Genomic DNA, 72,089 nt, shown 5'->3' with positions numbered 1-72,089 from the left:
AACCACATTTATTTTAAATGGAACATTTTTTTAAGTGCTGGAGAATTTTTTGATGTCTCCAAAAAAGTATTCTTCTCCGTTATCACTCCAACACTGGAGACTGCGGGAGGGATTCTCTGTCCCCCTGCCGGGTCGTAGAATCCTCGGGGGGGGGGGCGTGAATCCCGCCCTGCCGCTCCGACGCCGACTGCCATATTATCCGGCGCCGGTTTTCAGGCGGGGGCGGGGATCACGCGGACCCCACCGACAATTCTCCGGGCCCCGATGGGCCGAGATTCTAGCCAGCCCTGCCGCGTGGATTGGACATGGTCCCACATGGCGGGACCTGGCAGGTAAGTTGGCTGGTGCGGTCCTCGGTAGGGTGCAGGGGGATCCGACCCCGGGGGGCCCCCACGGTGGCCTGGCCTGCGATCAGGGCCCACCGATCTGCGGGCAGGCCTGTGCCGTGGGGGCACTCCTTCCTTCCACGCCGGCCCCTGTCGGGGTCCACCATGGCCGGTGCAGAGAAGACATCCCCTGCGCACCCGCTAGAATACGCCGGCGGTTCTGCGCATGCACTATCTCGCGCAGTCCTTTCGCCGCCGGCTGGCGCAGCGCCAACCCCTCCGGCACCGGCCTAGCCCCCGGAAGTGCAGAGAATTCTGCAACTTCCGGTCGGCCCGACGCCGGAGTGGTTCCCGCCGTTTTTATGCCAGCGTCAGGCCATCGCGCGGATTCAGGAGAATCCCGCCTTGTGTCTTCCACTGTGCTGACTGATCTCGGGTTGAGTAACAATTCTGAGCAGAGTGATTTTATTTTTCCTTTGCATCGAGAACAAAACTTTCCAAATGCTGGACACTACTTTAATTTGTGCCTTTGACCACATCTTTGACACAGACGTACTTCGTTCTGAACTTAAACCTATTTGTTGGTATGCAAGGAGCTGCAGGAACTTTCCCGCCTTTTTGGAAAAAGGGCGGCAATCAGAGGGCTTTCCTCCAAGAAGACGCCACCATTACTGAGAAACACTTTAGAATGCTGTTAGCTTGTGAACCTGACAAATCTTAACTGTTTGTTCCAAGGACAGTTCCAATTCCCTCAGCAATCGTTCCCTCAGTTTATTTTCATTCACACCAAACACAATATGGTCCCGAATCATGGAAGATTCCACCGCAGAAAAATGACAGGTTTTAGCTTGTAACTTTAAAGCAGTGATGAAATCATCTATGGGCTCTTCTGCCTTCTGTAAACATGATCTAAACACATAGCGTTCATAAATTTAATTATTTCTGGGGGTGTAATGTTCATCAAATCTTCAAAATACTTGTCAAAATTTTCCTATCTTAATTGATTATAAATTTAAACGTATTAAACACAGCAATTGCTTAGGGTCCTGCCGCTGTTAGGAATATCGCTACCTTACACAAATCTGATTGATCTCCTGAATTTATTGCAGTAAGAAACAGGTTAAATTAGCACTGTTGACAGACACAGCTACTCCATTGTGATCAGGTTTGCCGTCTGCCCAGATGTTGATGGAAGAAAGATTCGTACCACGTTACTAGAAATCACGATTTAGAATATGGATGAACTAGAACTACATAACCGACTGAGGTAACAAAAAAGAATACAAAAAGTCTACTACAACAGGCACACAAAATCTTTAACACCATTGCAAGAGAAGTCTACATCAGAATACAAAATCCTGATGGTGGATGGTCACATGTTGCTCGGCTATTACGATAAATAGCACCAAGATCATATTTGGTGCATACTAAAAAAGGCACAATGTTTAGAAGAAATAGAAGAGCATTACTGACGATAAAGAACTATGTTCCACTTCAAACTCCGAATATTGTTGCTCAGGATGCCATTTTCCAAAGCATTGGCTGGGAATCTCCGAAATCCCGGCCAAGTGTTGACACCGGCGTAAACACCGGAGTGGTGCACGCCGGCATCAATGGGCTCCTGGCCCAGTTTTTCAGCGGCCCTCAGGAGGCCAGCACGGTGCCGGAGCAGCGCGCAGCACATGGTGGCCGCCTCCTGCACAGCCGGCGCGGGTCCGCGCATGCACGCGACAGCCATCTCCGTGCCAGCACATGCGCATGGTGGCTGTTTCCGTGCTGGCACCATGCAACATGGCGGAGCCCTACAGCGGGCCTGCGTGCAAGGAGGTAGGCCCCTCCAGATCGCTGGTGCCCGCCGATTGGTTGCTCCTGATCGCGGGCCTGGATGGCGTGGAGACACCCCCCCGGAGTCTGATCCCCCCGCTCCCCCCACCCGGACGGCCCCCACGGCCGCGGGTCCAAGCTCCCGCCGGGTGGTACCAGGTTGGAACCACGCCGGCGGGACTCAGCAGGGAATCGGCTGGTCAACCGCAGAGAATCACCGCTGGGGCCTCTTTCATGGTCCTCTTTCGTGGACCGCACGGGTGCGATTGGCACCGATTCTCTGGTCGCAGGAGAATTGCATCCTGGCATCGGAGCGGCGTGGCAGGAATTTCCTGTGTCACTGGCGATTCTCCAACCCGGCGCAGGCTTGGAGAATCCCGGCCATTGACTTTCCAAATTGTTCATTATCAACAACGAATCAAGACAACTCGAAAGACAACTTGAATACATCAACAAGAACACTGAGAAGATCAATGAGTACAAGGGGTGGGATTCTCCCCTACCTTGCGGGGCGGGCCGTACGGACACCGAGGAGTGACGTGAACCACTCCGGCGTCGGGCCGCCCGGAAGGTGCAGAATCCTCTGCACTTTCAGGGGCTAGGCCGGCGCCAGCGGGTTTGGCGCCATGCCAGCCAGCGCGGAAGGGCTTGGCGACTCGCCAACCAGCGCCAAAGGGCCTTCGCTGGCCGGCGCGAGTTGGCGCATGCGTGGGAGCACCATCATGTGCTGGCATCACCCCAGCGCATGCGCATGGGGGTTCTTCTCCAAGCCGGCCATGGTGGAGGTTGACAGCAGCCGGCACGGAGGGAAAGAGTGCCCCCACGGCACAGGCCCGCCCGCGGATCGGTGGGCCCCAATCACGGGCCAGGTCACCGTGGGTGCACCCCCCGGGGCCAGATTCTCCCGCGACTCCCCCACCCTGAGGACTCTGCAGGCCACCCGTAGAGCCAGGTCTCACTGGTACGGACCTGGTTTGATTTACGCCGGCGGGACCGGCCGCAAATGGCCGGCTGCTCGGCCCATCACGGGGCAGAGAATCGCCGGGGGGGTTCTGCCAGCGGCCGCCAACCGGCACAGCGTGATTCCCGCCCCCCGTCGGGGCGGCGTGGCAGGATTCACGTCAGCCCCCGGCGATTCTCCGACCCGGCAGGGGGGGTCGGAGAATCCCGCCCAAGAAAACCACTGAATAGACTGATTTTCTAATGACATATTAATAACTATTCACCTGTGATCACGACTGTGATGTGACATTTATTTTTGCAACTGAATGTAAAACAAGATATTGATGCATGCTTGCTAATGTAATATTCAAAGAAAAATGTTACAAACAGAGTTTATAAAGTTTTTTCCAAAGAAAGAGGGATGTGATATTATGATAAATGTACAGAATTGTAAGGGTTAATGTTATATCCAAATCAACCACTGGAGAGAGCGAGACACAGAACTATATAAGGCATCGATGCAAAGCTTTCTGGAAGAGTGTTGAGAAGGCTAGAAGACAGTTTGAGTGAGAGCAGATCATAGTTAATGTATTAGAGTAGAGATTCGTAGTAGGTGAGTGCAGATTGTATGTTTATTATCAACTGTTTATTACATAGGAGTAAGTGTTGCATCCAATTAAGTAGTGTAAATAAACTTGTTTAATATAAAAGTTACTTGTGGTCTTTGTGAACACTATGCCAACCATCCTCGGATCAGAACCATAAAGAACACCACAGGTGTCAGATTTAAAACAGAAATGAGGAGGAATTACTCCACTCAAAGGGTTGTGAATCTGTGGAATTCACTGCTCCGGAGCGCAGTGGATGCAGGAACACTAAACAAATTTGAGGAGATAGATAAATTTTTAATTAGTAGTGGATGAAGGATTATGGGGTATTGGAAGGAAAGCAGAGATGAGGCTGAGGTGAGATCAGCCATGAGCATATTGATTGGCACAGCAGGCTCGAGAGACTGAATTGCCTCCTGCTGCTCCTAGTTCTTATGTTCTTATATTCTATGTCACTATTAATTTTGTTCAGGATTATTGTTTCTGGAGGTTTCCACACCACCAAAGTTAAATTGACTGGCCTGTCAGACATAGACCAATTTGGACAAACCTCAAAGAGAAGTAACTGGACAAAAGAGACAAAAATCAATCAGTTTTATATATATCTGAGTCAATGATCCATTATCCATCTGCTACCTGAAGCTTCAGAAGATTTGCATACGTTTCCACCAATTAATCTTTCACTGTGTGTCCTCAGAATCCGATTATCTACATAATGAGGTGTTTACAGCAAAGAAGAAAAGAATTCAAGTGAAGAAGGATTTGTATCTGTTGCTTTAACAGGACAGGTTTTGAGAACACTTTCTATGTCGAGCCAACATGAATTGAACACATATTGCAGCTCTCAAAAATAAATAGGTGAATTAAGCCTAGAAATTGCTGTTGGTGCATTAATCAAGAGTTAATTGTGCATATCTAAAGCTCACGGAACATTAAAAACATACTTGTCACCCTCCAAGCTACAATAAATCATGCACCTTGTTGGCCGAGTTCATTAAGAGGTGAGCAACTGTTAACTAAGAAGCTTTTTGAATTGCTGCATAATACAGCAGAGGTGTTGCTAACAGTGTAATATTGCCATGTTACGGAGGCTGCCGGGTAAAGGAAAGCATGGCTCACTTACAGGCACATGGAAACATTTCTATAGGAAAAGAGAATGTCCAATACCCGAGGCTCTTTAATGACTTGGAGATAATTATCATTAAGTTCTTCATGAGCTCAGACTAATAAATGCAGAGGAATAGGCTAGTCTGAATTAAGACCAAAAAGATCACGGGCGGGATTCTCCGTTGGCTGACGCCAAAATCAGAAAAGCGATTGGGCGGAGAATGCGTTCCAACGGTAACATCATGGTGGGCACCGATTTGACGCCAAATTGTAATTCACCGTCACCTCGACAGCGACGCCAATGCTTTCTGGAACGCATTTACAGTAAACACCTTTTTCATATCATTAGCGTGCCTGACGCGGTATTCTGCCGGGGCTCTACTATTCTCCTCCCCTGATGGGCCAAGTTCCCGACGGTTCAATTGTGCTTTTAAAAGTAGTGAAACCGGCTGATGAAGGAGAGAGAAAGGATGGAGAACACAGAAAGGCGCAACCGTGGGCTGTTGGGCCGGACACTGGCTGGTTGGCTGGGGCTGGGAGACCGTGCCATGGTCCGAGGGGGGGGGGGAGTGGTGATAGAGTAAAAGGCCGATTGGCCGAGGTGACCTCCCGCAGGACTGGGGCGGTGTCCAGGCACAGACCGCCACCGCCGTGGCTTGCAAAGCAGCCATCTTGCTGCGCACTACACTGGCCACCTTGGCCCCTGGTTCTGCAGAATGACACCGGCCGTATGGGTGCTCCCACTGCACACACCCGCAGCCCACCCTCCGCCATACATCCCCATACCCGGCCGCCACCCGACGGCGGGAATCAGGTGGCCCACTCAGGGCAATGCCCACTGAAGGCCCGTTGGGGGTGGCAGGCCTGGGCCACAGAGCGCACTGCTGGCTCGGGCAGTGCTAGCCAATGGTACCACTGGAATCAGGGCAGGCGCCAAGCCAATGGCCCCCACGGTGCCGGGCCCCGACAGGGCCAGGGGCGTGGGGGGCATGCGGAGAAGGAGACAGTGCCAATCAGGGCCATCGCTAACATGTCAGCCTTTCACCCCCCTGCAGACAATGGATATTGGAATTCAACTAGGTGTGGTGGCCTTCCTCCTATTCGTTGCAGCCCTGGAGCTTCACGAGGAGGAGGAAGCTACCTTAACTGGTGTCTAACAATCTGGCCTTACGGGCCCTAACACTACATCTTGGTGGTTCCCCATATGGTACAGCAAGAGTGGAGGTGGCCCGCTGTGATTTCTGCCCTGCGACCCGTGTCTCCTTTGGCGTGCGTCTTCTAGGATGACTGGGCCTGGATGGGCCCGGCTGCTGCTCGGGTGTCCCAGGTGGCGTGGTGGCGCCCTATGCTGCCCGCTGCCCACCAGATGCACCAAGGACAGGAGGGGAAAGAGTCCGATGTGCTGCGTTATTCAGGGTCCTCCCCTGCAGGAGTCACCGGCATGGGCCCCATCACCTCCCCCTCCCTCGGGGTGCCTGATGGCCCCCGAGCTACTTCATGGGATGGGAGTGCGAGCGGAGCTATGCCCTGAGGCTCCCCGCCACCTGCAGAATTGGCCCAGGCGCGGCGACGATTTGCTGTTGTGAAAGTCCACAAATTCTGTGTTGGCGTCAATACTTAGTCTCCGAAATGGAGATTCACGTCCATTATATTTCATTTAGTGTTTCATAAAATGTTATTAAAAGCCTGGTTTAAAATACATACAGTCAGTGTTTACTAAAGTTGCAATAAGTAAGTCATAAAACTGAGTTAATCATTCCTTCCAACCACTTACTTGGTTACAGATGAAGGGCTAATAGAACATTCTTTCTATTTTGGATAGTTCACTGGATTGTCGATAATTTGGGTGGTTAGTCCTAGCTCAGCAGGTTATGGAACTTAATGTGATACAGATTATGTAATTATTGCGGGGAGCCAGGTCTGTCTCTAGTTTTTCAGTCTGTTATAGGATTTTTAGTTGAACAGCGTTTTTGCCAGCTGCTGTTAGGTTGAGCAGGAGTGTGCTGGAACTGCTCTTGAAATGAACTCTCTCCAAAAGCCTCTACAGAGCTAAACAAGTAAATCTGTTGTGTTATCTTTATTTATAAGCGGCATTTGAACTGTATTAGCTGGCTTAATTGGAATTAGTGACAAGTGTAATTAGTAAGTTCCCAAATTTTTTCATTTATTTAAGAACTGTTTAACTGATCATTGTAAAGCTATTTCTTTGATATTAATGTGGTTAATTTTGTGTTCAAATTAACGTTTGTTGAACACAAAAGATATCTATTGGTCAGAGTCATCACTCCTGGGTTTAAGTATCCTTTCCTCACAGTTTTACAAATAGGCACATTGTTTGGGGTTCTCGTCCAGTGTCCTAACAATAGTTGGGGCCTGGTCCGGTACCCGAATAAAACTGTGGGGCCGTTTACCAGGATTAAAAATATAATTCCTACTTTGGTTTGGGATTATTGAATTTAAAGACATTGGGCTGGATTCTCTGTTTCAGAGGCTAAGTACGAGTGCCAGCGGAGCTTGTGTGCTTTTTAAAACCAAAACATCTGCGTAAAACCCTCACCGATTCCGGGACCAGTGAGAGGCTAGCACCGGCACCGGGTGAACCTCCCGGCTCCCATGTCAAAAACAGCCACAGAATGGCCAGGTCCTTGGCCGTGCAAGCGCATGGCTGACGACCTGCAGTGGTCACGGCATACAACATGGAGCTGGCCGAGGGCAGACCCGACCCACCATCCGCGACCCCACAGCCCACCCTCTGGCCACTCCCTACCAGTCCCCCTAGCCCTCGCAGTAGACCCCCCGGCCAGCGGCATAGATCCCGGCTGAGTGTGGCAGCATTGGACACAGTCTGCAACCGGTACGCTGGGTTCCCACACGGCTGAGATCATACATGTCCCGCGCCATTGGGAACTAAGCCCATCGGGGGTGGAGCATCACAGGAGGACCGGCCGATGACATGGCAACGACATGCTGCGTGATGTGATGATGCCATTTCAGAGGGAGTGGAGTATGGCTGACCGGCGTCAAACCAGCACTGGCCCCGAATTCGGCATCAGAGTCGATTCTCCGCCCGATCGCCGATTACAATATTCTCCCAGAGAATCCCGCCCAGTGTGTGTGAGAGTTGGTGCTTTTTTTCTTATGTTGATACTCTTGTCTATTTAAATAGGAATTGATCGGTAAAATGTCCCTTTCAATGACTAAGAGTTCCCTGGGTGTTAAAGAGGTCACTCTGGGTGGTTTACAAAAGGTGGTTAAAACAAAACTTTTGGATTTAACGGTCAAGCAGCGGTTGGCTTTACCTGGAAGGGGGAGAAAGGTAGAAATAATTAAAGCAATAGCTCAGATTTAAATTTGTCAGAGGCACGATCTGAGTCATTGGAATTAGCTAAACTTCAGTAAGAAATGCAGAGAAAAGAGAAAGAGAGAGCGAGTAAGGCAATGGCAGAGGAAAGGGGAAAAGAAACGGCTTCTCAAAGGGCAACTGAATTGAGGAAACTTGAGGCAGAAATGGAAAGATCAGCAAGGGAAGAAAGGGATAAGAAGAGGGAGAGAGCAAGAACATCAACTGAAAAGGTTAGCATTCAAGGCAGACGTTGAAAAAAATTTTGAGGGAGGAGTAACCTCTCCTAATCAAAGGACTAGTGGGGATTTGTTTAAATATAGTCAAACACTGCCAAGGTTTGACTAGAAAGATGTGGAAGTGTTTTTAAAATCTCATTTGAGAAAATAGCTAAACAATTGAAGTGGCCAAAAACCATGGGCGGGAGAATCACCGAGGGTCGGCGTGAATCCCGCCCCCGCCGTCCTCCCAATTCTCCCGTCCCCAAAAAACCGGCCCGGCGTGAGTCACGCCGCCCGCTTCGGAGAACGGCGGGGTCCGGCGCGACTCAATGGGCACCAGGGCCGCCCGAATTCTCCGGCCCGCGATGGGCCAAAGTCCCGCCTGCCTGTAGCCAGTCCCGCCGGCGTAAATTAGAGTAGGTCCCTTACCGGCGGGACCTGGCGGGCTCCGGGTTTCCTGGGGGGTCGTGGGGGATCTGGCCCCGGGAGGTGCCCCCACGTGGTCTGGCCCGCGGTCGGGGCCTACCAATCCGTGGGTGGGCCTGTGCCGTGGGGGCACTATATTCCTCCGCATCGGCCGCTGTGGTCCTCCGCGATGGCCGATGCGCAGGCGCGGGGTGATGCCAGCACGCGCTGGCGCTCCCGCGCATTCGCCGACTCACGCCGGCCGGCGGAGGCCCTTCAGCGCTGGTTGCCGTGGCGCCAAGCCCCTATCCCGCCAGCTGGCGGGGCGCCAACCACTCCGGGGCGGGCCTAGCCCCTGAAGGTGTGGAGGATTCCGTACCTTTGGGACGGCCCAACGCCGGAGTGGTTCATGCCACTCCGTCCCGCCGGGACACCCCGCCCCGCCGGGTACGGGAGAATCCCGGCCCATGTGGTATTGTTGGTTCAAACAAAGTTAGTAGCTGAAACTAGTGAAGTGTTTGCATCTCAATCAGAGGAGATATCTAGGGCTGGATTCTCCGCTGGCGGGATGCTCTGTTTTGCCGGCAGCCCGGGGGTTTCCCGATGGCATGGGGCTGGCTCACTATGGGAAACCCCATTGACCTGCCAGCGTAATGGAGCACCCCGCCGGCGGGGTGAACCTGAAATATGGCACTGCGGGATGGAGAATCCAGCCACTAGTGATTAAGACAAGGTAAGAAAAGCCATTTTAAGTGCATATGCGATAGTGCCAGAAGCCTAGGCAGAAATTAAGAAATCTAAGGAAAGAATCAGATCAGACATGTGTAGAATTTGAAAGAATTAAACAAAATAATTTTTATAGGTTGATGAGAACATTAAAATAGATCTAACGTATGTCAGGTGGATGTACCTTTAAGAAATGGATGTTATCAAATAGCTGCAGTGATGTCAGTGTGTGGGTGGAGCTGAGTTATCTGTCTTTCACTTTCGTTTTTAGCTGGCAGTGTGTGTTTGGTTTCATTTTCAGAGGTGGATAGCTGCATTCAAAGCAAGCAGATGTATAATGATCTCTCTCTCTACAAGCTAAAGAATGTCTCCAGATCATTGATGATTTCAAAGTAATACCTGTTTCTGAAGAGCATTTAAACCTGCTGTCTTTATTTTAAAAAGGATTTAACTTATGGATGTTGTTTGGGAAGTTATTAAGGGTTACCTATAGAATATTGTATTTGGGAAAGTATCAGTGTTTGTAGTTGATAGGATGTTTACTGTATGTTTATAAAATGTTAACTGGATTCATAGAATAAACATTGTTTTGTTTTAAACATACTTTAGCTCACTGTTGCACCACACCTGTAAAGTGGGCCCTTGTGCTCCCCATAACCAAAATCTATTAAAAGTTGTGGGTCAGGTGAACTCCATGATACACTTTGGGGTTCCCTAAACCCTGGAGCATAATACATATTAAACTCTTAGGGCAATGACTATTTTAGAGGAAGTTAAAGATTCACTTCTGGCTGCAGTGAGAACTCGTGTGGAAGAGCAAAGGTTTAAAACTGCCAGATTGGCAGCTGAAATGGCAGATAATTTTGAATTTATTCATTGACTAAGATGTGGCTTCCAACATCAATTTCAATCTGTGAAGGATCGAAACTGGGGAAATGGGAAATTCATGGGTGGACAAGGAAAAGAAGGTTGTGTTGGAGATATTGAAAAGAATTTGCCTCGGGTTAAAAATGATACTTTTGAGGGTGGAAGAGAGATCAGAAAACTTAATATTCTCATTGTGATAAAGTTGGACACACTATGTCGCAGTGTTGATGGCTTAAGAAAAGTATTGGGAGACAGACTTTTCAAAATGAGATAAGACAGTGGGATTTATTAAAGTGGAAAGAAAACCATGGTTGCAGCTGAAGAGCTGCAAAAGACCACACAACCGGTTCAGAGATTCATTGATAAGAAGGTGTCAGGTATTTTAAAAAGATTATATTTGTGAGGGTAAGGTTTAATCATGTGTACAACGTGGAGTAGGTAAGGAGGTTAAGATCTTAAGGGACATAACAGCAAGTCAATCTTTAATGGTGAGAGATAGGATATTTGTAGTTCAGAAGGAGTATTGCCAGAAAAGGTAGTAATCTGTGGAATTACTGGTGAACTGAGTAGTATTCCATGATATAAGGTGAGATTAGAGAGTCTGGAGAAAAGTAGTGCAGCGGTGGTAGGAATACTAGAGAAATTACCTTTTTCGGGGGTACAGTTTATTCAGGGTAATGATATACCTGGATCACAGGTGGAAGTAATACCTACTGTGGTTGAAAAGCCGGTGGAAAGTCAAACAACTGAGGTGGAGCAAGAAGCATATCCTGCGGTGTTTCCTGATTATGTGGTAACAAGATCACAGGTTAAGACAGGAGGAGGAGAAATCAAGGAGTAAAGATAGGGAGGCTGAGGTTCAGTTATTTGAAACAGGGCTGGATTCTCCATTCCTGAAACTAAGACTTAATGCCAGCGATTTGTGGACATCCACGACAGAAAAACTGGATTGGATTGGATTTGTTTATTGTCACGTATACCGAGGTACAGTGAAAAGTATTTTTCTGCGCACAGCTCAACAGATCATTAAGTACATGAAAAGAAAAGGAAATAAAAGAAAATACATAATAGGGCAACACAAGGTATACAATGTAACTACATAAACAACGGTATTGGGTGAAGCATACAGGGGTATAGTGTTAATGAGGTCAGTCCATAAGAGAGTCATTTAGGAGTCTGGTGACAGTGGGGAAGAAGCTGTCTTTGAGTCTGTTAGTGCGTGTTCTCAGACTTCTGTATCTCCTGCCCGATGGAAGAAGTTGGAAGAATGAGTAAGCCGGGTCGGAGGGGTCTTTGATTATGCTGCCCGCTATCCCCAGGCAGGGGAGGTGTAGATGGAGTCAATGGATGGGAGGCAAGTTCGTGTGATGGACTGGGCTGGGTTCATGACTCTCTGCCATTTCTTGTGGTCTTAGGCCGAGCAGTTACCATACCAGGCTGTGATGCAGCCAGATAGGATGCTATCTATGATGCATCTGTAAAAGTTGGTAAGAGTTAATGTGGACATGCCAAATTTCCTTAGTTTCCTGAGGAAGTATAGGCACTGTTGTGGTTTCTTGGTGGTAGCGTCAACGTGGGTGGACCAGAACAGATTTTTGGAGACGGGTACCCCCGAGGAATTTGAAGCTGCTAACCATCTCCACCTCTGCCCCGTTGATGCTGACAGGGGTGTGTACAGTACTTTGCTTCCTGAAGTCAATGACCAGCTCTTTAGTTTTGTTGACACTGAGGGAGAGATTGTTGTCGCTGCATCACTGAGGTAGCACCTGGAGCGACTCAGCGACTGTTGAGTGGCTACCACCAGCGCTACGTGGAACACAATTAATTCCAATGACAAACAGAGCTGGATTTTCCAGTTCCGCGATTGACACTCAGGAGGCTGACAATCTGCAGCTGCATACACCAGCAACACCACCCGGACTGGCCAGCAGTGCACGACCTTCTCAGGGTGGCCAGGGTGAGTAGGCAACATTGTTCCCCTGGCACTAACCCCGGTCCCACACACCTGTAACCCTAACCCCCCCCCACCCCAACCTGGAGGGTGGCTGAATCCATACTGGCCGCCATGGCCGGGTGCCCTGGCCACTGAGGCCACCAGCTACCCACTCCCTGGGCTGCATGTGTGGACTGTCTAACACTATTGTTTTCTGTTTCCCCCCACCACCCCCAGGAAAAGGACAACCATAACCACTGGGAGCAGGAGAAAACTGGAGGAGGTCCTGAGGCCCCTCACCATGGCAGAGCAGAGGGCCCTGGACGTGGTCGGTGGTTCCAGAAGAAAGGGAGGTCACTAGGGTGGAGATCAGCTGCAGGCAAGGAAGTGAGACCCTGCTGAGTTCCAGTTCCCCATGACACATGTGTCAACACCCCCTCCCAACACCACCCTCATGCCCACCACCCCGTCACCCCCACGGCCCGCCAGCCCATGGTCTAATCATGAGCCTAGTCTTGTGATTTGCAGGACCTGCTGGTGATGGGGCGGATCCATCTGGTGTCCCGTGTCCCCAGCCAGTGCCACAGCTGGAGCCCCAGATGCTAAGCAATGATGAGGGGTGCAGGAAAGTCGTGAGGCATGTACCTGAGACCCAAGACATCCAGAGCATGAGTCCAAGGATGAAACAGATTTGCCGTCACAGCTGTCTCCAACGCCCTCCACCATCCCAGAGGCACTCACCTCGTTTGGGCACTTTAGTGAAGAGGCTCCTGGGGCACTGTCTGATGCGCACCACACAGCTGCTCCAGTATGGCAGGTGGAGGTAGGAACTCCCGAGGTAGCGGATGGTCGGATTGCGGGCCAACCCCAGGAACTAGCTGCCGTCCAGATGGGTTTCGGGCTTCTGGAACAGACAGTCCCATCGATTGTGGAGATGCAGTCGCAGAGCCAGGGACTAGCAGGTCACCAAACGACAGGCGCTGTCAGTACACATGAGGCCTCATGCGGCACCTCCTTTGCAGGCCCTCCTCCACGGCCTGTTGGGTGGCCGGCTCTTCATCCTGGGCGGCTGTCTCCTGTTCCTCTGTGGCACGCTCCACTGCTGTAGGTTCCTCCTCTTCGAGCAGCTCAAGCACGTACGGTCGCAGGGCATCCCGCAGGGCTGCAATGACTAGCAGGAAGACCACCATTGCTGGTTGAATTCCAATATCCATCGTGTGCAGGGGTTGAAAGACCGACTTGTTAGTATGGTGCATACCCCCGTGCCCAACCTGGTCCACCGGGCTGCATGGTGACCCCGGTTAGTATTGCGGGCTCTGCCCCTCTGTGCTCCATTATCTCCGCACACCTGGCCCTGTTGGTGCCTGGCTATATTCTCTCCCCTAATGACTGCCTTTAGTTCCTCCCAGAGCGATCACTTTGCCAGACGTAAAAAGCTGGGAGGTATCCAAAGAAGAGGCAGAGAGGGTGAGACTTCCCTGTTCCGGTGTTTAGAACGTACTCGCCTATGACCTGTGATATTTTCTGGCAGAAGATATTATCAGCCAAGAGGTCCATATCCAACCTCCACATGGGGCGCTGGGCATGGTCCGTCTCCAATCACACATCCATGTAATGTGGAGCGTGGTCAGAGATAACTATCGCGGAGTACCCTGTTCTTACTCTTCCTGGAAGCACCGCTTTCCACACTGCAAAGAAGTCACCCACATGGCGTACATATAATTGGCGGCCGTGTTGTGCGTCCTGGAGTGCAGGGGCCCGGTCTCATGATGAGTATGGTGACTGCGGCCATTTTGGACGGCCTCTTAACAAAGGGAAACCCAGAGTGCAGGGGCGCATCCACCAGGTAAGTATGGTTTACTCCGCAGGAGCGGAGGGACAAAACCTCTCCACCAAGATTATCACCTGGAATGTTAGGAGATATAACGGCCTAGTGAAAAGGTCTTTGCCCATCTGAGAAGCCTGAAAGCTGACATAGTCTTCCTGCAGGAAACACACCGAAGGAGAAGGACCAACTGCGGGTAAGAAAGGGCTGGATAGGACAGATGTATCACTCGTGTTACGGGGCGACAGCTAGGGGAGTAGCCATATTGATTAGTAAGATGACGGGGTTCACGGCGACAAGGACGGTTACGTACCAAGGGAGACGGTATTTCATGGTCAGCAGTGTCCTGGATGGGGCATCGGTAGTCCTGGTTAATACATATGCTCCCAACTGAGACGACACAGGCTTCATAAAAAAGGCTATGGCGGAAATCCCCGACATTGACAGGCACCAACTGATCGTGGGGGGGCAACTTCAACCGTGTACACGACCCATTGACAGACCGATTGAACCCCAGATCGGGGAAAAGGATGGCCATGGCCAGAAAGCTGGCAACATTCTTGGAGCAGATGGGGGCAGGGGACCCATGGTGGTTCCTACACCCCGATGAGAAGGAATTCTCGTTCTTTCAGCTGGTCCACAAATTGAGTTTTGGTCATGCGGTAAGAGGACTACTTAACTTGATTAAGGAGAAATTGGTGAGGCAGCGTTCTGAGACTACCTTGATGGACTATGTGTCAAACTTTAGGGCGAGATTAACTAGGGCTGGTGTTTTGGCTAGAAAGCATTTAAAATTGTCACAGCATGTGATGAAAAAAGAGGCAGATAAAAAACCAAAAACGCATAGTTTTTTTTTAGTGGAGAAAAGTATTAGTATTATTACCAGTAGTACGTCAACAATGAAAAGCAAGATTTACTGGACCTTATTAAATCAAAAGGAAATTGAGTGAGATCAGAACCACCAGATAGAAGGAAAACCCAGAAAAAATGTGTCATGATAATATGCTCAAAAGGTATTTTGGTAGGAATGGAATGGAAGTGTTAGTCTTATACCTCAGAGAGAAGAGGTAAATCCAGATGCTTCTGAATTTTACTTTCCTCAGATTAGATTGAACAATGAGGGAGTAATAAGAAATTTAAATAAATTACTGAATTACCTCCTGGAGGAAAATCAAAGTGACCTGAAAGAGTTATCACAGTCACAGAGCTATATGTGGAAACAAACCAGGGAGCACAACATTAATTATACATGATGTAGATGTAGGAAATTCTATACCAATTAAGCAACACTCATATAGATTGAATCCACTAAAGCTGGCACATGGTTCAAAAGGAGATTGAAAGCACGATTAACCATTGAAATGAGTTGCAGAAATTGGAGCTCACCTACTGTGATGGTACAAAATCCAGATGGAACACAGTGATTGTGTGTGGATGATAGGAAAGTCAATGCAGTTACAAAGTCAAATTCGTATCCTAGTCCTCATTTGGAAGAATGTATTGAAAACGTGGGACAAGCAAATTTTATTACCAAAATTGATTTACTTCAAGGATGCTAGCAAGTACCTTTATCAAAAAGGGCAAAGGAAGTTTCAACTTTTGGAACACCAAATGGTCTGTATCAGTTTAAAGCTATGCAGTTTGGAATGAAGAATGTACCAGCAACGTTCCAAAGACTTACCAACAAAGTCATTTCTAGACTAAACAATTGTGCAGTGTACATTGACGAATTGTTGGTGTTCAGTCAAACGTGGAGGAGCATTTGGAATATTTAAAGGAATTGTTTGATCAACTATTGGAGGCAAACATGACTAAAAGTGAGTTTGCAAAAGCCCAAATCACATTCTTAGGCCATACCGTTGGACATGGTTAGATGGCCCCATGGAACTTGAAAACAAAGGCTATTGGGGAGTTCCAAATACCATCAACAAGAAGAGAAGCTCTGAGATTCTGGGCATGAGTGGTTTCTACTAAAAATTCATTCCAGATTTCAGCAGTGTAATTGTTCCATTGACTGAACTTTTAAAGAAGAACCAGAAATTTCAGTGGATGTCAGAATGTCAGGAGGCATTTGACAATCTTAAAACTGTGGTAATCCTGGTTTAAAAAACATGCAAGCAGTGTGTCTCCTAAAGTTGCAATCAGAGTCATAAAAGTGAGGTCATCATTCCTTCCAACCACTTACTTGGTTACAGATAAAGAGCTAAGTGAACATTCTTTATATTTTGGATGGTTCCCTGGATTCTAGATAATATATGAGGGATTAGCGTTTAGTCCTAGCTAAGCAGGTCATGGAATTTAGTGGGATACAGATGATGTAATTAATGGGAGGAGGTAGGTCTGTCTGTTGTTTTGCACTCTGTTAAGTCTCTTCACAGCTAAGCAAATAAACTTGTTGTGTTAACTTTATTTCTAAGTGGCACTTGGGCTATATTAGGTTGCTTAATTAGACTTAGTGGCAGGTGTAGATAGTAAGTTACCAAGTTTTTCCTTTCATTTAGAATAGTTTAACTGATAATTGTGAGCCATTTATTTGATGTTAATGTGGTTAATTATGTATTGAAATTATAGTTTGTTTTAACATAAAAGGTACATATTGGTCAGAGTAGTTACTCGTGGGTTTAAGTATCCTTTCCCTCAGTTTTACAAATAGAAAAATTGTTCGGTGTTCTCGTCCGGTGTCCTAACAAAAGTTGGGGTCCTGTCTGGCATCCTAACAGCATGCATAGATGATGTTTGGAAGAAGCTGAGTTGTAACATAAATATCTGATTTGTCAAAAGCATTTCCTATCTTTAAATCACACACTTGTTCCTGTGCTATGCTAGCATTGTTTTGAACCCTTCCCTTGTACCGAGTATTTAATGGCCTACCACAAAAACCTTTAAGTTTTCCTCTGATATTCACATTAATGCTGATTCATGCAACAATAAACACCAGGAGCCTCTGTATTGTGGTGAAGCTACATTCCTTTTGGAATTTTAAGTCAGGTAGCTACTGGAACTGAGTTACAGATTCTGTTGAACAAGTACTTATTCAAATCACAGATGGCTGAAAAAACTGAAATTATTCAACATCCTGTACCCACAACTGAGACGTGGAACCTGTGTTATTCAATAACTAATATTTGGTGACGGTACACTGTCAAAATGATTCTGTGTTATCATGCTAAACTTGAGGATTCTGATGATCGCCATGAAGTCAACCAGCTGAGCTATCAGTTTGAATGATAAGAGCAGTTATACAATACATGTGTAAGAAATATAGCACTTGCGGTGTAAAAAAATCAGAATTAATAATCTTGCACATTGACTTTCAATGTTCACTTAACATAACTGAAGCTTCTGCGTTTTTGTGTTACCTCAGTTATCAGCATGTGTATGTTTGAGTAATGTGGCATCCAGCCATGTTTGTTCCCTTTGAACAGATTGGCATTATGTGGAGTGCTTTCAAGCTGCATACAAATAAGATGTTAAGTGATTTATACCAATTTGTGTAGAATTCATGTACTATAATATATAAGACTACCATAGATGACTTTCATTTTTGTTCTCCTGCCTTTATGAAAAGGTAATGACTAAAATTAGTCTTAATATTTACTGAGAGCCTAAGAAAACAAAAACATTTACATTAATGGTCAAACCTAGAGACGAGCAGTGCTCACTTCCGCCAGATTTCCCGCCATGTTTATTTGTTTACCCAAACATAACTTGGATGGGATTAAGTTAATGTGTAGAATGTTTTATAGTGCAATAAATAAAAATCAATGACCTTTGCTCCATCATTAAGGCCAGAAGTTAGTGAATTATTGCACAATGTTTAACATCACTTGGAATATTGCGCGCAATTCTGGTTGCCACAATACCAGAAGGATGTGGAGGCTTTGGAGAGGGTGCAGAGGAGTTTTACCAGGATGCTGCCTTATCTGGGGGGTGTTAGCTATACGGAGAGGCTGAATAGACTCGGACTGTTTTCATTAGAACGACAGAGGTTGAGGGGTGACCTGATAGGGGTCTACAAGATTATGAGGGGCATGGATAGAGTGGATGGGCAGGCACTCTTTCCCAGGGTGGAGGGGTCAGTCACCAGGGGGCATAAGTTTAAGGTCCATGAACAAAGTTTAGAGGTGATGTGCGAAGCAGGCCTTTTACACAGAGGGCGGTGACTGCCTGGATCGCGTTGTCAGGGGAGGTTGTGGAAGCAGATAAATCAATGGAGTTAAAAAGGCATCTCGCCAGATACATGGATAGGGTGGCTATAGAGGAATACGGCACTAGGAAGTGCTGAGGGTTTTGGTCAAGGGTGGTATCATGACCAGTACAGGCTTGGAGGGCTGAAGAGCCTGTTTCTGTGCTGTATTGTTCTTTGTTCTTTTGTTGATCATCCATCATTCCTCAAATTCTGAAGCAGTCCGTGTCTATATGACATGGACGACATTCAAAGTTGCTTCAATGGTGCTTCACCACCAGCTTCTCAAGAGCAATTAGCAATGAGCAATAAATGCTGGCCTAGCCAGTGACACCTACATTCATGAATAAATAAAAACTGAAGAAAAGTGCGTTTGTTATTTTTGAAGAATAGCAACGAGTCATAGAGTCAAATAGTATCCACGCCACACAAGTGCCAGGCAATGACCATCTCCAACAGGAAATAATCTAACCCTTGTCATTCGATGGCATTGCCATTACTGAATCTCCCACTATCAACATCCTCGGGGTTACCATTGATCAGAAATTGGACCAGCCATAGAAACACTGTAGCTGCAACAGTAGGTCAGAGGCCTGGAATTCTGCAGTGAGTAACCCGCCTCCAGACTCCGCAAAGCCTATCCAACATCTACAAGCCACAAGTCAGGTATGTGATGGAAAACTTCCCACTTGCCTGGATGAGTGTACCTCCAAGAACACTCAAGACGCTCAGCCTGTTTGATTGCCACCTGATAGACCATCTTCAACATTCACGTTCTCCTCCACCAGAATAAACGGCAGTGGTATATATTGTCTAATACCAAGACTCATTGAACAGTGCCTTCTAAACTCGCAAAGTTACCCTTGGGAACACCACAACCTCCAAGTTCTCCCCCCCCCCCCCCCCCCCCCCCCCCCCCGCCCCACCCCCGCTCAAGTCACACACAATACTGAATTGGAACTATATCATCATTCCTTCACTGTTACTGGGTCAAAATCCTGGAAGTCCTTTTGAACAGCACTGGGAATGTAACTCCAGTACATGGACTGCAGCGGTTCAAGAAGGTGCTTCACCACCAGCTTCTCAAGAGCAATTAACAATGAGCAAGAATTGCTGGCCGAGCCAGTGACACCCACATTCATGAATGAATAAAAACTGAAGAAAAGTGTGTCATGATATGCACACAGATAATGATATACAGACAAGCAGCTAATGGACACAGAGAACAAGACATGACCAATAAGCAGGCAAAACACTCAGGGGTGGGATCTGACTATAAAAGACACGAGGCACTCACACTCCGCATCTTTCCACTGATGAACATCTAGAGAGTCAGTCAAGGGTGTTGTTACAATCTCACACCTCCACCACATGGCTAAGAGCTAGTCTGGTTCAGTCAGACAGAGTAACCACACTTAGGTTAGCAGAGAGTCGAACTCACAGAGAACTATGCTAACTGTGCTATTAGTTCAATAAACCTGATTGAACTAACTTGAAGATCTGGAGTATCTTTTTGATCTGTGCTGCATCCAGTTGCAGCCAGTGTTATACCAGTGTGCCTAACACGACAAAGTGCATTTCTTATTTTTGAAGAATAGCAATGAGTCATAGAGTCATCGATGTTTACAGCATGAAAACAGGCCCTTCGGCCCACCTTGTCCATGCCGCCCAGTTTTTACTGCTAAGCTAGTCCCAATTGCTCGCATTTGGCCCATAATCTTCTATACCCAGCTTTCCCATGTTACTGTCTAAATTCTTTTTAAAAGACAATATTGTACCCGCCTCTACTACTGCCTCTGGCAGCTCGTTCCTGACACTCACCACCCTCTGTGTGAATGAAGAGCCCCTCTGTACCCTTTTGTGTCTCTCCCCTCTCACCTTAAATCTATGCCCTCTAGTTTTAGGCTCCCCTACTTTTGGAAAAAGATGTTGACTATCTACCTTATCTATGCCCTTCATTATTTCATAGACCTCTATAAGATCTCCCCTAAGCCTCTTACGCTCCAGGGAAAAAAGTCCCAGTCTATCCAGCCTCTCCTTATAACTCAAACCATCAAGTCCCGGTATCATTCGAGTAAATCTTTTCTGCACTCTTTTTAGTTTAATAATATCCTTTCTATAATAGGGTGGCCAGAACTGTAAACAGTATTCCAAATGTGGCCTGACTAATGTCTTGTACAACTTCAACAAGACGTCCCAACTCCTGTATTCAATGTTCTGACCAATGAAACCTAGCATGCTGAATGCCTTCTTCACCACCCTGTCCACCTGTGACTCCACTTTCAAGGAGCTAAGAACTTGTACTCCTCGATCTCTTTGATCCTACCTGTCAGGTTCCATATGAAATTCAAGTAAGCCCCTTGATAGTTGATATTTATTTTAATCCGTGAGATCAACTATCGCCAGCTAGTGTTGCTTCTAACCTTATCCTTTGCGGCCGCTTTCCAGCATGCATTCAAACACCTGGTTATCTGAGGTGCGACCTGCTCTCTGATGTAAGGGTGTGACAGCCCCCAAAATGGTTGCCATCTGCTTTTGCTGCTGGCACCAGGCAGGCAGCTCTCACCAACTGGAGGCACTCAGAGCCGCTAATTTGATGCACCAGAGATGGTGCAGAGGAGATTCACCAGTGTGTTGCCTAGGCTAGAGCATTTCAGCTATGAAGAGAGACTGGTCACTCTGGGATTAGTTTTCTTAAAGCAGAGAAAGCTGAGGGGGGTTCTGATTGAGGTGTACGCAATTATGAGGGACATAGATAGGGTAGATAGGAAGAACCTTTTCCCTTAGTAGAAGGGTCAATGATCGGGGGGATAGATTTAAGGTAACGGCCAGGAGATTTAGAGAGGGTTTGAGGAATGCCTCTTTTGCCCAAAGGGCGGTGGGAATCTGGAACTCACTGCCTGAAAGGGTGGTAGAGGCAGGAACCTCACAACATTTAAGCGGCATTTAGATGAACACTTGAAATGCCATGGGCTAGATTCTCCGACCCTCCGCGCTGTAATCCCGCTCGGCGCGGGGTGGGGAATTACATAAAATAGGCTCCCGCGCCGGCACGCGATTCTCCGGCGACCGGAGAATTGCCGGCAGTCGCGCGCAATCGATGCAGCGCCGGTCAGGGGCTGTTGAAAGCGGCCCCCGCGGCGATTCTCCGTTTTCGATGGGCCGAGTGCCCGCTGGCGTGGTTCACATGTGGTCCCACCCGGCAGGACCTCGGCTGGCTGCAGGGGCCGTCCTGGTGGGGGGCGGGGGGATCCGACTCCGGTGGGGGGCCACCATGGTGGCCAGGCCCGTGATCGGTGGCTACCGATTGGCGGGCGTGCTCATTCGGGGTTGGCCTATGTCCTATGTTCCTCCATGCCGGGCCCCTGTAGGGCGCCGCCCCCGCTTGCGTAACTGCAGCTCGGGCTGGAGTTTCTAGGGAAAAGTGCAGAGTGATTCCCGCCCGTTTTCCGGCGGGCGTGGGCACTTAGTCCCCAGAAGAGAGAATCCCGCCCCATAGCTTACAAGGCTATGGACTAAGTGTTGGAAAATGTGATTAGAATAGATAGGCGCCTGATAGCCAGCACAGACACAATGGGCTGAAAGGCCACTTGCTGTGCTGTAAAACTCCACGACTCTCAGCTTGACTTACAGCCAATTAGGCCACATACATTTTTAAAATTGCATTCTGATGGAAATGCACCTTGGGCAGATATTCAGGACCCAGAATTCATCTGCATGTTGGGTTCTTTGTGACTGCCACCAAATCACTGCAAAAATGTTTCAACATTTTGTTTTGAGAAGTTACAAATTTATATGACATACTTCGGTATTTATATGTTTGGAAAAGTCATATATCCAGTTTAACAGTCCACCAGACACTCCACAAGAACTAGTGCTGGGTTGCACTACTATATTGAATATAATGGAAATGTTGGAGTATTATGTAGGCCCTAGGGTATCATAACATCAGTTATTACTTCAGTTTTAAACTATTTTATTACAAAATTGCACGGCAATGGGTTTACTATAAAGCCAAGGTGTCAGTTTAGTTCAGTGGCAGCACTCAAGCTCTCAGTCAGAAGAATTTGGACTCAGGTTCCACTCCAATATTAAACAGTAAGAAAGATTCCAAAGAAATGGTGCGGGTGAGATGGGCTGAAAGACTTGTACTATTCTATTATGACTCACGTAATCCAGGCTGATGGTGTAGTGCAGTACTGAGGAAGTGTTACACAGTTGGAGATGCCATCTTTCAAATGAGACATAAACCGAGATCCTGTATGCCTTCCCAGGTGAACAGAAAAGATTCCATAACTCCGGAGGGGGGGGGGGGGGCGTGGGGCGGGGAGATTTCCCAGTGTCCTGGTCAATATTTACTACGTACCTAACAGCACAAAACCACAATTGTCTGGACATTATTTTCTTATTTGTGGGATCCTGCTTTGCACAAATTGGCTGCTGTTTTTCCTTGCGTTACAACAGTAACTGCACATCAAAAGTATTTAATTTGCTGCAGAACACTTTGAGGCTTCCTAAGGTCATGAAAAGTACTTTCACCTGGTGGTCACCCCATGGTTGTTTGGGGAATATAAAGGTGGGGTTAGGGGAGGCCACCTTCAGTTGTTGAGAGTGGACATGGCATCAAAATGAACCAAAACAGCGGGATGGTAACATTCACTATTTAAATGTTAAAATACACACTAACTTTAAACATATGAAAATCATGGATGGGATTCTGCTTCCAGCGACGCCGGAATCGCGAAACGCGATTGAGGGTCGGCCGAAAATCGAGGTCGATGCCAGGCGCCCAGCGGAATGCCATGCTCTGATGCCTCGACAGCTGCGTGAATGCGTTCTATGCTCCATACCAGCGTGGGCATGCAAGTTGTATAGTAATGGCCATTGACATATTAAAAGGCCCAATCGGCATTACATAAAAACATAAGGACATAGGAACTAGGAACAGGAGTCGGCCATCTGGCCCCTCGAGCCTGCTCCGCCATTTAATGAGATCATGGCTGATCTTTGTGGACTCAGCTCCACTCTCCGGCCCGTACACCATATCCCCGAATCCCTTTATTCTTCAGAAAAGTATCTATCTTTTTCTTAAAATTTTAAAGAAGGAGCCTCAACTGCTTCACTGGGCAAGGAAGTCCAGAGATTCACAACCCTTTGGGTGAAGAAGTTCCTCCTAAACTCGGTCTTAAATCTACTTCCCCTTATTTTGAGGCTATGCCCCCTAATTCTGCTTTCCCCAACCAGTGGAAACAACCTGCCCGCGTCTATCCTATCTATTCCCTTCATAATTTTATATGTTTCAATAAGATCCCCCCGCATCCTTCTAAACTCCAATGAGTACACTCCCAGTCTACTCAACCTCTCGTCATAGTCTAATCCCCTCAACTCTGGGATCAACCTAGTGAATCTCCTCTGCACTCCCTCCAGTGCCAATATGTCCTTTCTCAGGTAAGGAGACCAAAACTGAACACAATACTCCAGATGTGGCCTCACCAACACCCTACACAATTGCAGCATAACCTCCCTAGTCTTGAACTCCATCCCTCTAGCAATGAAAGACAAAACTCGATTAGCCTTCTTAATCACCTGCTGCACCTGCACACCACCTTTTTGCGACTCGTACACCAGCACACCCAGGTCCCTCTGCACAGCAGCATGTTTTAACATCTTACCGTTTAGATAATAATCCATTCTGCTGTTATTCCTCCCAAAATGGATAGCCTCACACTTGACAACATTGAATTCCATCTGCCAGACCGTGGCCCATTCACCTAACCTATCCAAATCCTTCTGCAGACTTCCGGTATCCTCTGCACTTTTTGCTTTACCACTCATCTTAATGTCGTCTGCAAACTTTGACACATTGCACTTGGTCCCCAACTCCAAATCATCTATGTAAATTGTGAACAACTGCGGGCCCAACACTGATCCTTGAGGGACCCCACTAGTTACAGGTTGCCAACCAGAGAAACACCCATTTATCCCCACTCTCTGCTTTCTGTTAGTTAACCAATCCTCTACCCATGCTACCACTTTACCCTCAATGCCATGCATCTTTAGTTTATGCAGCAACCTTTTGTGTGGCAAAAGCTTTCTGGCAATCCAGATATACCACATCCATTGGCTCCACGTTATCTACTGCACTGGTAACGTCCTCAGAAAATTCTACCAAATTAGTCAGACACGACCTACCCTTTGTGAACCCATGCTGCGTCTGCCCGAAGGGACAATTTCCCTCCAGGTGCCCCGCTATTTCCTCCTTAATGATAGATTCCAGCATTTTCCCTACAACCGAAGTTAAGCTTACCGGCCTATAATTACCCACTTTCTGCCGACCTCCTTTTTTAAACAGTGGTGTCACGTTTGCTACTTTCCAATCCTCTGGGATCACCCCAGAGCCTAGTGAATTTTGATAAATTATCACTAGTGCGTTTACAATTTCCCTAGTCATCTCTTTTAACACTCTGGGATGCATCCCATCAGGGCCAGGAAACTTGTCTACCTTTAGCTCCATTAGCTTGCCCAATACTGCCTCCTTAGTGATTACAATCATCTCAAGGTCCTCACCTATCATATCTTTATTTCCATCAGTCACTGGCATGTTATTTGTGTCTTCCACTGTGAAGACTGACCCAAAAAATCTGTTCAGCTCCTCAGCCATTTCCCCGTCTCCTATTATTAAATCTCCCTTCTCATCTTCCAAAGGACCAATATTTACCTTAGCCACTCTTTTTTGTCTTATATATTTGTAGAAGCTTTTACTATCTGCTGTTATGCTCTGAGCCAGTTTACTTTCATAGTCTACCTTCCTCTTCTTTATAGCTTTTTTAGTAGTTTTCTGTTGTCCCCTAAAGACTTCCCAGTCCTCTAGTCTCCCACTAATGTTTGCCACTTTGTATGTTTTTTCCTTCAATTTGATACTCTCCCTCACCTCCTTAGATATCCACGGTCGATTTTTCCCCTTTCTACCATCTTTCTTTTTTGTCGGTATGAACCTTTTCTGAACACTGTGAAAGAGCGCTCGGAAGGTTCTCCACTGTTCCTCAACTGCTTCACCATGAAGTCTTTGCTCCCAGTCTACCTTAGCTAGTTCTTCTCTCATCCCATTGTAATCGCCTTGGTTTAAGCACAAACCACTAGTGTTTGATTTTACCTTGTCATCCTCCAACTGTACTTTAAATTCCACCATATTGTGGTCGCTCCTTCCAAGAGGATCCCGAACTATGAGATCATTAATCAATCCTGCCTCATTACACAGGACCAGATCTAAGACCGCTTGTTCCCTTGTAGGTTCCATTACATACTGTTCCAGGAAATTATCCCAGACACATTCTATAAACTCCTCCTCAAAGCTGCCTTTACCAACCTGGTTAAACCAATCGACATGTAGATTAAAATCCCCCATGATAACCGCTGTACCATTTCTACATGCATCCGTTATTTCTTTGCTTATTGCCTGCCCTACCATCCTGTTACTATTTGGTGGCCTATAGACTACTTCTCCGGGTCTCCCGGGAAGCTCTGCCTCCACCAGGCGGAATTACTGACGACGAGGTTCACTTGTGGTATTGAAAATCAGGAACCAGGCACCACTGTGGTTGCTGATGGAGAGAGAGGGGGTACGAAAAGTGTCCTACATCACTGCAGTGTGCTGACAGTTGTGCCGCTGGCTGGGGGTGTCTTCCAAGGCCGGGGGGAGTAGTGGGGAGCGGCTAGGAGGTGGGCCGTGGAATCAGGGTACCAAAAATGTTGGAGAATTAAAGGTTTAGTGAGAGGGAAGGACTGAGGGAGTTTAATATCAGTAGAGAAGTGGTGCTGGGAAAATTGATGGGATTGAAGGCGGAAATCCTCAGGACCTGATAATCTACATCCCAGAGTGTTTAAGGAGGTGGTTTTGGAAATAGTGGATGCATTGGTGATCATCTTCCGGGATTCTATAGACTCTGGAACAGACCCTTCAGATTGGAGAGTAGCTAATGTCACTCTAATATACAAAAAGGGAGATAGAGATAAAACAAGGAATTATAGACCAGTGAGCCTAACATTGGTAGTGGGAAAATTCTTGAATCCATTATTTTTCATAGAATTTACAGTGCAGAAGGAGGCCATTCGGCCCATCAAGTCTGCACCGGCTCTTGGAAAGAGCACCCTACCCAAGGTCAGCACCTCCACCCTATCCCCATAACCTAGTAACCCCACCCAACACTAAGGGCAATTTTGGACACTAAGGGCAATTTATCATGGCCAATCGACCTAACCTGCACATCTTTGGACTGGGAGGAAACCGGAGCACCCGGAGGAAACCCACGCACACACGGGGAGGATGTGCAGACTCCGTACAGACAGTGACCCAAGCCGGAATCGAACCTGGGACCCTGGAGCTGTGAAGCAATTGTGCTATCCACAATGCTACCGTGCTGCCCCAAAGGACTTTATAGCGGAACATTTAGAAAGCAGTAGCAGGATCAGTCAGAGTCAGCATGGATTTATGAAGGGGAAATCATGCTTGACAAATCTGTTGGAATTCTTTGAAGAGGTAACCAGTACAGTCGACAAGGGGGAGCCAGTCGATGTGGTATATTTGGACTTCCAGAAGGCATTTGACAAAGTCCCGCATAAGAGGTCATTGTGCAAAATTAAAGCGCATGGGATTGGGGGAAGTATATTGAGGTGGATAGAAAACTGGTTGGCAGAGAAGAAACAAAGAATTAATGGATCCTTTTCAAATTGGCAGGCAGTAACTAGTGGGGTGCCACAGGAATCGGTGCTGGGACCCCAGCTATTCACAATATATATTAATGATTTGGATGAGGGAACAAAATGTCACATCTCAAAGTTTGCAGCTGATAGTTGGGAGGGAGGGTGAACTGTGACGAGGATGCTGAGATCATACATGATCTGGACAGGTTGGGCGAGTGGACAAATCAATGGCAGATGCAGTATAATTTGGATAAGTGTTAGGTTATTCATTTTGGAAGCAAAAAAAGGAAGGCAGATTACTACCTGAATGGTTGTAATTTGGGAGAGGGGAGTGTGCAACGGGACCTTGGTGTCCTTGTGCACCATTCGCTGAAGGTAAGCATGCAGGTGCAGCAGGCGGTAAAGAAGACTAATGGTATGTTGGCCTTCATTGTGAGAGGTTTCGAGTACAGAAGCAGGGATGTGTTGCTGCAATTATACAGGGCCTTGGTGAGGCCATACTTGGAGTATTGTGTGCAGTTTTTGTCTCCTTTTCTGAGGAAGGATGTTCTTGCTCTCGAGGGAGTGCAGTGAAGGTTTACCAGACTGATTCCAGGGATGGTGGGACTGTCATATGAGGACGGATTGATAGGTTGGGATTGTTCTCGCTGCAGTTCAGAAGAATGAGGGGGGATCTCATAGAGACTTATAAAATTCTAACAGGACTAGACAGGGTAGATGCAGGGGAGATGTTCCCTCTGGTGGGTTTGTCCAGAACCAGGGGTCATAGTCTGAGGATTCAGGGTAGACCATTTCAGACAGAGATGAGGAGACATTTCTTCACCCGAAAAGTGGTGAACCTGTGGAATTCATTACCACTGGAAGTAGTTGATGCTAAAACATTAAATATATTCAAGAGGCGGCTAGATATAGCACTTGGGGAGAATGGGATCAAAGGTTACGTGTAGAAAGCAGGATTAGGCTATTGAGTTGGATGATCAGCCATGATCGTGATGAATGGCGGAGCAGGCTCGAAGGGCCAAAAGGTCTCCTCCTGCTCCTATCTTCTATGTATCTATGTAAGGGCGGGGGGAGTAGTGGGGAGTGGCCAGGAGGTGGGCCGTGGGGTAGGGGTGGCCAGGAATGGGCCACCATTGCCACAGCCTGCAAGGCAGCCATGTGGCTGCGGGCAGTGCTGACTGCCCGCTGTGACCTTCGCACCACGGGTCTGATGGGTCACTCCCCAGGCCACCCCTCTAGGTACCCTCTGGCCCCAGCTGACCGATCAACAGGATTGGGCGTGCTCCAGCACATCCAATGCCATCTTCTTGGCTGGGGTGAAGATGCGTGGGGAGTGGAGTGCTTATATGCAGCTCCTGCTTGTCAGGCTCTCCAGTGCCGATCCCCCAGCCCTGTGTATCACATATCGGAGTTGCACAATTTCCACCTGGTGCTGCTGCGAGCCCATTAACGTGTCCTGAATTGCTCAGGGACCAGCACTTCCTCTGCGGCTGTGGAACACTCACAATTCAGAACTTAGTCTCTCAAATGGGGAATTCCGCCCCATGTGTTTTTAAATTTGAACTATTTTGTGAAACTATTCCTACTCATTGGGCCTAATAAGAAACATATTGCCCCACCCCGTCACCTCAGCCCTCCAATTGAAGGGTGACATCCCTCCCCCATTCACTGATTTTTCATTCAGTATTCCTGTTTATTGATGTGATTCTGTCATGTGTGTGGTCATTTGAAGGTTCATTCCCCCACCTCATTAATGAACTTAGAGCCAGGAACAAAAGCGGGTGTACTCATCGCTGACACTGAGGCTGCCTGAGCCAGCAAAACCAACAGGTGAGTGAACCATGGGACTTCGGAGCCAGTCCCAGGACTTTCCTCAGAGAGTCTCTGCTCCACGAGCACCATTACGGCCTTGGTGCTCATAACCCCCAAATCGCATTGCATCAACTCCAAAATCTCAGTCCACACAATGATAGCCGGGGGGCTAACAGTGAGTTTGAGTGCCTCGGGTTACAGGAAGATATAGACAGGATGGTCAAATGGGTGGATAAGTGGTGAGGTGTTGGGTGCTCAGAGGTACAGACGAACCAACACGGTTGCAATTGGTACAACGCAGTTTTATTCCAACTAACTATTTACACATCTGACTTGGTACTCAGCACGTCGTGACTGTGTGAGTGTCTTGCTAATGAGGTCCTGGCCCTGTGCTGTCTCCAGATGGACTGGCCAGGAGGTGTCGTGTTTCTTGTCTTATACTGTGTCTGCTCTTGTCTGTCATTGGCTGTCGTGTTATGTGTGCTAATTGGTCTGTTGGTTTGTCTATCATTATGTATGTGTTATTGATGTATGTTTGAATATCATGACATCCCCCCTTTTTTTACAGGATTATGTGCCTACGTGGTTATAAATATAAATGTTTCCTGAGTGCAGCTAAAGGTGTGTGTGCGTAATATTTCCATCATGTACATGGGGCTTAACTATATACAAGGGGCGATGCCAGGTGTGACATGCTAACGAGGTTGTACCATAACAAAAGAAGAACAACGTTGAAATTTGGACCGATCAAACGAGGCCTGGAACGATAAAACAGTGACATGTTACAAAACAGTAGTTGCTAAAGTTTGACGTGTGAACAGTCTCAAAAGTCCAGTCTAGTAGGTGGGCGACGAATTCGGGTTGACCGCCTCAAGGATGGGTCGAGAACCACCGGCTGAGGTGCGAGCCTGGCCACGGGCGGCGACAGAAGGGGCATGGTATATGGCAGCTCCACAAAGTCGCTATCAGGAACCAGTGGAGGACACAGTGTCCGCGTAGGGTCCCGTTGTGAGTGTGGAAGTAGGCGAAGGGCTCGGCGATTGCGCCTACGCACGGATCCATCCGGCATGCGTACCAGGAACGAGCGGGGAGCCACGCGTCGGAGAACTTCGGCAGGTGCTGACCAGCCACCGTCTGGTAGGTGGATGCGGACGTTGTCTCCAGGGGCCAGGGAGGGAAGATCAGTTGCCCTTATGTCGTACGATCTCTTTTGGCGATCGCGCTGCAGTTCCATCCTATGCAGTACCGGAGCATGGTCTATTGTTGGTGCCAGGATGGAAGGCACGGTGGTTCTGAGGGCGCGACCCATCAGCAGCTGTGCTGGTGAGAGACCAGTGGCAAGTGGGGCCGAGCCATAGGCCAGTAGGGCGAGGTAGAAGTCCGACCCGGCAGCAGCAGCCTTGCAGAAGAGCCGCTTGGCAATGTGAACGCCCTTCTCCCCCTTTCCATTGGACTGGGGATGCAGAGGGCTGGACGTCACGTGTGTGAAGCCATACAAAGCAGCAAAGGACGACCATTCATGGCTGGCAAAACAGGGCCCATTGTCCGACATGACAGTCATCGGAATGTCGTGGCGAGCAAAGGTGTCTTTGCAGGCCCTGATGACAGCAGACGACGTCAAATTGTGCAGGCGTATGACTTCTGGGTAGTTTGCGAAGTAGTCAACGATGATGACATAGTCCATGCCGAGCGCGTGAAATAGGTCGACACCCACCTTCGCCCAGGGGGAGGTCACCAGCTCATGGGGCAGAAGCGTTTCAGGAGGTTGCGCCGGCTGAAACCTTTGGCAGGTTGTACAGTTGAGCACCATGTTGGCAATATCGTCACTGATGCCCGGCCAGTATACCGCCTCTCGGGCCCTCCGTCTGCACTTCTCGACGCCCAAGTGGCCTTCGTGTAGTTGATCGAGAACTAGCTGGCGCATGCTGTGCGGAATCACAATCCGGTCCAGCTTCAGAAGGATACCATCAATGACGGCCAGGTCGTCTCGTACATTGTAGAACTGCGGGCACTGCCCTTTGAGCCATCCTACCGTCATGTGGCGCATCACTTGCTGCAAAGGGGGTCGGCCGCAGTCTCTCGGCGGATACGGGCCAGACTGGAGTCGTCAGCCGGCAGATTTGCCGCTGTCAAAGCCACCTGCGCCTCGACCTGACATACGAACCCCTCCGCATCTGGCGGCGTGCTCACTGCTCTGGATAGGGCATCCGCCACGATGAGGTCCTTCCCTGGAGTATCGACCAGTTGGAAGTCGTACCTCCTGAGTTTAAGTAGGATGCGCTGGAGGCGAGGGGTCATCTCGTTCAGGTCCTTGTTTATTATGCTGACCAGGGGGCGGTGGTCAGTTTCGACCGTGAACCGTGGAAGACCACAGACGTAATCGTGGAACTTGTCTAAACCGGTTAGCAAGCCCAGGCATTCTTTTTCGATTTGCGCGTAGCGCTGCTCTGTGGGGGTCATGGCCCGCGATGCATAGGCCACTGGGGCCCATTATGCCGTGTCATCCCTCTGCAGGAGCACTGCTCCAATGCCGGATTGGCTGGCATCAGTTGAGATTTTGGTGGCACGAGACGTGTCAAAAAACGCCAATACTGGTGCAGTGGTGAGTTTGCGTTTGAGCTCCTCCCATTCCAGCTGGTGTGTGTGTTGCCACTGGAACTCTGTGGATTTTCTGACGAGGTGACGCAGAGTCGTCGTGCGGGAGGCAAGGTTGGGAATGAACTTCCCTCGGAAGTTGACCATGCCAAGGAAGCGTAGGACAGCCTTCTTGTCGGCCGGCTGCGGCATGGCTGTGATGGCGCTCACCTTGTCTGCATCCGGACGGACCCCTGACCGGGAGATATGGCCCCCCAGGAACTTCAACTCGGTCTGGGCAAAGGAGCGCTTGGCTCGGTTGAGGCGCAGGCCGTTTTCCCGTATGCGGGCAAAAACGCGTTGGAGACGATGTATGTGCTCCTGCGGTGTGGTGGACCAGATGATGACATCGTCCACATATACGCGCACCTCTTCGATGCCTTCCATCATCTGCTCCATGATTCTATGGAAGACCTCGGATGCCGAGATGATGCCAAATGGCATCCGGTTGTAGCAGAATCTGCCGAAAGGGGTGTTGAAGGTACATAGCTTTCGGCTGGACGGGTCCAGTTGGATCTGCCAAAATCCTTTAGAAGCATCCAGTTTCGTGAATATCTTCGCCTGGGTCATTTCACTGGTGATCTCCTCCCGTTTGGGTATGGGATAATGTTCCCTCATATTATTATTGAGCTCTTTGGGTCTGTACAGATGCGGAGCTCACCAGAGGGCTTCTTGACACACACCATGGAGCTGACCCATGGCGTGGGCTCCGTGACCCTGGATAGGAGCCCTTGGTCCTGGAGATCCTGCAGCTGCTGCTTGAGGCGGTCTTTAAGTGGCGCAGGAACCCTGCGAGGTACGTGAACGACCGGGATGGCGTCCGGTTTGAGGCAAATTCGGTAGGTTTATGGCAGTGTTCCCATGCCTTCGAATGCCTCCTGGTTGTGGGCGAGGAGCGATTGGAGCTGTGCGTAGAACTCTGCATCCGGGAAGTCAGACGTGCTGTCTGGAGAGAGAGAGAGAATTCGTTGCACAAGGTGGAGAGCCTTACATGCCTGTGCGCCCAGCAAGGAGTCCTTCGATGAGCCAACTATCTCGAACGAGAGTGTGGCCGTGTGTGTTTTGTGTGTCACCTGGAGCTGACAGGATCCCATGGCCGGGATAACGTTCCCGTTGTAGTCGACCATCTTGCACCAGGATGGCTGGATTGGTGGTCTGACCTTCATGGCATAGAAGGCTGACCATGCTATGAGGTTGGCGGAGGCGCCAGTGTCCAGGCGGAAAGTGATCGGCGATCGGTTGACCGTTAGGGTGGCACTCCATTCATCGCCCGGATTGATGGTGTTGACCCGGTTCGCATCAATGACCGCAACCCGGAAGGCGTCTTGGTCATCTGCGTCGTCGGTTTGGATGTCGTGATGTGGAGGCTGAATGGTCCGCACGTTCCTGCGAGGTTGTCGGAGATGTGGAAGATCAACAGGTTGAGCCGCTCGACAGTAGGCAGCGTAGTGGCCCATCTTGCCACAGCGTAGGCATTGTCGGGTTTTTGCAGGACATTGCCCTTTTAAATGTGCAGCTCCACAGTTGCCATACGTCACGACGTCATGGTGTTCGTTACGCCACTGCGCATGCGAAGTTCGGTCTTGCGTCGGGCGCGCCTGCGCAGCACGTCCCTCAGTGTTGCCGTAGATTTTGGCGCGCACAAACGCGGGAGGCCTCAAAAAGCACGCGAAACGGCCGCCCTCGTCCGGGCCGCGGGCCGGGAGAAACTCGATTGCCTGGATGCGTTCGGCCTCGTGGGCGGCATGGCTTGCCGATTCGATCGCGTGGGACTCCCTCCGTGCCGATTCGGTCGCCTGAAATTGGGCATAGCGGCTGGTCGCATTCTCATGCAGGACACAGGCTTCAACTGCAGATGCTAAAGTCAGGCCTTTAATTTTTAGAAGCTGCTGGCGTAGGCCACTGGAGGCAACGCCAAGAACGATCTGGTCCCGGATCATGGACTCTGAGGTGGTGTCGTAACCACAGGACTGCGCGGGTATGTGGAGGTGCGTCAGGAAGGACTGAAAGAGCTCATCCTTACCTTGCAGGCGCTGCTGAAAGACATACCTCTCAAAGCTTTCATTGACCTCAACGTTGAAGTGCTTGTCGAGCTTGAGAAGGACCGTGTCATACTTAGATTTGTTCTCGCCTTCCGCGAACACCAAGGAGTTGTATACATCGATGGCGTGCTGACCTGCGGTAGTGAGGAGCATGGCAATCTTTGTTTCGTCCGAGGCACCCTGTTTTTCATTGGCTTGCATGAACAGTTCGAATCACTGCTTGAAGAGCTTCCAATTTGTGCCCAGGTTCCCAGCGACTTGCAACGGCTGCGGTTTGTTGCGGGTGTCCATGGCTCAGGATGGCAGATTTGCCGGTCGGTATCGATTCACTCACTGGTACCATGAGGTGTTGGGTGCTCTGAGGTACAGACGAACCAACACGGTTGCAATTGGTACAACGCAGTTTTATTCCAACTAACTATTTCCACATCTGACTTGGTACTCAGCACGTTGTGACTGTCTTGAGTGTCTTGCTAATGAGGTCCTGGCCCTGTGCTGTCTCCAGATGGACTGGCCAGGAGGTGTTGTGTTTCTTGTCTTATACTGTGTCTGCTCTTGTCTGTGATTGGCTGTCGTGTTATGTGTGCTAATTGGTCTGTTGGTCTGTCTTTCATTATGTATGTGTTATGATGTATGTTTGAATATCATGACAAGTGGCAGACCCCCCCCCCCCCCCCACAACCAGCGTGAGCGTATGAGAACCGGCGGGGGTTCCCCTGTGCTGTACCCGCTAAATGTCCACGAGCAGAGGGCCCTGGACCTCGCTTGGGGCTCTGCCACCCGGGAGGTCGCGACATGCCAGGTCGGAGGCGCAGAAGCAAGTGAGACAACCCTGCATGTCCTCACCCCCCCAACCCGTCATCGCCCCCACCCTCACACTTTGCCCACTGCAGCCTCGATCCCCTCCCCCCTCACACTCATGCCACTGCACCCTCGATCCCCTCCCCCCCTCACACTGTGCCCCCACCACCACCATACACCCGGCCCACCGTGCCTAACAAACCCCGTATCTTTATGTTCCCCAGGGCCAGCCGCCGAACGTCCAGGGACATCTCAGCCAAGAGACAGCCGATCATCTCCAACGTCAAGCGCACCCAGGGACGCACGGCAGAGGGTGGCAGTTCGGTCGGACAGGAAGGCCATCCTCTCTGTATGGGACGCAGGACGGGGACGCTCAGACCACAGTCAGAGACAATACTGAGGGGCGCAGGGTGGACAGTGCTGAAGACGCACACGTCACGGCCACACACCCAGTGGATTCACCTGGAGGTCAGCACGACATAGAGCTTGCGCCGGGCCATGAGGGGGACCAGTACACACCAGACTTCCTGACGGATGATGACCTCGAGCTAGCGGCACTGCTGTCTCCCACACCATCCACCATCGCAGAGACACCCACCTCGGTTGGGCATATAAGTGATGAGGCTCCCGGGTCACGGTCTGGTGCGCACCCCACATCCGACCCTGAACAGCAGGTGGAGGTTGGAGCAGCCGAGGGGCTGGACAGTCGGAGGGCAGCCCAGGCCCAGCAAACAGCTGCCGCCCAGACGGTTCCCGGGTTCCTGGATGTACTTGACCCACCCGAACAACCGATGCATGAGGACACTGTGGGACTGAATAACGGGATGAGTGCCATCTTCCAGGACCTGCACACGCAGTTGGAGGAGTCCATCCGTGTCCAGGAGCAGGGAGTGGTGCCGCTCATCGCAGCCACCCAGGCCGACACCGCACGGGTGGCGTCCGCGGTGGAGGCAATGGGTGAAACGGTTTTGGCCATGGGTCAGGTTCTGCAAGGCATTGGGCTTAACGTGCACGTGTCATCCATGGCCAGGAGAGGGCTGCCCTCTCACAGGTAGCCATGCCCCAGAGCCAACACGACATTGCCGCCGCTCTCCGGGCCCTGGCCGAGTCTCACCATGCCATGGACCGGTCCCAGCGAGCGATGGCACAGTCCCAGCAGTCAGTCGCGGAGAGCATTGACCACCTGGCGCACGTGATGGATGGCGTGGCGCACTCACAGGTTGAGATAGCACAGTCCCTGGCAGGAATGTCGCTCTCCCTGAGCTCCGTCTCTGCGAACATTCGGACCCTGGTCGATCCGGCTGCAGGCCTCCAGGATTGGCAGTGGCAGGTGTCGGTGGTGTGACGGGGCATGTCTCCAATCGCATCTCCGTCCCACAGTGAGGCCCGGGGGCCACCGGGCTCCCCGAGGGAGGAGGAGGTTCTGGGGCCCGTCCCGGTACCTCCATCAAGGGACATCCCAGTACACTCGGCCTCCCCCCGTTCCGTCCCTGGCGCATCTTGTGGGCAGCGGGCAGGTCAGGGTGGCACCACGCCATCCAGCACGCCGGCCAAGCAGCCTGGCCCATCGAAGCCGGGCCGCCCCAGGAAACGTGTGCCGACGGGGAGCCATGTCGAGGGGTGTGATTCTCAGCAGTCCGCCTCCACTCCTGCTGTACCATCTGGGAACATACCTAGACGTAGTGGTAGGGCCCGTAAGGCAAAGAGGTTAGGCACATCGGAAGTTGGCACGGGTGCAGGGCACAGTTTAGTTGTAGGGGGTAGGGCATCTGTATGTTAATCTCACAAATAAACTCACTGTTAAACTTGACTTGTAAGACTCTGAGCTATGTCCGGTGCCAGGGGGCTCGGGAGGGTGCCCGAGTGGCGTAGTGGTATACGAGCCGTTCAAGGTCTGTTCCGGATGTGCTGTCCCTTTCCCCCCCCCCATAATCGGACACCGTTGTCCTCGGCACACCGACGCCAGTTACCCCACATGGGCACGTGGTGAAATATCCGTCACGAAGGTTGTGACCACCCGAGTTCATGGTTCAGCTATAGCCATGAGTCAGACCTTGGCTGGCGAATCTGAGCTCACAGCTCATCGCAGAGAGGGCTGTCATCATTCAACATGGCACTGATCACACCCGCTTACCCAATCATCAATGTTGTGCAATCCCGTAGTGCCGCAATGGTAAGGTGATGTGGGAATGGTGCCGTGAAGGCGGTGCGGGGGTGCGGGGGCGGGGGGGAGGGGGGGTGGTGGTGGGTCCTGTGTGGTGCCCGTGTGCAGGAGTGACGGTGCAAGTGGCAGTGTTCAGCGAATCCCACCCCCACAGTGCGTGAACCGTGTGGCCACCAACACATCGCGTGCCCGCTGTCCCCGGCGGTGCCGTCGCGCAGCCTCCTGGGCGTAACGAGCTGCTGGGCTGTGCCTGTGTACTGCGCCCCTCGCCCCACCCTGATGAGAGCCATCACCCTCATCCTCCGCATCCTCCTCTTCCCCATCCCCCTCGTTTGCGTGAGCGTCGGTGCCGTCGGGTCCTCCCTCCGGCACCTCCACCAGGTCATCTCCCCTCTGCATGGCAATGTTGTGCATCACACAGCAGACCACAACCATGCGACCGACCCTGTCGGGCCGGTACTGCAGGGCCCCTCTGGATCGGTCCAGGCATCTAAAGCGCATCTTCAGCAGGCCGAAGCACCGCTCCACCACACCCCTGGTTGCTGCATGGGCCTCGTTGTATAGGCTCTCCGCGTTGGTCTGAGGCCTCCGTATTGGCATCAGCAGCCATGACCTCAACGGATAGCCCTTGTCGCCCAGCAACCAGCCCCTCAGCCGCGGGGGCGGTATCCATCGAACATTGCGGGGATGAATGACTGTGCCAGAATATAGGCGTCATGCACACTGCCGGGGTACTTTGCACACACGTGCATGATCTTCATGTGGGGGTCGCACACCACCTGAATGTTCATGGAGTACGCGCCCTTTCTGTTCATGAACACTTCCCTGCTGTCTGCAGGCGGGCGCATGGGGACGTGCACACCATCGATGACACCCTGGACCATTGGTATCCTGGCCACCTTGGCGAATCCACGTGCCTGTGCTTCCTGATGTCTTCGGTCATCGGGGAATTTTATGTACCTGTCCGCGATGGCGTACAAGGCGTCGGTCACGGCCCTGATGCACCTGTGGACCGATGCCTGTGATATCCCGGATAGGTCCCCGCTCAGTGCCTGGAAGGAACCGGTCGCATAAAAGTTTAGGGCCACCGTCACCTTGACGGAGACTGGTATCGCGTGTCCTCCACCAGTTCCAAGTGGTGCGAGGTGCGCCACGAGGTGGCAGATATGTGCGAACGTCTCCCTGCTGAACCGTAGTCTCCTCCTGCATGTGATGTCCGGTAGGGCCTCGAACGACATTCTATCACGGTACACCCTCGGCCTTGCTGGACGCCTGTGGCACGCTGGCACCACCATCAGTGGATCCTCCTGCTCCACCTGCTCCCCCCCAAGCACTTCCTCTGCATTCCTTGCCGTCTGGCGGTCAATGTTCCCCTCGGCATCCCCCTGTACATTCGGGGCCTGAGCGCCTGCGGCCTGCGCGGCGGCGACGGGCCACTCCGCGGCCATCCCCTCTGCTGCAGCGGCAACCGCTGCATCTGCAGCCACTGTGGGCCGTCCGACTCTACGCAGCCGGATGGCAAACTCCAGAACTGCAGCTCCAACCACAGCAGTGAACATCGCTGTCTGGTTGGCATACATGGTGACCTGTAGGAGTGTGGTGGGGGGCAGAGAAATGAGATGTTACACGGAGGTTCTTCCACACCTCGTCAGCCGGGCTGCCTGGGATCCCTGTGTGCCCCGGTGGGATGGTCGCGCTGCAGACACGCAGCCAGCCTAACACCTGGTCATTGTCTGCGCCCAACGGTCAGTTCACACCATCCTCCTCACCAGTGTGCCACTCGCTTGTGCCCATCAGCCACACGACAACCTGCGGCTGTGTCCTCGTCACCGTCCTGCCATATCAGGGCGGCTGACATGTGGCATCCGCGAATGGACGATACCATCCACTCTCCCTCACACCCCTCCCACCTGCACACTCTCCCTCACACCCCCTCCCACCTGCACTCCGCTCCCTCACCCCCCCCTCCCACCTGCACACTCTCCCTCACCCCCTTCTCACCTGCACTCCGCTACCTCACCCCCCCTCCCATCCCGCTGTTGGCCGCAGCCTTCTCGGGGAAGCCGACCCGGTCTCCAGGATCTGCGGAACAGTCCGCTCACTTCCTCACTGCTCAGCGTCAGCCAGCACGACTGGCTGACAACTTTAAATAGCAGGTGTGAACGGCGACGGCGTGAGCTGGGGTCACGCCGCCGGGACTTCGGCCCATCCGGGCCTGAGAATAGCGGGGGTGGCGGAGAATCGCCATTTTGGGTGTCTCGGGCGATTCACTGGACTGTGCCGCGCAGAACTAGATAGAGCCGATCTCGCCACTTGGGTGCATCGCGGGAAGGCGTCGGACCGGCATTGCGGGAAAAAATGGCGCCCCAGGCGGTTCTCCCAAACGGCGCGGCATCAGAGAATCGCGCCCCCTATCTATCAATCAGGACTCATCCCTAGCATTCATACGCTACACTTCACCCTCACACATTTAGTACTGCTACAAGTTTCAAACAACATCTCACAGTTTGCCCACACGATCAGCTATTCAACAATGCAGCCACATTACCCAAATAAAATGCATGACACTCACTGACACACTTCCCGTGTGTTTCTCTCATAACTGGCAGCTGTGCCTCAGTTGGTAGAACTCTTGCCTCTGAGTCACAGGTCTTGAGTGCAAATATCGATGTTGATATACCAGTTCAGTATAGGGGTGGTATGGCTTTTGGATGAGATGTTGAACTGAGGCTCCACCTGTCTGCTCGGGTGGATGTACATTATCTTATGTATTGTTTAAAAGAAGAGCAGGGAAGATATCCCGTTGTCCTGGCCAATATTTATCTTTCAGTCAACATCATAAAAACAGATTATCTGATCGTTATCATGTTGCTGTTTGGATTTGCTGTGTGAAATTGGTTGCTATGTTGCCTATATTACAGCATAGACTACACTTAAAAAGTACTTAATTCATTAAAAATCATCTGACACATTTGCTGGAGGTATATTTAATAATATATATAAATGCAAGCATATTGTTTTCTTGCAGGAGAAAGTAACATACAAAGACAGTAGAGACTATCAGGAGTGGGGGAGGCATGCCTAAATGTTCAAACCCCTTTGGAGAAGAAGGTGCTCGTCATTAAAAGAAGGGTTATTGTTGAGGCCGTGGCTAGCGTGATGGCAATATCATCAAGCCATCTTGCCACCATCCCACTTCCCCCTCATTCCACAAGTTCAACTGATTTATACGTGGCAGAGAGTAAAAACTCACATTTACTTCCTCCTCTCCCCTCACTGAACCCAATAATTGTCCCTTTGCTGTTTCAGATATACAACAAACAAATTTGACCAGGTAGCGGAGGAAGAGGAAGAAGACAGTCAAGATGAAGTCACATCTTTATTCGATTTCACTGGTTCAGATACTGATGCTGCATCTAATTCAGAAGATAAGGGTAGAGGGGGAATCTGCACATGATACGACACTGGGCATTATACTGGATGCAAAGCAATGGGAAAAGTATATTGAAGGTGCCAGCTCACCAGCGAATGAAGTCCAACACTGGCCCAGTGCTGCTGTTCTGAATACCAGGGAGTATTTGTATATTATTTGTATTGTAGAGGAAATAGGTGAAGACTGAACCAGGTGGCAGAAGCAAGCTTATGGGTGTACGTAGCCAAATGTTCAGTGCACTGGAAAGACAGCCAGAATTGTGTTCAGTATCAAGAAACATGGACGAGTCCAGCATCAACTTGGCACATGGCTTTGTGCACAACTCATCCATTCCAACATGCACAACTCCACAACTTTGTACCTCATTATTCTGCCCCCCCCCCCCCCCCCGCCCCCCCTCCACCCCAACAAAGAACCTTTCTTCCCACCCTCCTCTTCCTGTTTCTGGCAACATATCCAGCTCTGTGTGACCTCTGCTCATTTTTCCAAGTCATGCTTTGTGCTGGGATGGAGTCACACTGGGCCACCCATGCCTGAATGTTGGCTTGTGTCCAAGTCTTCCCGACATCAAAATTAATTCAGCACCAGCCAGACCACTCCCGTAGAGGACTGAAATTTTGGTAAAGCCCCAAAATGCATTGAATTACAGCAACAGGCAGAAGAAACATAGCATCCAAAATGTAAGTAGTTGGTGATTCTGTTCAATGACACTAGTGGGCGCAATGGTTAGCATTGCTACCCACAGCATCGAGGTCCTAGGTTCGATCCCGGCTCTGGGTCACTGTCCGTGTGGAGTTTGCACGTTCTCTCCGTGTTTGTGTGGGTTTCGCCCCCATAACCCAAGATGTGCAGGGTAGGTAAATTAGCCACGCTAAATTGCCTCTTAATTGGATAAAATTAATTGGGAAAACTAAATATATTTCTTTTTAAATGACACTGGTGTGGTGGGGGAGTGAGGGGTGGTCTTTGATTCCATTGAATGAGTGTTCATCTCTGAGAGATTAAGAGAGAGTAGGCTGCAACATGGAGCTTCAAAATGGCAGGACAGAGTCAAATCAGCATTGTCTGATGCTCGATGTTATGATCTGTTTGTTCTGCAAACTTTCAACAGACGTGAGGCATGTATGTTGGCATTCAATGTATGCCACATCAGAAGTGTACACCAGCACCATTTGGTGGGCGGAAGGGCCTCTTAGTGCTTAACATCACTGAATCCAATTTCACACCCTGGGGGTGGAATTCTCCACTCCCGTGCCGAAGTGGCCGCGCCGTCGTGAACGCCGTCGAGGTTCACGACGGCGCGAAACGGCCCCGATCCCGACCGATTCAGGCCCTGACAATGGGCCAGGATCGGGGCCACGTCATCTACACACGCCAGGCCTTGTCGCCCGCGTAAAAGCGGCGCCGCATAGATGACGTGGCCGGCGCCGCATAGCGGGCGTCATCCGCACATGCGCGGGTTGGCCGGCGCCAACCCGCGCATGCGTGGTTGCCGTCCTCTCTAAGTCCGCCCCGCAAGAAGATGGCGGACGGATCTTGCGGGGCCGCGGAAGGAAGGAGGTCCTCCTTCAGGGAGGACGGCCCGACGATCGGTGGGCACCGATCGCGGGCCACCCCACATCTAAGGTAACCCCCGGTGCAGGATCCCCCCTCGCCCCCCCCGCAGGCCGCACCCCCAGCGTTCATGCACCACTCACGACTGCAGTGACTAGGTGTGGACGGCGCCGGGGGGATCCCGCCGTTTTGGCCTGGCCGCTCGGCCCATCCAGGCCTCAGAATAGCGGGGGTGCTGGAGAATCGCCATTTTGGGTGTCTCCGGCGATTCTCCGGCCTGCGGCCCGCGAAACTCGACCGGGCCGTTCCCGCCGCTTGGGAGAATTGCGGGAGGGCGCCGGACCGGCGTCCCGGGGAATTTTGACGGCCCAGGCGATTCTCCCAACCGGCGTGGGAGTGGAGAATCGCGCCCAGGGTCTTTCAGCCTCCACACAAAATTTTAATCTGCCTGCCTCTCCAGTAGAGGGAGGCTGATTTTTGGTGCTCTGCCTTGGCATAAACTGTGTGGTAGCGGTGTGACAACAGTGCTGGTTTACCTCTGCCCTGTTCTCACTGGGAATGCGATGGGTGGTCAGAGAACCCACCTATTTTGGATGGGAGGTCACTGGTAAAGTGCAAATTAAGATCTTATGACATACGTGGAATATTGAGGTGCAATTTACACAATGCATACTTTGAACATTAAATGCTGTAAGCTCCTGATGGTCCCCTTCCACTGCGATCACTCCCTCCAGCAACCCCCCCACTCCACACACATACTCACACACTCACCACCACCCTGAGTCAGGCGGCGAATATTGTTTGGTTCTGCGGGGGCTCATCAGATTTCCACCTCCCTCAGCTGGTCTCGTATGCCTCAAGCTCACCGGGTTCATATCAATACAATGTCCAATGCATGTCAAATTAAGATCAGCCCCAGGCAGTGAGGCCCACTGTATTAAATTGAAGCTGTTTTTGATAAAGCAGCAGCACACATGAACTTGCCGACATAACAATAATCACTGCTATTCAAAGCAATCTGTTTGTGTAAAATGGTTTGAGATATTTTAGCATGATAAGGCATAGTATGAACTCATTTTTTATTGAACTTTTATCCGCCAGTAGTGGAATATTGTGGTCCTTCTCAGAATTCAGAGAAAGCCTAATTGATATTCAGAACTCATTCGATGATTGAGCGTGATGTGGAAGGCCTAAATGGAAAGCACTCCTCTGTTAAGGAGATGTGACTGGGCTGTTTGCCCTCTGTCAAAAACATGACATCCAGATATTTCTAGTACTTAGCTTAACCTCTGAGTTCATTGTATCCTGTAGCAACACATTTGGTATCAGAATAAACTATCTGCATTTATTTATTTATTTAGCAAATGCAAAGTCTCGAAGCCAAGCAGTTTCTTCTGGTCCTGCTGTGTGGTGTGCGTAGACATTCTTCTATGATATGGTGCATAGTTTGCTCTCCCCCACAGGCACATAGGGGGCTGAAACAAATGCCCCATCTGTGGAGGTTGGTCAAGCAGGAGCTCAGGTTGGTCCTGAACCTGTTAAGGGAGACCACTCTTTCCTTGGAAGGTTAAAACCAGGATGATGTTGGGTTGGGTTTGAGACCAGGGGCGAAATTCTCCCCCAACGGCGCGATGTCCGCCGACTGGCACCCAAAACGGCACCAATCAGACGGGCATCGCGCCACCCCAAAGGTGCGGAATGCTCCGCATCTTTGGGGGCCGAGCCCCAACATTGAGGGGCTAGGCCGGCGCCGGAGGGATTTCCGCCCCGCCAGCTGGCGGAAACGGCGTTTGTTGCCCCGCCAGCTGGCGTGGAAATGACATCCCCGGTCGGCGCATGCGCGGGAGTGTCAGCGGCCGCTGACAGTTTCCCGCGCATGCGCAGTGGGGAGAGTCTCTTCCGCCTCAGCCATGGTGGAGGCCGTTGCGGAGGCGGAAGGGAAAGAGTGCCCCCACGGCACAGGCCTCCCGCGGGGCGCACCCCCCCGGGGCCAGATCGCCCTCCCCAGGACCCCGGAGCCCGCCCACACCGCCTGGTCCCGCCGGTAAATACCAACTTTAATTTACGCCGGCGGGACAGGCAATGTCTCGGCGGGACTTCGGCCCATCCGGGCCGGAGAATTGAGCGGGGGGGCCCGACAACCGGTGCGGCCCGATTCCCGCCCCCGCCCAATCTCCGGTACCGGAGACTTCGGCAACCGGCGGGGGCGGGATTCACGGCGGCCAACGGCCATTCTCCGACCCGCTGGGGGGTCGGAGAATGACGCCCCTGGTGCTTGTTTGTCATGTCCAATGATTCCCATTCATTTGTCCAGGTGGAATTTGAGTTGAAGTCCTGTGTCAGAGGGCTTTTCCATTTCTGCCTCCTTGATGCGAGTCATACATGGGGGTGCTGACTAGATTAGCATGAGGTAGCAGGTGGGGGCATTGCAAACTTTTTCTATCATTTTGTGGGTCATTGCAAGTCGGCGGATATATGGAGGAGTAATGTTTGCCAGTATAGGGATCCAAGGAAGTGGTGTTCATCCCTTAGTTCTTGCCTAGCTGACCCAGTTTTACACAATCACAGAAAAATACAGTGCTCAAAAAGGCTCTTCGGCCCATCGGGTCTGCACCACCGCATGAAAGGCAGCTGATCTGCCAATCCTAATCCCATTTTCCAGAACTTGGCCCATGCCTCGAATGTTATGATATGCCAAGTGTTCATCCAGGTACTTTTTAAAGGATGTCCTGCCCCTCACCTTGAACTTGTGTCCCCTCGTAACTGACCCTTCAATTAAGTGGAACAGTTGTTCCCTGTCCATGCTCATCATAATCTTGTCCACCTCGATCAGGTCAACCCTCCGTCTTCTCTGCTCCAGAGAAAACAACCCAAGCCTATCCAACCTCTCTTCATAACTAAAATGTTCCATCCCAGGTAACACCTGGTGAAACGCCTTTGCACCTGCTCCATGCAATCACATCCTTCCTATAATGTGGTGCCCAGAACTGCACACAGTACTCCAGCTGTGGCCTCACCAGTGCTCTATATGACTCCAACATGACTTTCTTGGTTTTGTAATCGTCATGAATTCTAACACCATTCCAAAGAAATGGCAGAAAGCAAAGGTCATCACCATACCAAAACCCTGAAAAGACCCCAAGCGTGCAGCTAGCACGTTCAACTTCTCTTATAGTTTCAGTGTTCCAGAAATGAAGCACATGTTCACATTAAGCTGCGTGTCAGCTCTGTATGTGTGTGTGTGTGTGTGTGTGATGATCTTGACCAAACAGGGGGGCAATATTCTGCTACTGAGTATGAGAGTGCAAATGCTCAGGTTTGGAGGGCGGTGATAGCAGCACATAGAGCCGGCTAGTGTGGCAATCAAGTTGGACTTGACCTTTGTTGAAGTTGTGTTTAGATGCTCCTAGAAGGTCAACGCCCTATCTAAAGTCACTCTGAGGAATGTTGGAGTTGTTTGGTGCTTTAGCTTGTAGGGATTCATATGGATATTAAGCTCCTGCATTGTAAAGATGATGTGGAGGTGCCGGCGTTAGACTGGGGCGAGCACAGTAAGAAGTCTTACAACACCAGGTTAAAGTCCAACAGGTTTGTTTTGAATCACTAGCTTTTGGAGCACTGCTCCTTCCTCAGGTGAATGAAGTGGTGGGTTCCAGAAACATTTATACAGACAAAGTCAAAGATGCAGTACGATACTTTGAATGCGAGTCTTTGCAGGTGATTAAGTCTACAGGTCCAGATGGAGCAACTGGAGAGAGGCATAATCACAGGTTAAAGTGGTGTGAATTGTCTCAAGCCAGGACAGTTGGTAGGATTTTGCAAGCCCAGGTCAGATGGTGGGGGATGAATGTAATGCGACATGAATCCAAGGTCCCGGTTGAGGCCGTACTCATGTGTGCGGAACTTGGCTTATATGCATTATCTTCATTCACCTGAGGAAGTAGCAGTGCTCTGAAAGCTAGTGATGCGAAACAAACCTGTTGGACTTTAACCTGGTGTTGTAAGACTTCTTATTGTAAAGATGGAATAAGCTAAATGCTGTTTTTTCAGGACTTGGCTTGTCTTGCAGTACTGTTCAAGTTTTGACAAGTCCACGTTTAAGATCCAGTTCAAGTTGTCAAAGTCGGGGGCTTGAGCTGCAAGACAGATGTCACGGCATATATGAATTTTCAGGAAGTAGCTTTTGGAAGAGCTTTTGTGTACAAGTTGAACAGCATTGGAGCCGATACTGAGCCTTGGGGGAGTCATTGGCTTCTCTTTCCCATAAACTTTTTGCCTGCCCAAGATAAACTCTGAACCTTTGATTGTTATATGGTATTCCAATGCTTTTAGCTGGCCGGGGGCAGGGTGGTGTTGGGGGTTTGGGGGGGGGGGGGGTGATGGGTGGCACGACAGCTTCAGGAGGAGGCCAGTGTGCCAAATAGTGTGTTATGGGCCAGGATTTAGAAAACTCCGAAGTATATCACAGTTTTCACCTGACCTACAACTGTTTATTGATTTTGGTTATGATGAGCATAAGGGTCTGCCATTCAGGTGTTATTCAACAGAGGCCTTAAGCACTTTTAATCAAAAACAAAGTTTATTCGACAAATTTAGTTGATATTTTTATAAACACACAGAGTAAGCATTTTTATCAACTACCAACATAAATACGCCACACAGCTATGTGTTATCAGCCAGGGTTCAGAGAACCCCAAAGTGTATCATGGAGATCACCTGACCCACAACTTTTAATAGATTGTGTATGGGGAGCACACGGCCCACTCTACAGGTGTGGTACAGCAGAAATGGAAAAGTATTTTTTAAAGCAAAACAATGTTTATTCTATGAACTCAAGTTAACCTTTTTAAACATATAGTGGACATCTTAACAACCATTAATTCAAATACAACCCCCAAAGAATGCAACACTAAGTACATAAGAACATAAGAACTAGGAACAGGAGTAGGCCATCTGGCCCCTCGAGCTTGCTCCGCCATTTAATGAGATCATGGCTGATCTTTGTGGACTCAGCTCCACTCTCCGGCCCGTACACCATATCCCCAAATCCCTTTATTCTTTAGAAAGGTATCTATCTTTTTCTTAAAAATGTTTAAAGAAGGAGCCTCAACTGCTTCACTGGGCAAGGAATTCCAGAGATTTACAACCCTTTGGGTGAAGAAGTTCCTCCTACACTCCGTCCTAAATCTACTTCCCCTTATTTTGAGGCTATGCCCCCTAGTTCTGCTTTCCCCAACCAGTGGAAACAACCTGCCCGCATCTATCCTATCTATTCCCTTCATAATTTAACATGTTTCAATAAGATCCCCCCGCATCCTTCTAAACTCCAATGAGTACTGTCCCAGTTTCCTCAACCTCTCATCATAATCTAATCCCCTCAACTCTGGGATCAACCGAGTGAATCTCCTCTGCACTCCCTCCAGTGCCAATATGTCCTTTCTCAGGTAAGGAGACCAAAACTGAACACAATACTCCAGATGCGGCCTCACAAACACCTTATACAATTGCAGCATAACCTACCTAGTCTTGAACTCCATCCCTCTAGCAATGAAAGACAAAACTCGATTAGCCTTCTTAACCACCTGTTGCACCTGCACACCAACTTTTTGCGACTCGTGCACCAGCACACCCAGGTCCCTCTGCACAGCAGCATGTTTTAACATCCTACCGTTTAAATAATAATCCATTCTGCTGTTATTCCTCCCAAAATGGATAGCCTCGCACTTGGCAACATCGAATTCCATCTGCCAGACCCTAGCCCATTCACCTAACCTATCCAAATCCTTCTGCAGACTTCCGGTATCCTCTGCACTTTTTGCTTCACCACTCATCTTAGTGTCGTCTGCAAACTTTGACACATTGCACTTGGTCCCCAACTCCAAATCGTCTATGTAAATTGTGAACAACTGCGGGCCCAACACTGATCCTTGAGGGACCCCACTAGTTACAGGTTGCCAACCAGAGAAACACCCATTTATACCCACTCTCTGCTTTCTGTTAGTTAACCAATCCTCTACCCATGCCACCACTTTACCCTCAATCCATGCATCTTTAGTTTATGCAGCAACCTTTTGTGTGGCACCTTGTCAAAAGCTTTCTGGAAATCCAGATATACCACATCCATTGGCTCCACGTTATCTACTGCACTGGTAATGTCCTTAAAATATTCTACCAAATTAGTCAGACTCGACCTACCCTTTGTGAACTCATGCTGCGTCTGCCCAATGGGACAATTTCCCTCCAGGTGCCCCGCTATTTCCTCCTTAATGATAGATTCCAGCATTTTCCCTACAACCGAAGTTAAGCTTACCGGCCTATAATTATCCGCTTTCTGCCGACCTCCTTTTTTAAACAGTGGTGTCATGTTTGCTACTTTCCAATCCTCTGGGACCACCCCAGAGTCTAGTGAATTTTGATAAATTATCACTAGTGCGTTTACAATTTCCCTAGCTATCTCTTTTAGCACTCTGGGATGCATTCCATCAGGTCCAGGAGACTTGTCTACCTTTCGCCCCATTAGCTTGCCCATCACTACCTCCTTGGTGATAACAATCCTCTCAAGGTCCTCACCTGTCATAGCCTCATTTCCATCAGTCACTGGCATGTTATTTGTGTCTTCCACTGTGAAGACCGACCCAAAAAACCTGTTCAGTTCCTCAGCCATTTTCTCATCTCCCATTATTAAATCTCCCTTCTCATCCTCTAAAGGACCAATATTTACCTTAGCCACTCTTTTTTGTTTTATGTATTTGTAGAAACTTTTACTATCTGTTTTTATATTCTGAGCAAGTTTACTCTCATAATCTATCTTACTCTTCTTTATAGCTTTTTTAGTAGTTTTCTGTTGCCCCCTAAAGATTTCCCAGTCCTCTAGTCTTCCACTGATCTTTGCTACTTTGTATGTTTTTTCCTTCAATTTGATACTCTCCCTTATTTCCTTAGATATCCACGGTCGATTTTCCCTCTTTTTACCGTCCTTCCGTTTTGTTGGTATAAACCTTTGCTGAGCACTGTGAAAAATCATGTGGAAGGTTCTCCACTGTTCCTCAACTGTTTCACTATAAAGTCTTTGCTCCCAGTCTACCTTAGCTAGTTCTTCTCTCATCCCATTGTAATCTCCTTTGTTTAAGCACAAAACACTAGTGCTTGATTTTACCTTCTCACCCTCCATCTGTATTTTAAATTCCACCATATTGTGATCGCTCCTTCCGAGAGGATCCCTAACTATGAGATCCTGAATCAATCCTGTCTCATTACACAGGACCAGATCTAGGACTGCTTGTTCCCTTGTAGGTTCCATTACATACTGTTCCAGGAAATTATCCCGGACACATTCTATAAACTCCTCCTCAAGGCTGCCTTTACCAACCTGGTTAAACCAATCAACATGTAGATTAAAATCCCCCATGATAACTGCTGTACCATTTCTACATGCATCTGTTATTTCTTTGTTTAGTGCCTGCCCCACCATAATGTTACTATTTGGTGGCCTATAGATTACTCCTATCAGTGACTTTTTCGCCTTACTATTCCTGATTTTCACCCAAATGGATTCAACCTTATCCTCCATAGCACTGATGTCATCCCTTACTGGTGCCCGGATGTCATCCTTAAATAACAGAGCTACACCACCTCCCTTACCATCCACTCTGTCCTTCCGAAAAGTTTGATACCCTCGGATATTTAACTCCCAGTCGTGACCATCCTTTAACCATGTTTCAGCAATGACCACTAAATCATAGTCATTCACGATGATTTGCGCCATCAACTCATTTACCTTATTCCGAATACTACGAGCATTCAGGTAAAGTACACTTATTTTAGCTTTTTTACCTCTGTTCTGAATCTTAACACCTCGATCAGTAGCCTCTCCTAAGTTATATTTCCTCTTAACCTTGCTCCTAATTTTCCTTGTCGTTGAACCCATATCTTCATGTAACAATCTGCCGCGTCGCTTACCATTAATGTTTTCACTTCCCGTTTTATTTCTTTTAGTATTCCTGGTCCTATTCACTGAGCTCCCCTCAGTCACTGTACCTTGTACTATCGCCCTTTTTGATTTTTGACTATGGCTTCTCTGCCTTACACTTTCCCCCTTACTGCCTTTTATTTCTGTCCTTGTTTTACTACCTTCCAACTTCCTGCATCGGTTCCCATCCCCCTGCCACATTAAACTCTCCCCAACAGCTCTAGCAAACACCCCCCCTAGGACATCGGTTCCAGTCCTGCCCAGGTGCAGACTGTCCGGTTTGTACTGGTACCATCTCCCCCAGAACCGGTTCCAATGTCCCAGGAATTTGAATCCCTCCCTCTTGCACCATCTCTCGAGCCACGCATTCATCCTCTCTATCCTGACATTCCTACTCTGACTAGCTTGTGGCACTGGTAGCAATCCTGAGATTACTACCTTTGAGGTCCTACTTTTTAGTTTAACTCCTAGCTCCCTAAATTCAGCTTGTAGGACCTCATCCCGTTTTTTTACCTATATCGTTGGTGCCTATGTGCACCACGACAGCTGGCTGTTCACCCCCCCCCCCCCCAGAATGTCCTGCAGCCGCTCCGAGACATGCTTGACCCTTGCACCAGGGAGGCAACATACCATCCTGGAGTCTCGATTGCGTCTGCAGAACCGCCTGTCTATTCCCCTTACAATTGAGTCCCCTATCACTATAGCCCTGCCATTCTTCTTCCTGCCCAGCTGCGCAGCAGAGCCAGCCACGGTGCCGTGAACCTGGCTGCTGCTGCCTTCCCCTGGTGAGCCATCTCCCTCAACAGTATCCAAAGCGGTATATCTGTTTTGCAGGGAGATGACCGCAGAGGACACCTGCACTGCCTTCCTACTCTTGCTCTGTCTTTTGGTCACCCATTTTCTATCTCCCTCAGCACCTTTCACCTTCGGTGTGACCAACTCGCTAAATGTGCTATCCACGACGTCCTCAGCATCGCGGATGCTCCAAAGTGCGTCCATCCGCAGCTCCAGAGCCGTCAAGCGGTCTAACAGGAGCTGCAACTGGACACACTTCTTGCACGTGAAGGAGCCAGGGACAGTGGACGTGTCCCTGAGCTCCCACATCGCACACGAGGAGCATGACACGGGTCTGAGATCTCCTGTCATGTCTTAAAACTTCGGTTAACTTCAACAACTACAATTTCAACAAAAAAAAACAACAAAGAAAAAATAAAATAAATATACCAATGAAAAGAAACAGAAACACTACTTACCAGTCACTTACCAGGGATAAAAAGCACTTCCTCCCCACCCAGCTTCGAATTCCCACCTAGATTCAAATTCCCAAACTCACTCTTAGCTGTGTCTCAATCCTGGCTCTGTCTTCTCTGGCTCACTGGGAGAACTCCCTGGGAGTGTGTTTACAAGTTGCTCTTTTTAAACTATCCTGAATTGACTCCCCTCCCCCACTTGTTTTTAGATCAAGGTAGATTTAAGTGACTGACACTTAACTGCCAACCAGTTATGTGAGTGGGTGGGGCAGCCCTTGTTAGCCCACACTGCACAATATTAGCTTAATTTAAATTAATTTAAACTCCTGAAATGTAAAAGGAGCTGCCTTACTGATTTAATTCAATTCCCACCTAGATTCAAATTCCCAAACTCACTCTTAGCTGTGTCTCACTCCTGGCTCTGTCTTCTCTGGCTCACTGGGAGTAAGTAATCCTTTAAGCTTTCCTTTTAACATCCATAAGACTTAAAACACCTTTTACCAGAAGCACATCAGGTTAAAGTCACTACTGTTATTAATTTTAAATCACCAGGATCGATTTACAGTCTTTACTTTACAGAGACACTCTAATACACCTTCTGGCTGTGACTGCAGCTATCCAGCTCTGAAAACGAAACTAAAACACACTCTGCAGAAAAACATCTTAAAATGAAAGTAAAAAGCTGACTGACAGCCCAGCTCCACCCACTCGCTGACATCACTGCAGTAATAAACACCCATTTCTGAAAGGTACTCTCACTACAGATACTTATATACACATCCATTTATAAACACCCATTTCTTAAAGGTACTCCCTCATGACACATGTATAACCCTTAATAAATTCCCCTTTACCTGTTCCAATTTAATAACAAGATCCCATAAACCAGAAAACCCTTTTCAAAGGTGTGGTCCAGCACATAGCACTCAAGACCTGGTATCGATGCTCCTGGTTCCTTTCCAACACAGCAGGCTTGAATTTCTTCCAGAAAACAGTAATTTCTTTTCAAGTTATCAAGCAGCCTGGAAACAGCTTTTAAAATGCGTATAGAGAAAAGTACCTGTGCAGAACAAAACCAGCTCAAACTCAAAGCGAAAGTAAAATCAATTCCCAGAGCCACAGCCAAGCTCCACCCCCACAATTATATCACTGAAGCCCTGTGATAAGACAAAAACATTTCTGAAAGAGGCGCTCCCATGACACTTCCCCCCCCCCCCCCAAGAAAAAGAAATAAACCATCAACTTCAAAGATGGTTTCATTTTTCATCTTTTCACTTTTCCATTAAGAACAATTGATAATAAATATACATTTTTAAACAGAATCAAAACACACAAACATTGCTAATAATACAGTCGATTTTAGTTCTTCTTCTTCCACCATCGAACCTGCCTCTCTTCATCACATTCGTGACAAAGCATCGGCTATCACATTTTCTCTTCCTGCCACATATATAATTCTCAAATGAAATGGCTGTAACAATAAACTCCATCGAAACAGTCTGGCATTTTTATTCCTGAATCGCTCCAAAGACGTCAATGGATTATGATCAGTATATATAATTGTTTCAGATGAATTGCTAGTAACATAAATGTTAAAATGTTGCAAAGTCAGCACCAAGCTCAAAGCAAAGAGAAAATTCTGGAAAATCTCAGCAGGTCTGGCAGCATCTGTAGGGAGAGAAAAGAGCTAACGTTTCGAGTCCAGGCGACCCTTTGTCAAAGCTCTGACAGCTTTGACAAAGGGTCATTTGGACTCGAAACGTTAGCTCTTTTCTCTCCCTACAGATGATGCCAGACCTGCTGAGATTTTCCCGCATTTTCTTTTTGGTTTCAGATTCCAGCATCCGCAGTAATTTGCTTTTACCAAGCTCAAAGTCTCTTTTTCAATTGTTGAGTACTTCCTCTGGCGATCATTCAATTTCTTGGAAAAATATCCAATAGACCGCTCTATTTCTTCATCGTCTTCTTGCAAGAGCACAGCACCTACGCCCACATCACTCGCATCAACAACCACTTTAAATGGTTTTGTGTAATTTGGGGTGGCCAACACAGGAGCAGTGGTTAACACAGCCTTCAGGCCGTCAAATGCCTGTTGACACTCCGCCGTCCACTGAAATTTGCTACGATTCTTCAGCAAGTCCATCAGTGGAGCACCCACGCTGCTAAAATCCGGCACAAATTCTCAGTAAAATCCACTCATGCCAAGAAATTGCACTATTTCCCTTCATGTCGAGGATATTGGAAACACCCCAATAACTTTTGTTTTCACATCCCATGGGACCATTCATCCTTGTCCAATTGTATGGCCAAGGAACGTGACTTGGGATTTTCCAAATTCACTTTTGGCTAGGTTTACCACCAAACCCGCCTCCTGAAGTCAATCGAATAACTCCATCAGATGCTTCAAATGTTCTGTCCATGTGTGACTAAAAATCGCCAGATCGTCTATGTATACCGCACAATTGGGCAATACTGAAACAACTTTGTAAGTTAACCATTGAAATGTGGCTGGGGCGTTTTTCATGCCAAATGGCTTAACTTTGAATTGGGCTATACCATCTGGAGTCACAAAAGCTGAAATCTCCTTTGCCTTTCGGATAAAGGTACCTGCCAGTAACCTTTAAATAAATCCAGTTTGGAGATAAAAATTGATTGTCCCACCTTGTCAATGCAGTCCTCCAAGCTTGGGATAGGATAAGAGTCTGTTCTTGCAACTGCATTAACCTTTCGATAGTCCACACACAATCGTTGGGTACCGTCTGTTTTTCGTACCATCGCTATGGGTGAGCTCCATTGGCTGCAACCCACTTCGATTATGCCATTTTTAAGCATACATACAATTTCTTTTTGAACCTGTGCCAATTTTAAAGGAACCGCATTTCCCACATCTACATCATGTATAGCCATTATAGTATGTCCCAACTTATCTCCACAAACTTGCTCATGTGATATTAATAACTCTTTCAGGTCAGTCTGTTTTTCCTCTGGAATGTAACTCAACAATTTATCTCAACTTTTAAGAACATCCTCATTATCCAATTTAATTTGAATGTTAATTTGAATGTTAAATTCAGTCATCTGGATTCGGTTCTTCACTTTGAGTTAGAATCACTAAAACCTCCTTCTTTTGCTCTCCTTCCCATTCAAGGTACCTTTTAAGCATATTCACACGACACACTCAGTGAGTTTCCTTCTATCTGGTGTTCTTACCACATAATTCACCTCACTTAATTTCCTTTCAATCTGATAAGGTCCACAAAACCTTGCTTTTAAAGGTTCACCTACCACTGTCCTTGTGTTCTGGAATGCATTCGGGTAAGCGTTCTCCAAGGTGGCCTTCAGGACACACGACAACGTAGAATCACCGAGCAGAAACTTATAGCCAAGTTCCGCACACATGAGTACGGCCTCAACCGGGACCTTGGAATCATGTTGCATTACATTCACCCCCCACCATCTGGCCTGGGCTTACAAAATCCTACCAACTGCCCTGGCTTGAGACAATTCACACCTCTTTAACCTATGATTATCCCTCTCTTCAGTTGCTCCATCTGGACCTGTAAAGACTTAATGACCTGCAACGACTCACATTCAAAGTATCGTCTTGCATCTTTGTCTACATATATGTTTCTGGAACCCACCTCTTCATTCACCTGAGGAAGGAGCAGTGCTCCGAAAGCTAGTGATTTGAAACAAACCTGATGAACTTTAACCTGGTGTTGTCAGACTTCTTACTGTACTCACCCTAGTCCAACGCCGGCATCTCCACATCATAGCAATTTTTGGCATTGGATTGTCATCTCCCACTACTCGAGCTATTTTTGCAAATCCAGAAGATCATGTTGCAGTGAATTGATATGATTGTGAGCTTTTCCCACTACACAAACCACGCAACCATCTTCAAATAGCTGCACTATTTTTTAGTGGGGAAGGTTATTTATGTGTGACAAGAAGTTAAAAGTCTCAATACTGTTACTTTTCGTGAGGAACTTTGTCAAAGGCTTTTGAGAAATCTAGAATTGCCATGTGGAATAAAAACATAAAGTGCTCGAAAAACACAGCCAGTCGAGAGAGAAATATGTTTTGAATTTAATATGACTCTTCTTTGGAACATTGCCATGTGAGGATTTCATCTCTTTCAAGACTTAAAGTTAGGTTATTGACAGTCTTTCGAAGTTGTGTTTTGTTGGATCTTTTTACATGAAAACCATGCTGACTGTCTACCAGGATAATGTGGGCTTCAAAGTGCTTCATGACATGAGGTAGAACAATGGTCGCAATTTATGCTTGGGTGAGAGTGCAACGTGGGCATTAGATCGCGGGAGAGGCCAAAATTGGGATCCGTGCTGGGCGCCGATCGGTTTGCGATCGAACCGGTCCATCCATGTTGGTAAGAACCGAATCCTGCTGCAGGTGGGGCGAGATACCAATAATCACCAATTAAAGCCAATCTCCATAGCATTAACGGTAACGACCTCCTATCTAACGGCCTCCAGTGGTCTAACCGCCTCTTCAACAAGCGGACACGTGAGCGACAATTAGTACACCTTTCAAAAGACGTGAAGCTGGCCGAATGGTTGCTGTGGAGATTCGAGAAGGTGAGTAGCCACCTTCGATTCCGGGCAATGAGCCCAGGGGCACTGGTGTTGCTGCCCTAGTGCTTGGGGGGGTGGGGGGAACCCCCGAGGGGGACGGCCTTAGTGGGGGAGGGTGGGCCGCCATTGGTGGGGAAGGGGGCTACCCTTGGGCTGGGGGCGGCGCGGTGTCTCAGCACCCACAGGTCTGCCGGCCCAGCCCCTGGTTCCTGTGTACCCACGACGGGAGCAACTCCTCTCTGTCCCACTGAGCAGACACAACTCCCACCGACCATGGCAGTCTATGGCCACCTGGCTGAAGACTATTGCTAATAGGGAATTGGCAATCATAGTAAAGTGAGCACTTCACAGCTCCAAAGTGGATTCCCTTGGGTAGGTGTGCCATGTCGTAGGTGGGAGTTATTGCCTCGCATCCCAATCAGACCGTGAGGCCTGGCACTCTGCCTGAATACTGGGGGATTCAACACCACAGACGCAGCAGCCAGCATCCAATCACCCAGGGGCTGGGCCTCAGTATTGGGGACATCAACCCGACCAGAGGGTGGGTGGGTGCACCGGTGAAGGAACCAGTGCCCGGTCCAGGTAATGTTACAAGTGGGTTTCTGGGGTACAGGGTCTGGGGCCCAATGCCAGGGGCCCTGTTGTGTCTGGGGCGGTGTGGGCAGTGCAGGATGGATAGCATCCTGAGGGATGGCAGGGGGTGTGAGGGGGTGGTGGAGTGAAGCAGAGGAGACATTGGGGAGTAGAGAGTCCGGGGTGGAAGCCATCGCAGGTTGTCAATCTCACACCCTCTCCAATTCCTTACAGATATTACACGGGATGAATGATATCTTGGACCCCGCAGAAGCTGCCCTCATGGTGCTGCTGGCAGGTCAGGAGGCCAGATGCGGGAGAAGGCAGCGGCAGCAGCATCAACAGAGACTCAAGGCAGGTGGCCCATGTGCTGGGCTCCGCCCCACAAACTGAGGACCTAGCTGCCCTTCAGGCCAGGGAGGGACCTAGAGGGGGAGGCCTGCAATGGCCGAAGGTGGACATGCATCGCAGGTTTTTCAAACAGATGATGGACATCGTCCACCTCAACAAGGTGACATTGCAACACTTGGCACAATGCAGAGGAGGAGGATACCCACTCCCAGTGCTCGTCAAGGTCATCGCAGGATCATTGCTTGGCTCAAGTGGGGACTTGTGCAGCATTTAACAAGCTGCAGCCAACAAGTGCATCTGTGATGTCACAGATTCCCTGTTTGCCCGGGCAGCTACCTATATAAACCTTGATCTGGACCAAGCCTAACAAGATGTACGATCAGCAGGATTCTTTGCCATCACTGGGATGCCCCAGGTCCAGGGGGACTTGATGGCACGCATGTCGCCTTCGGCGCACCGGGGCGTCAGGGAGTGCCCTTCATCAACAGAAAAGGGTTCCACTCTCTGAATTTTCAACTCATGTACGACCACCACCTCTGGATCGCACACATGTGGGCACACTTCCCAGGACCGTGCATGACAGTTACATCCTGGGGCAGTCGTGGATCCCCGGCCTCTTCGGGACCACCCCAAGATGGCTGGTTGGCTCTTGGGGGATATGTGATACCTTCTTAGGCCAGTATGGAGGCTGGTGACTGATGTGGAGATCCAATACAAAGATGCCCATGTGGTCAGCCAGGCTGTCATTGAGCGGTGAATTGGACTGCTCAAAATGTGGTTCTGATTCCTCGAGATCTCTGGTGGTGCCCTGTAGTACACCCCCCAGGGGGTTACCCGCTTTGTAGTGGTCTGCTTTGCCCTCCACAACCTGGCACAGCAACGGGGCGACATGCTTGAGGTGGAGGGGGAGGAACATGCGGCCATTGAGGGGAGCAGGATGAAGGCATGCCGCACCAGGAGGGGCTGGAGGACGAGCCTGGGGAGGTCCACACGGCCAGCTGGGGGATGGAGGACAGGCGGCAGCAGCAAGGGTCCAGCACGCCTGGAGGGCCAGGAAGGCCCTCATCCTGCCTGCTTCTTATGGGACGTGGCTTCATCCAAAATCTCCCCCCCTCTCCCCCACGCTTCCCACCCATCGTCCCACCAGGCACGCATCATCCCCCCTCCACCCAATCCTCCTCCACCCCCACCCATTTCCCCCTCCACCCAATCCCCCCACCCAATCCCCCCTCACCCATTTTGTTCCCCCAAATCATCCTGTTGCACCCTCCCATGGTCTGTGTCACATCACTCCAGGGTGATGGGCCTGTGTAGGCACTGTCAGAAGCTCACTGTTGAAGGCGGGGGGGGGGGGGGGGGGGGAATTGATGATAACCCACTGTGAGCTTAGCGTTGGTGCTCCTCAATCTATGCCATGGGCTGACTCCTGACTCCTGCTGAGTGCACGCTTCACCCATCACCTGCACCTAGTATGCCTGGGGAGGGCGGGGGGGGGGGGGGGGGGGGGTGGCAGGAATGCAGGACCATGATACCCGGAGGACTGGGGCAGGGGCTCAGAGGTCGGCTCTCATTGCAGAATAACATCATAGAATTTAGAATTTACAGTGCAGAAGGAGGCCATTCGGCCCATCGTGTCTGCACCGGCTCCAGGAAAGAGCACCCTACCCAAGGTCAACACCTCCACCCTATCCCCATAACCCAGTAACTCCACCCAACACCAAGGGCAACTTTGGACACTAAGGGCAATTTATCATGGCCAATCCACCTAACCTGCACATCTTTGGACTATGGGAGGAAACCGGAGCACCCGGAGGAAACCCACGCACACACGGGGAGGATGTGCAGACTCCCCACAGACAGTGACCCAAGCCGGGAATCGAACCTGGGACCCTGGAGCTGTGAAGCAATTGTGCTATCCACAATGCTACCGTGCTACCATAACGTGCCAGAGGCGTCACATATCTCTGGTAAAACATGCTTTAATGATGCACATGCTGCAGAGGCCCTCAGCCACGACCATCACTGACTGAGCTACGTCTTGGACACCTCCACTCATGCTGCCAAGGCTCTCCACTGTGGTTGACACCTTAGCAGCGAGACACATTGCCAGTGCCCGTAGCCTTTGAGACTCCTCCAATCGCTGTGTACCAGCTGGAGTTTTGCTGACATCCCCCTCTGAATCTCACGGCTGCACACCTTCGACTGCATTAGCTCTGCATTGCCTGGCCCAGAGGCTCAGCATCTGACTGGGACCCAGCAGGGTCCTGGGATCTAGCAGACCTCCAACTCCCTTGGACGTTCCTGCCTCCACCTGATGTGCATCAGCAACTATGTGGTGCTCACCAGATTATGCCCCAGCATCCTGTCAACTACTTTTGCCCAGCGAGGTGTGGTGTTGGGCGAGAGAGGTGCCAGCCACATGGTCGTGAGGGGGGGGGGGGGGGGGGGGGGGCGCGGGGGGCAGGGGTCGGTACCAACTCGCTCATGTGGCCCGGTGAAGGTCGTTGATCATTTTACAGCACTGGATGCCAGTCCTCTTTATCACACACCCCCGGGTTGAGGGCCCGTGCCAATTCCTCCCAGGCAACACTGGCTGCCCTGTGGCTGACACTCCGAGCCCCTCGGGGGAACAGGGCATCCCATCTGGACTCGACCGCATCCAACATTCTGGCCAGGTCGGCATCCCCGAACCGTGGGGCTAGCCTCCTCAGTGGCATGGCTGCATGCTGTGTAGGTTTTGCTCCATGGGATTGGTTTAAGTGCTGGTCCCTCTTGTTGGCGGGGAGCTGGCAGCACCAACCCGGCAAATCAACCGGTGGGACAATCATTTGTGGCCTTCCTTAAGTGGACCAATTAACGTTTGATTCCGGTGATGGCCTCGCCAGGTCAACCTTTGGGAAGCTCCCGGTAGTTGCTGCTGGCTACCACACTTCGAAACTTTTCCATCAAATCATGCCCAATATGTTTGAGCAATTTACAAATGACGCGAGTTTTCTGATTGACTCTTCACAGATTCACAGAAGCCTTTTTTTCTGGACCAGTGCAGAAGGAGATCATTCGGACCATCATGTCTGTACTAGCTCTACGAAACAGAACTAGTTCCTCTCCCTGCTTTATCCCCATAACCTTGCACGTTCTCACTTTTCAAATAGCAATTCTTTTGAATACCTCGATCGAATCTGCCCACATCACCCTCTGAGGAAGTTAGTTCCAGACAAAAAAAAAATCCTCACATCACTTTTACTCCTTTTGCCAATTATTTTGAATCTGTGCGTTCTAATTCTTGATGCTCTCTTGAGTGGGAAGTTTCCCACTATTTCCCTTGTCCATACCCCTCAGGATTTTGATTACAACTATCAAACCTCCTCTCAGCCTTCTTTTCTCCAAGGAAAACAGTCCCTACCTCTCCAACCCATCCTCAGAGCGACAGTTGTTCTTTCCTTGGAATCATTCTTGTGGATCTCCTCTCTCCAATGCTCTCAAGTTCTTCCTGAAGTATAGTGCCCAGAACTGGGCGCAGTACTCCAGATGAGGCCTTTCAATCATGTGAAAGAGATGGTCAATATTGGAGGCTGTTCATCAACTGCTCACTTCAAAATCCACGGAGGGGGTTTATCTGGACCAGAGATTTGTTTGCATTTATTTCTTTGCAATAATTTCAAAACACCCCCTTTGTTTAAAATAAGTTTTAGCATGTAGGTAAGTAGTTTCATTCTAAATTGTGCGTGTGGTAAATCTTCTCTCGTACATACACTAGAAAATTGATCAGTTAGAGCTTCTGCTTTACCCTGAGGATCATATCTGATTGTCTAATTTATTATCTGGAACACCCACTTCTTCCTTTTTGATATTCTTAATCAATGGCGGGTGTCGATCCGAACGCGATGCTCAGGCCCTAGCGGCAGGATCGGAGTTCATGCCTGCGTGCCAGTGGGATCATGGGTCTTACCCATTTGCATCCTTTTTTAAAAAAAATATTTTTATTAGGGTATTTGCAAGTTTTTATAATAATAATAACAATGACATAAACATGGTAGAATAAACATTTACACCCCCATCTCAATCTTCATGCACCTCAACCATAAAACAACAATCCGGTCCCCCCCCCTTTGGAATACTGCATCTGCTGACATTTTCATTTTCCCCGAGAAAGTCGATGAACGGCTGCCACCTCCGGGAGAACCCAACCATTGACTCTTAAGGCGAACTTTATTTTCTCGAGACTGAGAAACGCAGCCATGTCACTAACCCAGGTCTCTACACTCGGGGGCTTCGAGTCCCTCCACATTAATCAGATCCGTCTCCGGGCTACCAGGGAGGCAAAGGCCAAGACGTCAGCCTCATTCGCTCCCTAAACTCCCAGCTCTTCCAACACTCCAAAGATCGCCACCTCCGGACACGGCACCACCCGTGTTTTGAGTACTGTGGACATTGCCTTTGCGAAACCTTACCAGAACCCTCTAAGCTTCGGGCATGCCCAAAACATGTGGACATGATATGCTGACTTCCCGCGCACCTTGCACACCTGTCCTCCCCCCCCCCCCGAAAAACTTGCTCATCCGAGCCACTGTCATGTGTGCCCGGTGGACAACCTTGAATTATATTAGGCTAAGCCTGGCACATGATGAGGATGTATTACCCTGCTTAGGGCGTCCGCCCACAGACCCGCCTCTATCTCTCCTCCTAGCTGGCCCTCTCACTAGTCCTTCTGCTCCTCCACCAGGGGCTGTTTAGCACAGGGCTAAATCGCTGGCTTTGAAAGCAGACCAAGGCAGGCCAGCAGCACGGTTCAATTCCCGTAACAGCCTCCCCGAACAGGTGCCAGAATGTGGCGACTAGGGGCTTTTCACAGTAACTTCATTTGAAGCCTACTTGTGACAATAAGCGATTTTCATTTCATTTTCATTTCACCAGAGTTTACTCTGCCTCCGAAAGCTCCTGGTAAATATCTGTTACCTTCCCCTCTCCCACCCGGGTACTGGAGACTACTCTATCCTGTATCCCCCGTGGCGGCAGCAGTGGAAAGGCCAGCACATATTTTCTCAGGAAGTCTCGCACCTGCAAATACCTAAACCTGTTCCCTGCTGGCAATTCAAATTTATCCTCCAAGGCTTTCAAGCTGGGACAGCTCCCATCTATAAATAGATCCCCCATCCTTCTAAATCCTGCCCTTTGCCATCTCCGGAACCCACCATCCAGCCTACCAGGTACAAACCAATGATTATTATAAATCGGAGTCCAAACCGATGCTCCCTCTACTCTCTTATATCTCCTCCACTGCCCCCAGATTCTCAGAGCCGCCACCACCACCGGACCTGTGGAGTATCGGGCCGGCGAGAACGGAAGAGATGCCGTTATCAATGCTACCAAACTTGTGTCTTTACATGACGCCGCCTCCATTCACTCCCATGCCGACCCCTCCCCCACTACCCACTTCCTAATCATGGCTATATTAGCCGCCCAGTAGTAGTTGCAGAAGTTCAGCAGCGCCAACCCACCCTCCCCCCGACTGAGCTCCAGCAGCACTTTCCTCACTTGCGGGGTTTTACACGCCCACACAAAGCCCAAAATAACCTTATTCACCCGCTTGAAAAAGGCCTTAGGGATGGAGATTGGGAGGCACTGAAAGACAAACAGAAATCTGGGGAGGACCATCATTTTCACGGTCTGTACCCTCCCCGCCAGTGTTAGCGGGAGCATGTCCCATCTCTTAAAGTCCCCTTTCATTTGTTCTACGAGCCAGGATAGGTTTAACTTGTGCAGTGCCTCCCATTCCCGGGCCACCTGGATTCCCAGATACCGAAAGCTCTGTCCTACCATTCTAAACCTCAGCTCTCCCAGTCTCTTCTCTTGCCCTCTTGCCCAGATCGCGAACATCTCGCTTTTCACCATGTTCAAATGCATACCCCGAAAAATTACCAAATTCCCCGAGGATCCGCATAGCTTCCCCCATCCCCTCCAACGGGTCTGAAATATACAAAAGCAGGTAATCTGCGAAGAGTGCTCCCCCCACCCCGCCCTCCCGAACAAGCCCTTTCCAGTTCCGAGAGGCTCTTTATGCCATGGCCAATGGCTCTATGGCCAGAGCAAACAGTATTGTGGAGAGGGGGCACCCAAGCCTCGTTCCTCAGTGTAGTTTAAAGTACCCCGACCTCAGCCGGTTCGTACGCACACTCGCTACTGGTGCCTGATAGAGCAACCGCACCCAATCAATGAAGCCCTCACCAAACCCAAACCTTCCCAGCACCTCCCACAAGTAATACCACTCCACCCGATCAAAATCCTTCTCCTCATCCATCGCTATCACCACCTCCATCTCCCCTCCTTCTGAGGGCATCATAATAACATTTAAAAGTCTTCGAACATTGCCCTTGGGTTGTCTGCCCTTTCCAAATCCCATCTGGTCTTCGCCTATCAATCCCGGGACACAATCCTCTCTCCTTGTGTCCAGTATCTTAGCCAGCAGTTTGGCGTCCACATTCAGTAGAGAAATTGGCCTGTATGACCCGCATTGCTCCTCCTCCCGTTTCAGGAACAGTGAAATCGAGGCCTGCGACATTATTGGGGGGAGGACTCCTTTCTCGCTTGCTTCATTAAATGTCCTCACCAGCAGTGGGCTCAATATCTCTGAAAACGTCTTATAAAATTCCACCGGGTAGCCGTCAGGCCACGGGCCTTGCCCAACTGCATGCCCTCCGGCCCCTCGATTATTTCCTCAATCTCAATTGGGGCTCCCAGCCCTTCCACTAGATCCTTATCAACCCTTGGGAACCTTAATTGATCCAAAAACTGCCTCATCCCCTCCACCCCTGCCGGGGGTTCCGACTCATATAATTTACTGTAAAAGTCCTTAAGCATCTCATTCACCCCCACTGGGTCCAGGACAGTATTGCCACCTTTACTCTTTACTCTCCCTATCTTCCTGGCCACCTCCCTTTTTCTGATCTGGTGCACTAACATTCTGCTTGCCTTTTCCCCATACTCATAAATCGCCCCCGTTGCCTTCCTCAACTGTTCCACCGTTTTCCCTGTAGTCAACATCCCAAACTCCGCTTTTTACTTTCATTTTTGAGCAGGCTGCAGGGTGTGTTTTAATTACGTTTTCAGAGCTGGATAGCTGCAGTCACAGCCAGAAGGTTTTTGAATCTCTCTTTGTAATCTAAGGACTGTAAATCGATCCTGGTGATTTAAAACTAACAACAGTAGTGACTTTAACCTGATGTGCTTCTGGTAAAAGGTGTTATAAGTCATATGGATGTTAAAAGGACAGCTTACGGATGACTTAGTGTTGTATTCTTTGGGGGTTGTATTTGAATTGATGGTTACTAAGATGTTCACTGTATGTTTTAAAAAGGTTAACTTGAGTTCATAGAATAAACATTGTTTTGATTTAAAAAATACTTTTCCATTTCTGCTGTACCACACCTGTAGAGTGGGCCGTGTGCTCCCCATACACAATCTGGTAAAAGTTGTGGGTCAGGTGAACTCCATGATACACTTTGGGGTTCTTTAATCCCTGGCCCATAACACTTGTGTGTACAGGGAGTATAGTAGGGGTCTAAGTATGCAGCCTTGCGGGGCCCGGTATTGAGGACTATTGTGAAGGAGGTGTTGTTGTGTATTCTTACTGATTGTGATCTATGGATCAGAAAGTCGAGGATCCAGTTGCAGAATGAGGAGCCAAGATCTAGGTTTTGGAGCTTTGACATGAGCTTGGTTGGGATTATGGTGTTGAAGGCGGAGCTGTAGTCAATAAATAGGAATTTGATGTAGGAGTACTTGTTGTTGATATGCTCTAGGGATGACTGTAGGACCAGGGAAATGGCGTCTGCTGTGGACCGGTTGTGGCGGTATGCGAATTGCAGTGGATCTAGGCGTTCTGAGAGTATGGAGTTGATGTGCCTCATGACCAACCTCTCAAAGCACTTCATTTCAATCGATGTCAGGGCCACTGGATGGTTGTCATTGAGGCACGTTGCCTGGTTCTTCTTTGGCACCGGGTTAAAGATGTCCGCGAACACCTCTGCCGGCTGGTCCACGCAGGCTCTGAGTGCACGACCAGGAATCCTGTCCGGACACGTGGAACTTCCAGATAAGTATTACAGCTGTATTTCTTTTCACTGTCGCTGTCTGGATTGTTCTCTAGTGCTCTCTAGTGTAGAAGATTGTAGTTTAGTCAGGCAGCATGGTCAGCACGGGCTTGGAAGGTTGAAGGGCCTGTTCCTGTGCTGTACTTTTCTTTGTTCTTTGTACCAAACAAGGGTCTCTTTTCTGAGTGATGGGGAGGGTCTGTGGGCGGGGTGGTGGGGTGGGGGGGGTCCCTTTAGTTCGGACTGTGTGAGGGCTCCCTTCAGTTCGGATGTCCCTGTGGGGGTTCCTTTAGTCAGGACACCCCTGTGGGGGGTCCCTTTAGTTGGGAGTCCCAAGGGGGTCTCCTTACTAAGGGAATCCCTGGCAGGTCTCCCTATTAAGGGGTCACTGGGGGTGTCTCTGTTTTAAGGGAGTCCCTGGGAGGTCTTTTCAGGAGCGGAGCGGAGGCGAGCGGTTGGACAGACAGCATCTTGGGAAGGTAAGCGGGAGTTTAAAAGCCTAGCTTGGGTACGCGGCCTTCTTTTTCAGGAACGGAGCAGAGGCGAATGGTTGGACAGACAACATCTTGGGAAGGAAAGCGAGTAGACAGTGAATCTGAGGCTTAGACTGGGGAGAAACTGAAGAGGGATGTCACAGGAGGGCTGTGATTGGATTGGCAAGAGAGGACCTGCTGGTAAGTAGTGGTGACTGGTAAGTAGTTTTTCTTTTCATTTGTCTATTTTTTGTTGTTTTTTTGTTTTTCTTTTGCTTTTGGCATTGTATAAGTTAACCTAAGGTTTAAGACATGGCAGGAGATCCCCGACCCGTTACATGCTCCTTGTGTACGATGTGGGGTTCAGGGGCACGTCCACTGACCCTGGCTCCTTTACGTGCAAGAAGTGTGTCCAGCTGCAGCTCCTTTTAGACCGCTTGACGGCTCTGGAGCTGCGGATGGACTCACTTTGCAGCATTCGCGATGCTGAGGACCTCGTGGATAGCACGTTCGCTGAGTTGGTCACACCGCAGGTGAAAATTACTGAGGGAGATGGAAAATGGGTGACCAAAAGACAGAGCAAGAGTAGGAAAGCAGTGCAGGTGTCCCCTGCTGTGATATCCCTGAAAAACAGATATACCGTTTTGGATACTGTTGAGGGAGATGGCTCACCAGGGCAAGGCAGCTGCAGCCAGGTTCATGGCACCATTGCTGGCTCTGCTGTGTAGGAGAGCAGGAAGAAGAATGGCAGGGTTATAGTGATAGGGGACTCAATCGTAAGGGGATTAGGCTGGTTGTTCTGCGGATGCAATTGAGACTCCAGGATGGTATGTTGCCTCCATGGTGCAAGGGTCAAGGATGTCTCAGAGTGGCTACAGGACATTCTGTGGGGTGAGGAGGGGGAGGGTGAACAGCCAGCTATCGTGGTGCAGCCAGCGATCTCGGTATAAAACGGGATGAGGTCCTACAAGTTGAATTCAGGGAGTTAGGAGTTAATCTAAAAAGTAATCTCAGGATTGCTACCTGTGCCACGAGCTAGTCAGAGTAGGAATGTTAGGATAGATAGGATGAATGCGTGGCTCGTGAGATGGTGCAACAGGGAGGGATTCAAATTCCTGGGGCATTGGAACCGGTTCTGGGGGAGGTGGGTCAAGTGCAAACCAGATGGTCTGCAGCTGGGCAAGACTGGAACCAATGTCCTCGGGGGGGGGGGGGGTTGCTAGTGCTGTTGGGGAGTGTTTAAACTAATGTGGCAGGGAGATGGGAACCAATGCAGGAAGTCGGGGGAAATAAAACGGGGTCAGAAACAAAGGCAGTATGGGGGAATGTGTAAGGCAGAGAAGCCATAGTCAAAAATCAAAAAGGGCCACAGTACAGGGTACAGTGACTGAGGAGAGCTCAGTAAATAGGCCCAGTGATACTGAAAGGAATAAAATGGGAAGTAAAAACATAAATGGAAAGCAAAGCAGCAGGTTATTACATGAAGATATGCGTTCAACGATAAGGAAAATTAGGAGAAAAGTTAAAAGGAAAAATAACTTAGGAGAGGTTACTGATAGAGGTGTTAAGATAAAACAGAGGTATAAAAGGCAACATAAAGGTACTTTACCTGAATGCTCGTAGTATTCGGAATAAGGTAAATGAGTTGATGGCGCAAATCATCGTGAATGACTATGATTTAGTGGTCATTACTGAAACATGGTTAAAGGATGGTCACGATTGGGAGTTAAATATCCAAGGGTATCAAACTATTCGGAAGGACTGAGTGGATGGTGTAGCTCTGTTATTTAAGGATGACACCCGGCAGTAGTGAGGGTGCTATGGAGGATAAGCTTGAATCCATTTGGGTGGAAATCAGGAATAGTAAGGCGAAAAAAGTCCCTGAAAGGAGTAGTCTTTCGGCCACCAAATATTAACATTGTGGTGGGGCAGGCAATAAACAAAGAAATAACTGATGCATGTAGAAATGATACAGCAGTTATCAGGGGGATTTTAATCTACATATCGATTGGTTTAACCAGGTCGGTCAAGGCAGCCTTGAGGAGGAGTTTATAGAATGTATCCGCGATAGTTTCCTAGAACAGTATGTAATGGAACCTATGAGGGAACAAGCGATCCTAGACTGGTCCTGTCTAATGAGACAGGATTGATTAATGATCTCATACTTAGGGATCCTCTCGGAAGGAGTGATCATAATATGGTGGAATTTAAAATACAGATGGAGGGTGAGAAGGTAAAATCAAACACTAGTGTTTTGTGCTTAAACAAAGGAGATTACAGAGGGAGGAGAGAAGAGCTGTCTAAGGTAGACTGGGAGCAAAGACTTTATGGTGAAACAGTTGAGGAACAGTGGAGAACCTTCCAAGCAATTTTTCACAGTGCTCAACAAACTTTTATACCAACACAAAGGAAGGACTGTAGAAAGAGGGAAAATCGACAGGTATCTAAGGAAATAAGGGAGAGTGTCAAATTGAAGGAAAACGCATACAAAGGGGCAATGATTAGTGTGAGACTAGAGGATTGGGAAATCTTTAGGGGGCCAACAGAACGCTACTAAAAAAGCTATAAAGAAGAGTAAGATATATAATTATAGGCCAGTTAGCTTAACTTCGGTAGTAGGGAAGATGCTGGAATCTATCTTCAAGGAAGAAATAACGAGGCAACTAGATGGAAATTGTCCCATTGGACAGACGCAGCATGGGTTCATAAAGGGCAGGCCGTGCCTAACTAATTTAGTGGAATTTTTTGAGGACATTACTAGTGCGGTAGACAACAGGGAGCCAATGGATATAGTATATCTGGGTTTCCAGAAAGCTTTTGACAAGGTGCCACACAAGAGGTTGCTGAATAAAATAAAGATGCATGGCATTAAGGGGAAAGTAGTAGCATGGATAGAGGATTGGTTAATTAATAGAAATCAAAGAGTGGGGATGAATGGGTGTTTCTCTGGTTGGCAATCAGTAGCTAGTGGTGTCCCTCAGGGATCAGTGTTGGGCCCACAATTCTTCACAATTTGCATAGATGATTTGGGGGCTAGTCCGGCGCCAACCGCAGGGTCACCGGGGGGAGTGGCTGGGGTTGGCAGGTGGGACCAGTGGCATGGGGACAATGCCAACTCAGCTGTACAGCCCAGTGGAGATTGTTCAGCTTCTTGCGGCACTGGATGGCAGTCATCCTTGTGACACTCCGCGCGCTGATGGCCACTGTCACTGTCTCCCAGGCAGCACTGGCTTACCTATGGCTGACCCTCCGACCCCTTCGGGGGAACAGGGTATCCTGTCTGGACTCCACCGCGTCCAACAGTCTGGCGAGGTCAGCAATTCCGAATCGAGGTGCAGGTCTCCTTGGCCGCATGGCTGCGTGTTGTCTCGGGTTTGTTCAGCGGGATCGGTTTAAGTGTTGCTCCGCCTAGTTTGTAGGGAGCTGCTGGGCCCGATCCAGGTGAATCAGCTAGCGGGACAGTCATTTCCGACGCAAAGCCTGTGGGGCATCATTACTTGTCCTACTTGACGTCAGACAACGGTAGTGGTCTCACGAGTTGACCATCGATAACCATCCGGCAATTCCCGCTCGTTACCACGCTTAGAACATTTTCTGTTAGATCGCACCTTGGAACACTGTTATAGAAATAACTAGTCAGGTTGACATGAGTTTTGTATAAGGGAATGTGACTTAGGAACTGTCCTTCTGGGATTACAGACACGGCTATAGCTGAATTAGTGATGCAAGTAAACTGTGAATCTCCAATCTTCATTTCTGCTGTGGGCGTCATTTCCATAAATCTCATCTTCCATGAGCTCTTTTTCTTGTTTTCTGATTGAGTACAGCTCTTAATCTTCCTGCAAATTTCCTTTGCCCTCTTTGCTCAGGGCTGTTTCTCAAGCGCCGGCTGTGGTGGGCTCGGTGGGGTGTAACAGACCAGTAAGCAATGTTACCGGGTCAAACGCCTCGGTGGGGCCACCGTACAAGGCTCGGCGGCCCCCATCAGACCCATTACGATCTCCACCGACGAGGTCTTCATGTCCGATTCTGGGTCAGATGAGTCGGCGTCGGGCATATCAATATCGAAGGGCTCGTCTGCTTTGTTGGGTATCAATGGTGGCTGCACTGGAGGAAGGGCCATCAGTGGGCGTGGAGGCTTAGGTTGTCCCAAGGGCCCCTGTAGGGCATGGCTGCCCCTTGAGGCCCTATAGGGCATGGCTGCAAAGGTGCTCCACGTGCCTTTTTGATTCCTTTCCCTGCACGCTCACCGAGTACGAGGCTGGGCTCGATCGTCGCACCACTATCCATGGTATCCATAATACCCCGTCGGCGAAATTCCTGACATAAACCACGTCGCCCTCGGAGAATTCCCTCATGGGCCTGACATCATGCTTTGGAGTGTTTCTGCTGGTCACTGACCTCCCCAATTTCCAGCAGGGCGAGGGTCAAGCCCATGCACAGCCGACGGCCCATAAACAACTGCAAAGGTGCTGCCCCAGTAGTGGCGTGAGGCATGGTGCAGTCTCCAGGGAGACAGAGGTCTGCTTCCGCACTCATGCTTCAATGTCTGCATCGCCCGTTCGGCCAATCTTTTGGAGGACGGTGGTAAGTCACGGTCCGGACAAGGTGGACCCTGTTCATCTTCATGAAAGCTCCGAATTCCACCCTCGTGAAAGCTGTGCCATTGTCTGGCATCAACCCTCGGGAAGTCCATGGGTACTGAAAGTTTGTTGGAGCTTCTCAATCGTAGACCATGACGTTGTCATGGACACGCAGTGGACGTCCATCCACGTTGAATGGGCGTCCACAATGAGCAAGTACATGGCTCCCTGGAAAGGTCCCGCGCAATGCACGTGGAGTCGGGACCACAGTCGGCCCGGTCATTCCCATAGGTGGAGTGGAGCTGCAGAGGGATGTTTCTGGTACTCCTGGCAGCGGATACATTGTTTCGCCAATGTATCGATGTCAGTGTCTATCCCGGGCCATCATATATAACTCCGGGCTCACATTTTCATCTTCGAGACTCTTGGTGTCCAATGTGGAAGTCTTGCAAATAACCCCCCCGGCCCCCCTCGGGCACGACCACCCAGGAGCCCCACGACAGAATGCCATCCACGACACTGAGCTCTGCCACCTTCATGGTGAATGCGTGCAGATCATCCAGGAGGGTGTAATGTTGAGCCCCGTACAGTACTATGTGACCGACCTTGGCCAACTGCGGGTCTGTCTGTGTTCACGCCTTCACCTCGGCCACTGTGACTGACAAGAAGTCCATAAAGTGCAACGCCGCAATCACCTCGTCTGAAGTGGAGGGTGTTGGCGTTCTGGTGGGCAGCAGAAGTCAGCTGAGAGCATCCCTGTGAGGGACCTTGGCTCCCGGACGATGTTCCAACATATGTTCGTTAGCTGCCAGGAGCTGCGCCCAGTGCTGAATGTGAGGGGATGCCACGGGGGCGGAAAATCGCCCGATCTTCCTTAAACAAATCCAGGAGGGGCTTGTATTAATCAGAAAGGCAGGCGAATTGGTGCAACTGCTTCACTGTGTGAACCACCACCAGATCTTCTTTTTCAATCTGCACATAGTTCCGCTACACCGTCATCAAGGTGTGGGAAGCAAACGCAATAATTTGTTCCATAACATCTTCCCACCAATGTGCCAAAACAGCACGATGCCATAACATGAAGCATCGCAGGTCAGGAAAAAAGGCTTTTATGGGTTAAAATGAGTTAACAGACACGAGGTGCAGAATCTCCGTTCACCTCAACAAACGGCATCTGTTACGACAGGTCCCAAAGCCACCGCTGCCCCTTTTTCAGCAACAGATGTAGTGGGGCCAGAATGGTCGCCAAATTGGGGAAAACGTCCCATAATAATTTATTAGGCCCAGGAAAGAGCAGAGTTCTGTAGGGTCCTTCGGGACGGAGGCCTGCTGGATTGCCCGTACCTTTTCATCTGCTGGGTGTAAGCCATATCGGTCCACTCTGTCGCCCAAGTAAGACACCTCTTTTGTGTGAAAGATGCATTTTTCCCTTCACAGCCGAACCCCAGCCATCTCAAACAGACGGAGCATGTCTGGCAGGTTCTTCATGTGGTCTCGGTTGGTGGATCCGGTGATCAACACGCCATCGAGATAAACCGCAACCAGGGGCAGTCCTTGGAGAATGTTCTCCATCACCTGCTGTAATATGGCACAGGCGGCGGAGGAGACTCCAAAAGGCAACCTCGTCTACTCCTAAAGTCCACAATGGGTATTGCCAGTCACGTAGTTCCACCAAGGCCAGATCGAAGACAAACTGTAAATAAGCATGGCTCATGTCGATCTTGGTGAAAGTATACCCGCCACTGAGCCTAACATACAGGTCCTCGATTCTGGGCAATTGTCCAAATGGGACTCCCAATTTACCATCATTTATTTTTTTAAAATAAAAATTTAATGTACCCAATTCATTTTTCTCCAATTAAGGGGCAATTTAGCGTGTTCAATCCACCTACCTTGCACATCTTTGCATTGTGGGGGCAAAACCCAGACAGTGACCCAGAGCCAGGATCGAACCTGGGACCTCGGCGCCGTGAGGCAGCAGGGCTAACCCACTGCGCCACCGTGCTGCCCTTAATTTACCATCATTTTATAGTCCACGCGCAGAAGTACGGAGCCACCAGGCTTCAAACTGGAACTATCAGAGCAACCTAATCCGGTAAATGAACCCGGATCGATCCTAGTGGTCCAACTCCACGTCGACCTTAGGCTTCAATGCAGAGGGATGGGCGAGCCCGAAAATATCATGGCTGGACCTCAGGGTTTACAAAGATCTTGGCGGAGGCACTCGGATGGTTTCCAATCCGTCCTGAAAAACCCCCGGGAATCTCACTAGCACTGTATCTGGGCCATCACAACACATGTGGCACACCTTCTGCCAATCCAGTTGAAGGCACTTCAACCAATCCCATCCCAGCAAGCTGGGGACTGAACCTCTTACTACCACCAATGGCAGGTTGGCGGACTGCACCCCATACTCCCCGACGACCTCCGAAGTGTTCACAATTTTCAATGGCTCCGGCATATATATCACCCACTTCGTTTCCATGTCTCGTAATACCAGACTGCAGATGTCCGAGTGTACATGGTCGTACATGCAATGGGTGACCTCCGAGACTGCGGCCCCCATTGATCGGGACCATGATCTGAATATGTGCCACTCGTGGCGCAAAAATACAGCAGAGGCGCTGGTTGCCATCCGCCTGGTCCTCCACAAAATGAGCCCATCCCCGGGAATTTTCATCAGAGGGGTAGTGACGGGAGGACGGCCTTTCCTACCAGCGCCTCTCCCGTCATTTTCTCTGGGTCCTGATGCGTC

The sequence above is a fragment of the Scyliorhinus torazame genome, chromosome 6 (genome assembly GCF_047496885.1).
Source record: "Scyliorhinus torazame isolate Kashiwa2021f chromosome 6, sScyTor2.1, whole genome shotgun sequence".
Taxonomy (NCBI): Eukaryota; Metazoa; Chordata; class Chondrichthyes; order Carcharhiniformes; family Scyliorhinidae; genus Scyliorhinus; species Scyliorhinus torazame.
The sequence above is the reverse complement of the archived record's forward strand: the minus strand, read 5'-3'. Positions refer to the sequence as shown.